General features: G+C 38.8%; 3 protein-coding genes across 4 annotated transcripts; 2 read left to right on the forward strand and 1 right to left on the reverse strand.

The window, feature by feature from the left end:
• Positions 1–25,832: 25,832 nt before the first annotated feature.
• On the reverse strand, positions 25,833–36,227 carry LOC104908399 (methionine--tRNA ligase, cytoplasmic). 2 transcript variants are annotated; one of them, XM_010697519.4, is made up of 14 exons: positions 35,779–36,227; positions 34,931–35,381; positions 32,781–32,927; positions 32,456–32,686; positions 32,237–32,380; positions 32,022–32,112; positions 31,801–31,907; positions 31,579–31,693; positions 30,192–30,310; positions 29,450–29,515; positions 29,170–29,298; positions 28,949–29,083; positions 28,754–28,864; positions 25,833–26,233 (listed from the first exon to the last, which is right to left on the reverse strand). In XM_010697519.4, exons 2-14 carry the CDS (start codon positions 35,336–35,338, stop codon positions 26,204–26,206), a joined length of 1,833 nt encoding a protein of 610 aa, XP_010695821.2. In that variant the 5' UTR covers positions 35,339–35,381; positions 35,779–36,227; the 3' UTR covers positions 25,833–26,203. The 2 variants fall into 2 exon arrangements, with proteins under 2 accessions (XP_010695821.2, XP_010695820.2); XM_010697518.4 differs by having other exon boundaries at positions 25,833–27,042.
• A 17,455-nt stretch (positions 36,228–53,682) lies between these two features.
• On the forward strand, positions 53,683–55,047 carry LOC104908412 (uncharacterized). Its single transcript, XM_048647055.1, has 4 exons — positions 53,683–53,784; positions 53,902–54,028; positions 54,206–54,432; positions 54,475–55,047. Exons 1-4 carry the CDS (start codon positions 53,683–53,685, stop codon positions 55,045–55,047), a joined length of 1,029 nt encoding a protein of 342 aa, XP_048503012.1.
• Positions 55,048–60,262: 5,215 nt separating this feature from the next.
• On the forward strand, positions 60,263–64,993 carry LOC104908413 (uncharacterized). Its single transcript, XM_010697530.2, has 5 exons — positions 60,263–60,352; positions 62,355–62,408; positions 62,665–62,967; positions 63,085–63,899; positions 64,822–64,993. The coding sequence occupies exons 1-5, from the start codon at positions 60,263–60,265 to the stop codon at positions 64,991–64,993; spliced, it is 1,434 nt and encodes a 477-aa protein (XP_010695832.2).
• The last annotated feature ends 7,096 nt before the right edge of the window (positions 64,994–72,089 follow it).

The raw sequence follows: 72,089 nt of genomic DNA on the forward strand, positions 1-72,089 counted from the left end.
AAAATCGGACTTCAACGAATTCAGCTTCTGACCTCACGAACCCCTTAGAAATGGTAAAAAAAACTGTCAGGCTTTGGAATTGCTCAATTCTGATGTTCGAGCTAGAAGTTAGGCCCCAATTACGATTTTGGCCAAGATGAGCATGAAACAAACACGGAAAATCGGACTTCAACGAATTCAGCTTCTGACCTCACGAACCCCTTAGAAATGGTAAAAAAAACATGTCAGGCTTTGGAATTGCTCAATTCTGATGTCCGAGCTAGAAGTTAGGCCCAATTGACGATTTTGGCCAAGATGAGCATGAAACAGACACGGAAAATCGGACTTCAACGAATTCAGCTTCTGACCTCACGAACCCCTTAGAAAGGTAAAAAAACATGTCAGGCTTTGGAATTGCTCAATTCTGATGTCCGAGCTAGAAGTTAGGCCCAATTGACGATTTTGGGCCAAGATGAGCATGAAACAGAACCGGATAATCGGACTTTAACGAATTTAGCTTCTGACCTCACGAACCCTTAGAAATGAAAAAAAAACAGTAGGTTTGGAATTGCTCAATTCTGATGTCCGAGCTAGAAGTTAGGCCCCAGTTACGATTTTAGGCCAAGATGAGCATGAAACAGACACGGAAAATCGGACTTCAAGAAATTCAGCTTCTGACCTCACGAACCCCTTAGAAATGGTAAAAAAACAGTCAGGCTTTGGAATTGCTCAATTCTGATGTCCGAGCTAGAAGTTAGGCCCAATTGACGATTTTGGCCAAGATGAGCATGAAACAGACACGGAAAATCGGACTTCAACGAATTCAGCTTCTGACCTCACGAACCCCTTAAAATGGTAAAAAACATGTCAGGCTTTGGAATTGCTCAATTCTGATGTCCGAGCTAGAAGTTAGGCCCAATTACGATTTTAGGCCAAGATGAGCATGAAACAGACACGGAAAATCGGACTTCAACGAATTCAGCTTCTGACCACTACGAACCCCTTAGAAATGGTAAAAAAAAATGTCAGGCTTTGGAATTGCTCAATTCTGATGTCCGAGCTAGAAGTTAGGCCCCCATTACGATTTTAGGCCAAGATGAGCATGAAACAGACACGGAAAATCGGACTTAAACGAATTCAGCTTCTGACCTCACGAACCCCTTAGAAATGGTAAAAAAACATGTCAGGCTTTGAATTGCTCAATTCGATGTCGAGCTAGAAGTTAGGCCCAATTACGATTTTGGCCAAGATGAGCATGAAACAGACACGGAAAATCGACTTCAACGAATTCAGCTTCTGACCTCACGAACCCCTTAGAAATGGTAAAAAAACATGTCAGGCTTTGGAATTGCTCAATTCTGATGTTCGAGCTAGAAGTTAGGCCCAAATTACGATTTTGGGCCAAGATGAGCATGAAACAGACACGGAAAATCGGACTTCAACGAATTCAGCTTCTGACCTCACGAACCCCTTAGAAATGGTAAAAAAACATGTCAGCTTTGGAATTGCTCAATTCGATGTTGAGCTAGAAGTTAGGCCCAATTACGATTTTGGCCAAGATGAGCATGAAACAGACACGGAAAATCGGACTTCAACGAATTCAGCTTCTGACCTCACGAACCCCTTAAAATGGTAAAAAAAACATGTCAGGCTTTGGAATTGCTCAATTCTGATGTCCAAGCTAGAAGTTAGGCCCAATTACGATTTTAGGCCAAGATGAGCATGAAACAGACACGGAAAATCGGACTTCAACGAATTCAGCTTCTGACCTCACGAACCCCTTAAAAATGGTAAAAAAAACATGTCAGGCTTTGGAATTGCTCAATTTGATGTCCGAGCTAGAAGTTAGGCCCAAATTACGATTTTGGGCCAAGATGAGCATGAAACAGACACGGAAAATCGGACTTCAACGAATTCAGCTTCTGACCTCACGAACCCCTTAAAATGGTAAAAAAACATGTCAGGCTTTGGAATTGCTCAATTCTGATGTCCGAGCTAGAAGTTAGGCCCAATTACGATTTTAGGCCAAGATGAGCATGAAACAGACACGGAAAATCGGACTTCAACGAATTCAGCTTCTGACCTCACGAACCCCTTAAAATGGTAAATAAAACATGTCAGGCTTTGGAATTGCTCAATTCTGATGTCGAGCTAGAAGTTAGGCCCAAATTACGATTTTGGCCAAGATGAGCATGAAACAGACACGGAAAATCGGACTTCAACGAATTCAGCTTCTGACCTCACGAACCCCTTAGAAATGGTAAAAAAACATGTCAGGCTTTGGAATTGCTCAATCTGATGTCGAGCTAGAAGTTAGGCCCCAATTACGATTTTAGGCCAAGATGAGCATGAAACAGACACGGAAAATCGGACTTCAACGAATTCAGCTTCTGACCTCACGAACCCCTTAGAAATGGTAAAAAAACATGTCAGGCTTTGGAATTGCTCAATTCTGATGTTCGAGCTAGAAGTTAGGCCCAATTACGATTTTAGGCCAAGATGAGCATGAAACAGACACGGAAAATCGGACTTCAACGAATTCAGCTTCTGACCTCACGAACCCCTTACATATGGTAAATTAAACATGTCAGGCTTTGGAATTGCTCAATTCTGATGTCCGAGCTAGAAGTTAGGCCCAATTACGATTTTAGGCCAAGATGAGCATGAAACAGACACGGAAAACGGACTTCAACGAATTCAGCTTCTGACCTCACGAACCCCTTAGAAATGGTAAAAAAACATGTCAGGCTTTGGAATTGCTCAATTCTGATGTTCGAGCTAGAAGTTAGGCCCAAATTACGATTTTGGCCAAGATGAGCATGAAACAGACACGGAAAATCGGACTTCAACGAATTCAGCTTCTGACCTCACGAACCCCTTAGAAATGGTAAAAAAACATGTCAGGCTTTGGAATTGCTCAATTCTGATGTCGAGCTAGAAGTTAGGCCCAATTGACGATTTTGGCCAAGATGAGCATGAAACAGACACGGAAAATCGGACTTCAACGAATTCAGCTTCTGACCTCACGAACCCCTTAGAAATGGTAAAAAAAACATGTCAGGCTTTGGAATTGCTCATTCTGATATTCGAGCTAGAAGTTAGGCCCAAATTACGATTTTGGCCAAGATGAGCATGAAACAGACACGGAAAATCGGACTTCAACGAATTCAGCTTCTGACCTCACGAACCCCTTAAAATGGTAAAAAAACATGTCAGGCTTTGGAATTGCTCAATTCTGATGTCCGAGCTAGAAGTTAGGCCCAATTACGATTTTAGGCCAAGATGAGCATGAAACAGACACGGAAAATCGGACTTCAACGAATTCAGCTTCTGACCTCACGAACCCCTTAGAAATGGTAAAAAAACATGTCAGGCTTTGGAATTGCTCAATTCTGATGTCCGAGCTAGAAGTTAGGCCCAATTACGATTTTAGGCCAAGATGAGCATGAAACAAACACGGAAAATCGGACTTCAACGAATTCAGCTTCTGACCTCACGAACCCCTTAGAAATGGTAAAAAAAACTGTCAGGCTTTGGAATTGCTCAATTCTGATGTCCAGCTAGAAGTTAGGCCCAATTACGATTTTGGCCAAGTGAGCATGAAACAGACGCGGAAAATCGGACTTCAACGAATTCAGCTTCTGACTCACGAACCCCTTATAAATGGTGAAAAAAGCATGTCAGGCTTTGGAATTGCTAAATTCTGATGATCGAGCTAGAAGTTAGGCCCAATTACGATTTTGGGCCAAGATGAGCATGAAACAGACACGGAAAATCGGACTTCAACGAATTCAGCTTCTGACCTCACGAACCCCTTAGAAATGGTAAAAAAAAAGTCAGGCTTTGGAATTGCTCAATTCTGATGTCCGAGCTAGAAGTTAGGCCCAAATTACGATTTTGGGCCAAGATGAGCATGAAACAGACACGGAAAATCGGACTTCAACGAATTCAGCTTCTGACCTCACGAACCCCTTAGAAATGGTAAAAAAAACATCAGGTTTGGAATTGCTCAATTCTGATGTCGAGCTAGAAGTTAGGCCCAAATTACGATTTTGGCCAAGATGAGCATGAAACAGACACGGAAAATCGGACTTCAACAAATTCAGCTTCTGACCTCCCGAACCCCTTAGAAATGGTAAAAAAAACATGTCAGGCTTTGGAATTGCTCAATAATTATGTCCGAGCTAGAAGTTAGGCCCAATTGACGATTTTGGCCAAGATGAGCATGAAACAGACACGGAAAATCGGACTTCAACGAATTCAGCTTCTGACCTCACGAACCCCTTAGAAATGGTAAAAAAAACATGTCAGGCTTTGGAATTGCTCAATTCTGATGTCCGAGCTAGAAGTTAGGCCCAATTGACGATTTTGGCCAAGATGAGCATGAAACAGACACGGAAAATCGGACTTCAACGAATTCAGCTTCTGACCTCACGAACCCCTTAGAAATGGTAAAAAAACATGTCAGGCTTTGGAATTGCTCAATTCTGATGTCTGAGCTAGAAGTTAGGCCCAATTACGATTTTGGGCCAAGATGAGCATGAAACAGACACGGAAAATCGGACTTCAACAAATTCAGCTTCTGACCTCACGAACCCCTTAGAAATGGTAAAAAAAACATGTCAGGCTTTGGAATTGCTCAATTCTGATGTCCGAGCTAGAAGTTAGGCCCCAATTACGATTTTAGGCCAAGATGAGCATGAAACAGACACGGAAAATCGGACTTCAACGAATTCAGCTTCTGACCTCACGAACCCCTTAGAAATGGTAAAAAAACATGTCAGGCTTTGGAATTGCTCAATTCTGATGTCGAGCTAGAAGTTAGGCCCAAATTACGATTTGGCCAAGATGAGCATGAAACAGACACGGAAAATCGGACTTCAACGAATTCAGCTTCTGACCTCACGAACCCCTTAGAAATGGTAAAAAAAACATGTCAGGCTTTGGAATTGCTCAATTCTGATGTTCGAGCTAGAAGTTAGGCCCAAATGATTTTGGGCCAAGATGAGCATGAAACAGACACGGAAAATCGGACTTCAACGAATTCAGCTTCTAACCTCACGAACCCCTTAGAAATGGTAAAAAAAAACATGTCAGGCTTTGGAATTGCTCAATTCGATGTCCGAGCTAGAAGTTAGGCCCAAATTACGATTTTGGCCAAGATGAGCATGAAACAGACACGGAAAATCGGACTTCAACGAATTCAGCTTCTGACCTCACGAACCCCTTAGAAATGGTAAAAAAAACATGTCAGGCTTTGGAATTGCTCAATTCTGATGTCCGAGCTAGAAGTTAGGCCCAATTGACGATTTTGGCCAAGATGAGCATGAAACAAACACGGAAAATCGGACTTCAACGAATTCAGCTTCTGACCTCACGAACCCCTTAGAAATGGTAAAAAAAACATGTCAGGCTTTGGAATTGCTCAATTCTGATGTCGAGCTAGAAGTTAGGCCCAAATTACGATTTTGGCCAAGATGAGCATGAAACAGACACGGAAAATCGGACTTCAACGAATTCAGCTTCTGACCTCACGAACCCCTTAGAAATGGTAAAAAAAAATGTCAGGCTTTGGAATTGCTCAATTCTGATGTCGAGCTAGAAGTTAGGCCCAATTACGATTTTAGGCCAAGATGAGCATGAAACAGACACGGAAAATCGGACTTCAACGAATTCAGCTTCTGACCTCACGAACCCCTTAGAAATGGTAAAAAAAACATGTCAGGCTTTGGAATTGCTCAATTCTGATGTCTGAGCTAGAAGTTAGGCCCAAATTACGATTTCGGGCCAAGATGAGCATGAAACAGACACGGAAAATCGGACTTCAACGAATTCAGCTTCTGACCTCACGAACCCCTAAGAAATGGTAAAAAAAACATGTCAGGCTTTGGAATTGCTCAATTCTGATGTCCGAGCTAGAAGTTAGGCCCAATTACGATTTTAGGCCAAGATGAGCATGAAACAGACACGGAAAATCGGACTTCAACGAATTCAGCTTCTGACCTCACGAACCCCTTAAAAATGGTAAAAAAAACATGTCAGGCTTTGGAATTGCTCAATTCTGATGTCCGAGCTAGAAGTTAGGCCCAAATAACGATTTTGGGCCAAGATGAGCATGAAACAGACACGGAAAATCGGACTTCAACGAATTCAGCTTCTGACCTCACGAACCCCTTAGAAATGGTAAAAAAAACATGTCAGGCTTTGGAATTGCTCAATTCTGATAACGAGCTAGAAGTTAGGCCCCAATTACGATTTTAGGCCAAGATGAGCATGAAACAGACACGGAAAATCGGACTTCAACGAATTCAGCTTCTGACCTCACGAACCCCTTAAAATGGTAAAAAAAATGTCAGGCTTTGGAATTGCTCAATTCTGATGTCGAGCTAGAAGTTAGGCCCAAATTACGATTTTGGCCAAGATGAGCATGAAACAGACACGGAAAATCGGACTTCAACGAATTCAGCTTCTGACCTCACGAACCCCTTAGAAATGGTAAAAAAAACATGTCAGGCTTTGGAATTGCTCAATTCTGATGTCGAGCTAGAAGTTAGGCCCAATTACGATTTTGGCCAAGATGAGCATGAAACAGACACGGAAAATCGGACTTCAACGAATTCAGCTTCTGACCTCACGAACCCCTTAGAAATGGTAAAAAAAATGTCAGGCTTTGGAATTGCTCAATAATGATGTCCGAGCTAGAAGTTAGGCCCAATTGACGATTTTGGGCCAAGATGAGCATGAAACAGACACGGAAAATCGGACTTCAACGAATTCAGCTTCTGACCTCACGAACCCCTTAAAATGGTAAAAAAAACATGTCAGGCTTTGGAATTGCTCAATTCTGATGTCCGAGCTAGAAGTTAGGCCCAAATTACGATTTTGGCCAAGATGAGCATGAAACAGACACGGAAAATCGGACTTCAACGAATTCAGCTTCTGACCTCACGAACCCCTTAAAATGGTAAAAAAAACATGTCAGGCTTTGGAATTGCTCAATTCTGATGTCCGAGCTAGAAGTTAGGCCCAATTGACGATTTTGGCCAAGATGAGCATGAAACAGACACGGAAAATCGGACTTCAACGAATTCAGCTTCTGACCTCACGAACCCCTTAAAATGGTAAAAAAAACATGTCAGGCTTTGGAATTGCTCAATTCTGATGTCCGAGCTAGAAGTTAGGCCCAATTGACGATTTTGGCCAAGATGAGCATGAAACAGACACGGATAATCGGACTTCAACGAATTCAGCTTCTGATCTCACGAACCCCTTAAAATGGTAAAAAAACATGTCAGGCTTTGGAATTGCTCAATTCTGATGTCCGAGCTAGAAGTTAGGCCCAATTACGATTTTAGGCCAAGATGAGCATGAAACAGACACGGAAAATCGGACTTCAACGAATTCAGCTTCTGACCTCACGAACCCTTAGAAATGGTAAAAAAACATGTCAGGCTTTGGAATTGCTCAATTCTGATGTCCGAGCTAGAAGTTAGGCCCAAACGATTTTGGCCAAGATGAGCATGAAACAGACACGGAAAATCGGACTTCAACGAATTCAGCTTCTGACCTCACGAACCCCTTAGAAATGGTAAAAAAAACATGTCAGGCTTTGGAATTGCTCAATTCAGATGTCCGAGCTAGAAGTTAGGCCCAATTGACGATTTTGGCCAAGATGAGCATGAAACAGACACGGAAAATCGGACTTCAACGAATTCAGCTTCTGACCTCACGAACCCCTTAGAAATGGTAAAAAAAACATGTCAGGCTTTGGAATTGCTCAATTCTGATGTCCGAGCTAGAAGTTAGGCCCAATTGACGATTTTGGCCAAGATGAGCATGAAACAGACACGGAAAATCGGACTTCAACGAATTCAGCTTCTGACCTCACGAACCCCTTAGAAATGGTAAAAAAAAATGTCAGGCTTTGGAATTGCTCAATTCTGATGTCGAGCTAGAAGTTAGGCCCAATTACGATTTTGGCCAAGATGAGCATGAAACAGACACGGAAAATCGGACTTCAAAGAATTCAGCTTCTGACCTCACGAACCCCTTAGAAATGGTAAAAAAAACATGTCAGGCTTTGGAATTGCTCAATTCTGATGTCCGAGCTAGAAGTTAGGCCCAATTACGATTTTAGGCCAAGATGAGCATGAAACAGACACGGAAAATCGGACTTCAACGAATTCAGCTTCTGACCTCACGAACCCCTTAGAAATGGTAAAAAAAACATGTCAGGCTTTGGAATTGCTCAATTCTGATGTCCGAGCTAGAAGTTAGGCCCAAATTACGATTTTGGGCCAAGATGAGCATGAAAAAGACACGGAAAATCGGACTTCAACGAATTCAGCTTCTGACCTCACGAACCCCTTAGAAATGGTAAAAAAACATGTCAGGCTTTGGAATTGCTCAATTCTGATGTCCGAGCTAGAAGTTAGGCCCAATTGACGATTTTGGCCAAGATGAGCATGAAACAGACACGGATAATCGGACTTCAACGAATTCAGCTTCTGATCTCACGAACCCCTTAGAGATGGTATAAAAAACATGTCAGGCTTTGGAATTGCTCAATAATTATGTCCGAGCTAGAAGTTAGGCCCAATTGACGATTTTGGCCAAGATGAGCATGAAACAGACACGGAAAATCGGACTTCAACGAATTCAGCTTCTGACCTCACGAACCCCTTAGAAATGGTAAAAAAAACATGTCAGGCTTTGGAATTGCTCAATTCTGATGTCGAGCTAGAAGTTAGGCCCCAATTACGATTTTAGGCCAAGATGAGCATGAAACAGACACGGAAAATCGGACTTCAACGAATTCAGCTTCTGACCTCACGAACCCCTTAGAAATGGTAAAAAAACATGTCAGGCTTTGGAATTGCTCAATTCTGATGTCCGAGCTAGAAGTTAGGCCCAAACGATTTTGGCCAAGATGAGCATGAAACAGACACGGAAAATCGGACTTCAACGAATTCAGCTTCTGACCTCACGAACCCCTTAGAAATGGTAAAAAAAACATGTCAGGCTTTGGAATTGCTCAATTCTGATGTCGAGCTAGAAGTTAGGCCCAATTACGATTTTAGGCCAAGATGAGCATGAAACAGACACGGAAAATCGGACTTCAACGAATTCAGCTTCTGACCTCACGAACCCCTTAGAAATGGTAAAAAAAACATGTCAGGCTTTGGAATTGCTCAATTCTGATGTCCGAGCTAGAAGTTAGGCCCAATTGACGATTTTGGCCAAGATGAGCATGAAACAGACACGGAAAATCGGACTTCAACGAATTCAGCTTCTGACCTCACGAACCCCTTAGAAATGGTAAAAAAAACATGTCAGGCTTTGGAATTGCTCAATTCTGATGTCCGAGCTAGAAGTTAGGCCCAATTGACGATTTTGGCCAAGATGAGCATGAAACAGACACGGAAAATCGGACTTCAACGAATTCAGCTTCTGACCTCACGAACCCCTTAGAAATGGTAAAAAAACATGTCAGGCTTTGGAATTGCTCAATTCTGATGTCCGAGCTAGAAGTTAGGCCCAATTGACGATTTTGGCCAAGATGAGCATGAAACAGACACGGAAAATCGGACTTCAACGAATTCAGCTTCTGACCTCACGAACCCCTTAGAAATGGTAAAAAAAACATGTCAGGCTTTGGAATTGCTCAATTCTGATGTCGAGCTAGAAGTTAGGCCCAATTACGATTCTTGGCCAAGATGAGCATGAAACAGACACGGAAAATCGGACTTCAACGAATTCAGCTTCTGACCTCACGAACCCCTTAAAATGGTAAAAAAAACATGTCAGGCTTTGGAATTGCTCAATTCTGATGTCCGAGCTAGAAGTTAGGCCCAAATTACGATTTTGGCCAAGATGAGCATGAAAACAGACACGGAAAACGGACTTCAACGAATTCAGCTTCTGACCTCACGAACCCCTTAGAAATGGTAAAAAAAACTGTCAGGCTTTGGAATTGCTCAATTCTGATGTCGAGCTAGAAGTTAGGCCCAATTACGATTTTGGCCAAGATGAGCATGAAACAGACACGGAAAATCGGACTTCAACGAATTCAGCTTCTGACCTCACGAACCCCTTAAAATGGTAAAAAAACATGTCAGGCTTTGGAATTGCTCAATAATTATGTCCGAGCTAGAAGTTAGGCCCAATTACGATTTTGGCCAAGATGAGCATGAAACAGACACGGAAAATCGGACTTCAACGAATTCAGCTTCTGACCTCACGAACCCCTTAGAAATGGTAAAAAAAAAATGTCAGGCTTTGGAATTGCTCAATTCTGATGTCCGAGCTAGAAGTTAGGCCCAATTGACGATTTTGGCCAAGATGAGCATGAAACAGACACGGAAAATCGGACTTCAACGAATTCAGCTTCTGACCTCACGAACCCCTTACATATGGTAAAAAAACATGTCAGGCTTTGAATTGCTCAATTCTGATGTCCGAGCTAGAAGTTAGGCCCAATTGACGATTTTGGCCAAGATGAGCATGAAACAGACACGGAAAATCGGACTTCAACGAATTCAGCTTCTGACCTCACGAACCCCTTAGAAATGGTAAAAAAAACATGTCAGGCTTTGGAATTGCTCAATTCTGATGTCCGAGCTAGAAGTTAGGCCCAATTGACGATTTTGGCCAAGATGAGCATGAAACAGACACGGAAAATCGGACTTCAACGAATTCAGCTTCTGACCTCACGAACCCCTTAGAAATGGTAAAAATTGGAATTGCTCAATTCTGATGTCCGAGCTAGAAGTTAGGCCCCAATTTGACGATTTTGGGCCAAGATGAGCATGAAAACAGACACGAAAATCGGACTTCAACGAATTCAGCTTCTGACCTCACAAACCCCTTACTAATGGTAAAAAAAACATGTCAGGCTTTGGAATTGCTCAATTCTGATGCTCGAGCTAGAAGTTAGGCCCAAATTACGATTTTGGCCAAGATGAGCATGAAACAGACACGGAAAATCGGACTTCAACGAATTCAGCTTCTGACCTCACGAACCCCTTAGAAATGGTAAAAAAAACATGTCAGGCTTTGGAATTCTCAATTCTGATGTCGAGCTAGAAGTTAGGCCAAATTACGATTTTGGGCCAAGATGAGCATGAAACAGACACGGAAAATCGGACTTCAACGAATTCAGCTTCTGACCTCACGAACCCCTTAAAAATGGTAAAAAAAACATGTCAGGCTTTGGAATTGCTCAATTCTGATGTCCGAGCTAGAAGTTAGGCCCAAATTACGATTTTGGGCCAAGATGAGCATGAAACAGACACGGAAAATCGGACTTCAACGAATTCAGCTTCTGACCTCACGAACCCCTTAGAAATGGTAAAAAAACATGTCTAGCTTTTGAATTGCTCAATTCTGATGTCCGAGCCTAGAAGTTAGGCCCAAATTACGATTTTGGGCCAAGATGAGCATGAAACAGACACGGAAAATCGGACTTCAACGAATTCAGCTTCTGACCTCACGAACCCCTTAGAAATGGTAAAAAAACATGTCAGGCTTTGGAATTGCTCAATTCTGATGTCCGAGCTAGAAGTTAGGCCCAAATTACGATTTTGGAGCCAAGATGAGCATGAAACAGACACGGAAAATCGGACTTCAACGAATTCAGCTTCTGACCTCACGAACCCTTGAAATGGTAAAAAAAACATGTCAGGCTTTGGAATTGCTCAATTCTGATGTCCGAGCTAGAAGTTAGGCCCAAATTACGATTTTGGCCAAGATGAGCATGAAACAGACACGGAAAATCGGACTTCAACGAATTCAGCTTCTGACCTCACAACCCCTTAGAAATGGTAAAAAAAACATGTCAGGCTTTGGAATTGCTCAATTCTGATGTCGAGCTAGAAGTTAGGCCCAAATTACGATTTTGGGCCAAGATGAGCATGAAACAGACACGGAAAATCGGACTTCAACGAATTCAGCTTCTGACCTCACGAACCCCTTAGAAATTATAAAAAAACATGTCAGGCTTTGGAATTGCTCAATTCTGATGTCCGAGCTAGAAGTTAGGCCCAAATTACGATTTTGGCCAAGATGAGCATGAAACAGACACGGAAAATCGGACTTCAACGAATTCAGCTTCTGACCTCACGAACCCCTTAGAAATGGTAAAAAAAACATGTCAGGCTTTGGAATTGCTCAATTCTGATGTCCGAGCTAGAAGTTAGGCCCAAATTACGATTTTGGGCCAAGATGAGCATGAAACAGACACGGAAAATCGGACTTCAACGAATTCAGCTTCTGACCTCACGAACCCCTTAGAAATGGTAAAAAAAACATGTCAGGCTTTGGAATTGCTCAATTCTGATGTCCGAGCTAGAAGTTAGGCCCAAATTACGATTTTGGCCAAGATGAGCATGAAACAGACACGGAAAATCGGACTTCAACGAATTCAGCTTCTGACCTCACGAACCCCTTAGAAATGGTAAAAAAAACATGTCAGGCTTTGGAATTGCTCAATTCTGATGTCCGAGCTAGAAGTTAGGCCCAAATTACGATTTTGGGCCAAGATGAGCATGAAACAGACAAAAATCGGACTTCAACGAATTCAGCTTCTGACCTCACGAACCCCTTAGAAATGTAAAAAAAACATGTCAGGCTTTGGAATTGCTCAATTCTGATGTCCGAGCTAGAAGTTAGGCCCAAATTACGATTTTGGGCCAAGATGAGCATGAAACAGACACGGAAAATCGGACTTCAACGAATTCAGCTTCTGACCTCAAAACCCCTTAGAAATGGTAAAAAAAACATGTCAGGCTTTGGAATTGCTCAATTCTGATGTCCGAGCTAGAAGTTAGGCCCAAATTACGATTTTGGCCAAGATGAGCATGAAACAGACACGGAAAATCGGACTTCAACGAATTCAGCTTCTGACCTCACGAACCCCTTAGAAATGGTAAAAAAACATGTCAGGCTTTGGAATTGCTCAATTCTGATGCCGAGCTAGAAGTTAGGCCCAAATTACGATTTTGGGCCAAGATGAGCATGAAACAGACACGGAAAAATGGACTTCAACGAATTCAGCTTCTGACCTCACGAACCCCTTAGAAATGGAAAAAAAACATGTCAGGCTTTGGAATTGCTCAATTCTGATGTCCGAGCTAGAAGTTAGGCCCAAATTACGATTTTGGCCAAGATGAGCATGAAACAGACACGGAAAATCGGACTTCAACGAATTCAGCTTCTGACCTCACGAACCCCTTAAAATGGTAAAAAAAACATGTCAGGCTTTGGAATTGCTCAATTCTGATGTCCGAGCTAGAAGTTAGGCCCAAATTACGATTTTGGCCAAGATGAGCATGAAACAGACACGGAAAATCGGACTTCAACGAATTCAGCTTCTGACCTCACGAACCCCTTAGAAATGGTAAAAAAAACATGTCAGGCTTTGGAATTGCTCAATTCTGATGTTCGAGCTAGAAGTTAGGCCCAAATTACGATTTTGGGCCAAGATGAGCATGAAACAGACACGGAAAATCGGACTTCAACGAATTCAGCTTCTGACCTCACGAACCCCTTAAAATGGTAAAAAAAACATGTCAGGCTTTGGAATTGCTCAATTTTGATGTCCGAGCTAGAAGTTAGGCCCAAATTACGATTCTTGGCCAAGATGAGCATGAAACAGACACGGAAAATCGGACTTCAACGAATTCAGCTTCTGACCTCACGAACCCCTTAAAATTGTAAAAAAAACATGTCAGGCTTTGGAATTGCTCAATTCTGATGTCCGAGCTAGAAGTTAGGCCCAAATTACGATTTTGGGCCAAGATGAGCATGAAACAGACACGGAAAATCGGACTTCAACGAATTCAGCTTCTGACCTCACGAACCCCTTAAAATGGTAAAAAAAACATGTCAGGCTTTGGAATTGCTCAATTCTGATGTCCGAGCTAGAAGTTAGGCCCAAATTACGATTTTGGCCAAGATGAGCATGAAACAGACACGGAAAATCGGACTTCAACGAATTCAGCTTCTGACCTCACGAACCCCTTAAAATGGTAAAAAAAACATGTCAGGCTTTGGAATTGCTCAATTCTGATGTCCGAGCTAGAAGTTAGGCCCAAATTACGATTTTTGGCCAAGATGAGCATGAAACAGACACGGAAAATCGGACTTCAACGAATTCAGCTTCTGACCTCACGAACCCCTTAAAAATGGTAAAAAAACATGTCAGGCTTTGGAATTGCTCAATTCTGATGTCCGAGCTAGAAGTTAGGCCCAAATTACGATTTTGGGCCAAGATGAGCATGAAACAGACACGGAAAATCGGACTTCAACGAATTCAGCTTCTGACCTCACGAACCCCTTAGAAATGGTAAAAAAAACATGTCAGGCTTTGGAATTGCTCAATTCTGATGTCCGAGCTAGAAGTTAGGCCCAAATTACGATTTTGGCCAAGATGAGCATGAAACAGACACGGAAAATCGGACTTCAACGAATTCAGCTTCTGACCTCACGAACCCCTTAGAATGGTAAAAAAAACATGTCAGGCTTTGGAATTGCTCAATTCTGATGTCCGAGCTAGAAGTTAGGCCCAAATTACGATTTTGGGCCAAGATGAGCATGAAACAGACACGGAAAATCGGACTTCAACGAATTCAGCTTCTGACCTCACGAACCCCTTAGAAATGGTAAAAAAACATGTCAGGCTTTGGAATTGCTCAATTCTGATGTCCGAGCTAGAGGTTAGCGGCCAAGATGAGCATGAAACAGACACGGAAAATCGGACTTCAACGAATTCAGCTTCTGACCTCACGAACCCCTTAAAAATGGTAAAAAAAACATGTCAGGCTTTGGAATTGCTCAATTCTGATGTCCGAGCTAGAAGTTAGGCCCAAATTACGATTTTGGGCCAAGATGAGCATGAAACAGACACGGAAAATGGGACTTCAACGAATTCAGCTTCTGATCTCACGAACCCCTTACAAATGGTAAAATAAACATGTCAGGCTTTGGAATTGGTCAATTCTGATTCCGAGCTAGAAGTTAGGCCCAAATTACGATTTTGGCCAAGATGAGCATGAAACAGACACGGAAAATCGGACTTCAACGAATTCAGCTTCTGACCTCACGAACCCCTTAAAATGGTAAAAAAACATGTCAGGCTTTGGAATTGCTCAATTCTGATGTCCGAGCTAGAAGTTAGGCCCAAATTACGATTTTGGGCCAAGATGAGCATGAAACAGACACGGAAAATCGGACTTAAACGAATTCAGCTTCTGACCTCACGAACCCCTTAGAAATGGTAAAAAAAACATGTCAGGCTTTGGAATTGCTCAATTCTGATGTCCGAGCTAGAAGTTAGGCCCAAATTACGATTTTGGCCAAGATGAGCATGAAACAGACACGGAAAATCGGACTTCAACGAATTCAGCTTCTGACCTCACGAACCCCTTAAAAATGGTAAAAAAACATGTCAGGCTTTGGAATTGCTCAATTCTGATGTCCGAGCTAGAAGTTAGGCCCAAATTACGATTTTGGGCCAAGATGAGCATGAAACAGACACGGAAAATCGGACTTCAACGAATTCAGCTTCTGACCTCACGAACCCCTTAAAATGGTAAAAAAACATGTCAGGCTTTGGAATTGCTCAATTCTGATGTCCGAGCTAGAAGTTAGGCCCAAATTACGATTTTGGGCCAAGATGAGCATGAAACAGACCGGAAAATCGGACTTCAATGAATTCAGCTTCTGACCTAACGAACCCCTTAGAAATGGTAAAAAAACATGTCAGGCTTTTGAATTGCTCAATTCTAATGTCCGAGCTAGAAGTTAGGCCCAAATTACGATTTTGGCCAAGATGAGCATGAAACAGACACGGAAAATCGGACTTCAACGAATTCAGCTTCTGACCTCACGAACCCCTTAGAAATGGTAAAAAAAACATGTCAGGCTTTGGAATTGCTCAATTCTGATGTCCGAGCTAGAAGTTAGGCCCAAATTACGATTTTGGGCCAAGATGAGCATGAAACAGACACGGAAAATCGGACTTCAACGAATTCAACTTCTGACCTCACGAACCCCTTAGAAATGGTAAAAAAAACATGTCAGGCTTTGGAATTGCTCAATTCTGATGTCCGAGCTAGAAGTTAGGCGGCCAAGATGAGCATGAAACAGACACGGAAAATCGGACTTCAACGAATTCAGCTTCTGACCTCACGAACCCCTTAAAAATGGTAAAAAAAAATGTCAGGCTTTGGAATTGCTCAATTCTGATGTCCGAGCTAGAAGTTAGGCCCAAATTACGATTTTGGGCCAAGATGAGCATGAAACAGACACGGAAAATCGGACTTCAACGAATTCAGCTTCTGACCTCACGAACCCCTTAGAAATGGTAAAAAAAACATGTCAGGCTTTGGAATTGCTCAATTCTGATGTCCGAGCTAGAAGTTAGGCCCAAATTACGATTTTGGCCAAGATGAGCATGAAACAGACACGGAAAATCGGACTTCAACGAATTCAGCTTCTGACCTCACGAACCCCTTAAAATTGTAAAAAAAACATGTCAGGCTTTGGAATTGCTCAATTCTGATGTCCGAGCTAGAAGTTAGGCCCAAATTACGATTTTGGGCCAAGATGAGCATGAAACAGACACGGAAAATCGGACTTCAACGAATTCAGCTTCTGACCTCACGAACCCCTTAGAAATGGTAAAAAAAACATGTCAGGCTTTGGAATTGCTCAATTTGATGTCCGAGCTAGAAGTTAGGCCCAAATTACGATTTTAGGCCAAGATGAGCATGAAACAGACACGGAAAATCGGACTTCAACGAATTCAGCTTCTGACCTCACGAACCCCTTAGAAATGGTAAAAAAACATGTCAGGCTTTGGAATTGCTCAATTCTGATGTCCGAGCTAGAAGTTAGGCCCAAATTACGATTTTGGCCAAGATGAGCATGAAACAGACACGGAAAATCGGACTTCAACGAATTCAGCTTCTGACCTCACGAACCCCTTAGAAATGGTAAAAAAACATGTCAGGCTTTGGAATTGCTCAATTCTGATGTCCGAGCTAGAAGTTAGGCCCAAATTACGATTTTGGGCCAAGATGAGCATGAAACAGACACGGAAAATCGGACTTCAACGAATTCAGCTTCTGACCTAACGAACCCCTTAGAAATGGTAAAAAAACATGTCAGGCTTTTGAATTGCTCAATTCTGATGTCCGAGCTAGAAGTTAGGCCCAAATTACGATTTTGGCCAAGATGAGCATGAAACAGACACGGAAAATCGGACTTCAACGAATTCAGCTTCTGACCTCACGAACCCCTTAGAAATGGTAAAAAAAACATGTCAGGCTTTGGAATTGCTCAATTCTGATGTCCGAGCTAGAAGTTAGGCCCAAATTACGATTTTGGGCCAAGATGAGCATGAAACAGACACGGAAAATCGGACTTCAACGAATTCAGCTTCTGACCTCACGAACCCCTTAGAAATGGTAAAAAAAACATGTCAGGCTTTGGAATTGCTCAATTCTGATGTCCGAGCTAGAGTTAGCGGCCAAGATGAGCATGAAACAGACACGGAAAATCGGACTTCAACGAATTCAGCTTCTGACCTCACGAACCCCTTAGAAATGGTAAAAAAAATATTCAGGCTTTGGAATTGCTCAATTCTGATGTCCGAGCTAGAAGTTAGGCCCAAATTACGATTTTGGGCCAAGATGAGCATGAAACAGACACGGAAAATCGGACTTCAACGAATTCAGCTTCTGACCTCACGAACCCCTTAGAAATGGTAAAAAAAACATGTCAGGCTGTATTGCTCAATTCTGATGTCCGAGCTAGAAGTTAGGCCCAAATTACGATTTTGGGCCAAGATGAGCATGAAACAGACACGGAAAATCGGACTTCAACGAATTCAGCTTCTGACCTCACGAACCCCTTAGAAATGGTAAAAAAAAATGTCAGGCTTTGGAATTGCTCAATTCTGATGTCCGAGCTAGAAGTTAGGCCCAAATTACGATTTTGGGCCAAGATGAGCATGAAACAGACACGGAAAATCAGACTTCAACAAATTCAGCTACTGACCTCACTAACCCCTTACAAATGGTAAAAAAAATATGTCAAGCTTTGGAATTGTTCGATTCTGATGTCCGAGCTAGAAGTTAGGCCTAAATTACGATTTTAGGCCAAAATGAGCATGAAACATACACGGAAAATCGGACTTCAACAAATTCAGCTTCTGACTCACAACCCTGAAATGGTAAAAAAACAATTTCAGGCTTTGGAATTGCTCATTCTGATGTCCGAGCTGAAGTTAGGCCCAAATTACGATTTTGGCCAAGATGAGCATGAAACAGACACGGAAAATGGACTTCAACGAATTCAGCTTCTAACCTCACGAACCCCTTAGAAATGGTAAAAAAAAAAACATGTCAGGCTTTGGAATTGCTCAATTTGATATCCGAGCTAGAAGTTAGGCCCAAATTACGATTTTGGACCAAGATGAGCATGAAACAGACACGGAAAATCGGACTTCAACGAATTCATCTTCTGACCTCACGAACCCCTTACAAATGGTAAAATAAATATGTCAGGCTTTTGAATTGCTCAATTATGATGTCCGAGCTAGAAGTTAGGCCAAAATTACAATTTTGGGCCAAGGTGAGCATGAAACAGACACGGAAAATCGGACTTCAACGAATTCAGCTTCTGACCTCACGAACCCTTAGAAATGGTAAAAAAAACATGTCATGGTTTGGAATTGCTCAATTTTGATGTCCAAGCTAGAAGTTAGGCCCAAATTACGATTTTGGACCAGATGAGCATGAAACAGACACGGAAAATCGGACTTCAACGAATTCAGCTTCTGACCTCACGAACCCCTTAGAAATGGTAAAAAAAACATGTCAGGCTTTGGAATTGCTCAATTCTGATGTCCGAGCTAGAAGTTAGGCCAAATTACGATTTTGGCCAAGATGAGCATGAAACAGACACGGAAAATCGGACTTCAACGAATTCAGCTTTACTCACTACCCCCTTAGAAATGGTAAAAAAAATGTCAGGCTTTGGAATTGCTCAATTCTGATGTCCGAGCTAGAAGTTAGGCCCAAATTACGATTTTGGGCCAAGATGAGCATGAAACAGACACGGAAAATCGGACTTCAACAATTCGCTTCTGACCTCACGAACCCCTTAAAATGGTAAAAAAAACATGTCAGGCTTTGGAATTGCTCAATAATTATGTCCGAGCTAGAAGTTAGGCCCAATTGACGATTTTGGCCAAGATGAGCATGAAACAGACACGGAAAATCGGACTTCAACGAATTCAGCTTCTGACCTCACGAACCCCTTAGAAATGGTAAAAAAAACATGTCAGGCTTTGGAATTGCTCAATTCTGATGTCCGAGCTAGAAGTTAGGCCCAAATTACGATTTTGGGCCAAGATGAGCATGAAACAGACACGGAAAATCGGACTTCAACGAATTCAGCTTCTGACCTCACGAACCCTTAGAAATGGTAAAAAAACATGTCAGGCTTTGGAATTGCTCAATTCTGATGTTCGAGCTAGAAGTTAGGCCCAAATTACGATTTTGGGCCAAGATGAGCATGAAACAGACACGGAAAATCGGACTTCAACGAATTGCGCTTCTGACCTCACGAACCCCTTAGAAATGGTAAAAAAAACATGTCAGGCTTTGGAATTGCTCAATTCTGATGTCGAGCTAGAAGTTAGGCCCAATTGACGATTTTGGCCAAGATGAGCATGAAACAGACACGGAAAATCGGACTTCAACGAATTCAGCTTCTGACCTCACGAACCCCTTAGAAATGGTAAAAAAAACATGTCAGGCTTTGGAATTGCTCAATTCTGATGTCCGAGCTAGAAGTTAGGCCCAAATTACGATTTTGGCCAAGATGAGCATGAAACAGACACGGAAAATCGGACTTCAACGAATTCAGCTTCTGACCTCACGAACCCCTTAGAAATGGTAAAAAAACATGTCAGGCTTTGGAATTGCTCAATTCTGATGTCCGAGCTAGAAGTTAGGCCCAAATTACGATTTTGGGCCAAGATGAGCATGAAACAGACACGGAAAATCGGACTTCAACGAATTCAGCTTCTGACCTAACGAACCCCTTAGAAATGGTAAAAAAACATGTCAGGCTTTGGAATTGCTCAATTCTGATGTCCGAGCTAGAAGTTAGGCCCAAATTACGATTTTGGGCCAAGATGAGCATGAAACAGACACGGAAAATCGGACTTCAACGAATTCAGCTTCTGACCTCACAACCCCTTAGAAATGGTAAAAAAACATGTCAGGCTTTGGAATTGCTCAATTCTGATGTCCGAGCTAGAAGTTAGGCCCAAATTACGATTTTGGGCCAAGATGAGCATGAAACAGACACGGAAATCGGACTTCAACGAATTCAGCTTCTGACCTCACGAACCCCTTAGAAGTGTTAGCGAGATCTTTTAAAGATACGGGAGTGTTGATCGTCCCGCTGATGTGAAGTTAGCGCTTTTCTGCTCTCACACTTGGATGCACATTGTTCACTAATTAATAAGAGTGGTACCAGGCTCACTCCTTATAACATTATTGAGTTGGATGACCTTGATTCGATACATAGCTATTCATGGGGATCAGCAACTTTGGCTTTTCTATATCGTCAGCTAGGGGTGGCGACTAGGCAGTCGGCTAAACAGATTCACTAGTAGAATAATTGCTTATTGTTGCAGTGGTATTGCTGCGGTTTTACCCATACGCAGCAATATATCACGTAAAAAAAAGGTAAAACATAAATTAAGATATTGCTGCGGTTTCGGCCTGAAACCGCAACAATATGGAATCAATAGGAAAATTTTTGAAAAAAATTGACTATTTGACCAGACATATTGCCGCGATTTTTGAAAAAAACGCAGCAATATATTAAAATAATATTAAAAAATAATATTTTAATATATTGCTGCGGTTTTTGTCAAAAACTGCAGCAATATCATTAAAAAATATTAATAAAACATGCGTGTATACTTAGGGTTTTATTTTTGCCTCTCAAACCCTCAGTCATTTCTCTCAACCTCTCCTCTCTCCCCTTAGCCGTTTCTCTCAGCGTCAACCTCTCTCCTCTCAAACCCTCAGCGTCAACCTCTCTTCTCTCCTCTCAAACCCTCAGCCATTTTTCTCAATCTCTCCTCTTAAACCCTCACTCTGCTCTCATCCCTCACACTGCTCTCATCCCTCACTCTGCTCTCCCGCTCTATCTCTCCAGATCTATTCGTCGCCACCCTCGCGCGACGCAATATATCCACCGGCTTTGCTTCCTCCCTCGGTCGTCGCCACCCTCTCATCATCAACGTCGGCCATCAACACTCGTTCGCTCTTCGTTGCCATCAACAACGTTCGTTCACTCTTCTCGTCGTTCGTCGCCATCAGTGAGAGATGGAGTTTCACTCAATCATCATTCGTCGAAATCTGGTGGTTGAGTTTTCGAAAAATTCCCCCGACAAATCAAAAAATTCACAATATACCCTCAATGTTTCAACAATTCACCGTATATGGTGCACAAAAATGAAAAGTAAGGGGTATATGGTGAATTGTTGAAACATTGAGGGTATATTGTGAATTTTTTGATTTGTCGGGGGTATTTGGTGAAAAAACCGTAAATTAAATATATTGCTGCGGTTTTACCCAGAAACCGCAGCAATATATTAATTACCTATTGCTGCCCCTTAATTGCTACACGGCAAAAACCACCGCAATAGGCCACTAAATGACCGTAGCAATAAGCATTTATTCTACTAGTTATTGTTGGTTGTCTCACGCTTTTACAGGCTTGGATATACGAGTACTTCTCATGTTTTCAGCAGCGAAGAGATAGTTTAGTGGTGTCAGATCACGCACCACGGTCTAGGAAGTGGGATTATCACATCATCAGCAAGGATCCAATTCGACTCTAGTCGTGACGTAGACGATTGGACACCCTTCAAAGGTACGCAATTAATGTAGTCGAATATTAGTAGTACATTAAACTAATCAAATTAATTCATGTTTTCTATTTTCAGGTCATTTGGATGTCATACGGCGATCATCGAGCTAGGACGGTGCCGAGGACGTTGTATGTCTGTTGCATATGCTACCGAGATATTTTGAGCTGTACAATCCAGATCATGTACTACGACAGTTGCGTTATGTCCAAGATATTCCTTCTCCGATTCCTGAACCCAACTTTGCATACAGACCAACAAACACGAAGAGGTATGAGGTTGAGTTCAACGTAGCAGCAGCTGAGTCATCATGGCAATGTTTCAGTCGATCTTTAAACATTCTCAATGTTTCGGGTTTGAGACGTGCTGGTCGTCCAGGAGACTGTTCATCGGACTACATGGACTGGTATGCTACCTAGTCTCATTTGATCCTTCTCGCTAAGGACATTATGGATCCGGCCCAACCTAACACTACAAACACACATTATGTATGCATTTCGATTCTATGTTAAGGATTTTGTCGTTAATTATTATTATTGTTACCTAACATAACTAAATAATTAAGTCATATTTTGCAGTGGATGGCCCGACATTTTGACTGTACGAGAGATTTGTTGGAGGATTGACACAACGACCAACGACCCAACACTTCGATCAGCTATGAGATGATGGACGAGATGGATCAAGATTGAGATCTGGCATTGCAGTTAGACCATTATTGGGACGCTCTTGATGATGATGGTGGTCCCATTCAGTAGTCTTTGATGAGTTGTTTCAGTGATGTATCTTTGATGGTGTGATTTGATGTACTACTTTAGATAAGTTTGTTTGATTGATGTAGTATTTATGATAACATTGTTTTGTTACGAATCTCTATTCTCTTAGTAAATCTTAATCCCTCATTTGGTGGGATAACTCCCACTAATAATTATTGATATTCAAATACTTCTTATTTCAAACTCAAAATTAATCTTATTCATAATGCTTCTGAGTTCAAGTAAACACTTCTCAATTTGCAATAACAAATACATATATAGGTGTCTATATATTATAGAGATGTTTTTTCTAACAAAAAAAATTATAGAGATGTTTTTTCTGAGTTCGACTTAAAAATATGAATATCATTATAATAATCATTACAATAAATAAGTCACAAAGTTACACACTATAATATACGACAAAAATAAAATATACTAGGTAGTGAGTAAATGGTCCCACAAAGTGCGTCCCACATCATACAACTTATCCCATCCATCAACATTATCATCATGCGTGTTATGCCATAAGTTATGAATTAGTGGTATTGGTGGTCCGGGTGCCAACTCTAATATGATATAATGCTGATAACTCCAAGATGTGCAATTACTAGTTCCGCTGATCGTTACAAAAATATAGTGACGGCGCGGATAAAGGCTCCCCTGCCCCCAGTCCAACCAAGATGACTACGACATTGAAGATCTGAGCAATAGGAAACAAGTCTTGCGCACATACCATCCAATGCGCGTCAGTACACGCTCCTCCTCTCCAGGTAATGCGCTTTATTGCTGCATCAATCTGATCATAGTATATATCTTTGTAAACTTTCCGATGAGCAGCAATCTTATTTGCCATGCTAGTGCGGACAAAACCTCAATGGTTTTCACCACTTAAAAAAGCATCTGCAACATATCGAAATCCGCAGTTACCATCTGCCTTGACATTCGTCCATCTAACGATGTACTGACTAATAATCCCTGGAACAGACTTGTGAAATGGAAATCCACTAGACTTGTCATCATTATCCACGCTTTGCTGACCTACAACAATCAAATTATATTGTTAATATTATAATTACATAAAGATCAACATTATAATAATAAATACATATAATTAACAAACATATTACCTGTAGAAGTTGACATGCTCATAACTCAACCTACATACCTCCTACCTCTCTCCTTGACGACCCATGAGATGTGTACTCAAAACCACTCTTGTTGCGGTTTGTACTTCGATGTGTAGTCAAATTATTACGTAATTTATAGATTACTCAATACTTTAGGATTGTTTAACAAGAATAATACAAACTTTTAGCTGTTCTCTCGCAATAATACAAATTTTTGATTATTTTTAAATAATACAAACTTTACATCAAAATTCATTCAGTAGGACAATATCGGTTGTTAACTTTTTGTAGGAGGTAAACAAGCTGACGTGACACTCTCTTGGATACATGTCTTTATTTGATTGGCTGATTTTTTTTATTTTATTTAAATTTCGGAAAAAAAAAATACAATTTTTTTTCTTTCTTCTCCTGCTCCCCCCTCAATTCTCTTTCTCACTCCTCCACCGCACCCCCACCCCTGCCAGCCTGCATAACCACTTCAGCCCAAAACCACATCGCATACCTCCTTCGACCAACCCCCACATTTTACCCCTCCCCCACCCCGAAACCACACAACACCCCTCCGACGACCACCCTCACCCCTGGCCACACTCTGAAACCATTCCGCACCCTTCCCTAAACCATTTCTCTCTCTTCCTCCTCCCCCACTCCGAAACCACTTCGGCCCCTCCGACGACCATCCCCACCCCTAGCCCCTCCTCATCCCCTCTCCCACCCCGAAACCACTCCACACCCCCACAGCAAAATGTCAGAACCAGCGCGCGAGCAGAAGAGAGGACATCGGAGTAGCGAACGACGACGGGTTGAGGGTGAGAGAGGATCTATTCGTGCGTGAATGGTGGTTGTTTTCAGGTGAAGGAGTAGGGTTTTGTGTGGTTTCGGGTAGGGGTGGGGTTGTTATGGTTGGTACTTTCGGGCGAGGTGAGGGAAATTTGAGGTGATGGTAGGATTGTTTCGGTTGTTGGTTTTGGTGGGCTTGCTTTTGATGTTGGTGAGATTTTTAGATGGTGGTGGTTTTAGGTCCTGGAGTTACTTTCGATGGTGTTAGCCTGGTGGGGTGGTAGTTTAGGGTCAGTATAGGTAGTTTAGGTGGTGGCAGGAGTGGTGGTTTAAGCTGGAGGGGGTGGCAGCTCCAGTGGCAAAGTGGTGGTGGTGGTTGGGGTAAGGGGTGGTGGTTTCAGGTTGGGGAAGGGGAGTAGAGAGAAATTTTTTTGGATTTTTTAAAAAGAATTTACCCGTATTACAGGTTACAAGTCAACTTGTCCTACTTGAGGAATTTTGATATAAAGTTTGTATTATTAAAAAATAATCAAAAGTTTATATTATTACGAGAGAACGACCAAAAATTTGTATTATTCTTGTTAAAAAATCCAATACTTTATAGATTAATTGATACTTTATAGATTACTTAATCTAGAGTTACCATAGGATCAGAAAAGGGAAGTGGGGAAATCAAAGTAAACTAGATACTCCGAACCCATTTTCCATTATTTTGAAATGCCGACTTGTTGTACCCAAAAAAATCAACACATTAATGTCCAACTACATATCTAGAAAGGAAAAATAAAATAAAAAGCAATAATAAATATAAAAAGAGTCGGGGACAAGAGTCACTATCATTTCTAAACAATAACAAAACATACTTCATACTCTTCCCTAAAAAAAAAAAAACCATACTTCATACTCCCTCTGTTTCAAAATATAAGGTATTCACGTTTTACAAAAATTTACTTTGATCACAAATCTCTCTCAAATACGATAAATAAAAATTATAAAAATTATACCTTTGTATTCGTCTTGAAAAACACAATAATTTCAAAATTTTCTATCAACATAAATTGAGAATAATTAACGGTCAAAATTCGACTTCGAACATCGTGCGTGACTTACATTTTGAAACGGAAGGAGGATAATTTAAGCCTAATTTTCCGGTTCCTAACATATCAATAAAAAATGGCTGTTAGGCTTGCATGTAACACTTGTTATCCGTTCAAGGTCAGATCCCACAAGTAACGAGAAAGTCATATATTGAGCAGCTATTTACAAATAGCTGCACTTAGACATTATACATAAGTATGACATTAAAAAGGTAGAAGCAAATTGACCCCGCATATAAAGTCAAAGTTATCACCCCTCATGATCCTTCTACCTACATATGTACTACATCATGAACTTTCAACCTATCTTTTTTTCCGGTGAAAATAGTGCCGTTCATTACGAATTAAACATAAAGAGTTGATTACAATCTTCCTTATAGAAGTCCAAACAATAAATAAGGGGATGGGAATAGATTCTAGTTACATTCAGAGACTTCCTCCTTCCTACTCCTTTTGGCCATGCCATCTGCAATTTTGTTGGAGTTTCTGCCACAGTGCACAATCTCAAGGTTCTCCAGCTTCTCTGCCGCTTCCCTGCAAGTGTTGACAATGAGTCTGTATTTGTTAGCTAAGCAATCTTTTTGGTGTAACATGTCCACTGCTAATTTGCAATCAGTAACAAGTTTCACTTGACACAATCCATGGTTGCCTGCAACTTGCAGGGCCCTTAGAATATCCTTCAATTCTGCCTCCAAACGTCACTAGCATAACAAAAATCACTGAAACCTATAACCCACCTTCCCCGATTGTCTCTTACTACTCCCCCTAGGCCCATTGGAATACTTGGATTTGCAAAGGAAGCATCCACATGCACGAGGACATAACACTGGTCGGAAAAGTCTCAGGGTTGGTTGTGGTTCGAAGAACTACTAGGACAGTTGCTACTGGGCTGCGCAAGGTTAAACTCTCTATAACAGTCCCTAGCTCTATTGATAATGAGATCCGGAGGGGCTATCTTGAAATTTCTAAGGGGGTGTTTGGTTGGGGTATTTTTAATGGAATGGAATGACATCCATTTCATTGTTTGGTTGGGCATATTTAGGGTAGAGGTTCATACCCAAGGGTATCTATCTCCACCCCATCCCCCTAGAATCCCAATCTCCCATCCTCTCCTAAGTTTCTAACTCCATTCCCCTCAAGTTTCAAACCCAAAGTTGTGTGGAAGAGAGAGAGGGGTTAAAACCTAGACAAGAGAAGTCAGTCGTTGCCGACCAACCTCGCTTGTCGTACTCCTCCCTGCGCCAGCGCCGGCAGTGGAAGTCCTCTTTCCGACATTTTTCCTTTGCTTTTTTTTCATTTATTTTTTTTCAATTTCCGTCATCTTTTCCGACCTTCGATACACCCTGCAATTCATTGGAAGAAATGGTGAGTGATGTAGTGTGATTTTTTTTTTTTTTGTGGGGAATGTAGTGTAATGTTGACATGAAGTATGTCTGTTTCTTCATTTTGTTAAAGATAAAATAATGTGTATCACCATAAATACATTCTCTAAATTACTTTTTTTTTTCTTCCCATCTTATGAGATTTTACATTTGTCCAAAAAACAAATTTTGGCCATTACTATTGCGAATAAGGTATTAGCAAAATTTCTGGCATCTTTCCGGCGGTGAATCATTTATTTTTTTTCAATTTCTGTCTTCTTGCTCTCAATCTCTGTCTTTTTTTAAAAAAAAAAAATTCTATAAAATTATGTCTTTTTTTTATACATATAGCTGGTACAATTATATTAAAATAAATATTGGATGCAGAATCCATTACAAAAGTGAACCAAACACCAGAAATGGACATTGAATCTATTACAGGATGAACCAAACAGTTTGAAACTGGTATGGGGTTCTGGATCCATACCACCCTGGTATGGACATCCATACCATTCCATTCCAGTTCAGTGAACCAAACAGGCCCTAAAGATGACCTAATTCTGGTCCTTCCAGATTTCATGGCAGATGTAAGGGAAGAGGCATTTCCAATCCATCCCTTGATCAAGGTTTTGGCTGCAAAGGTTTTCTTTCATCCAGGATGCCAAGTCTAAAAAAGGTTCGAGTGCGGGGGACAAGGAATTCCAAACATCTCTAGAGTGAGGGCAATGAAAAAGGATATGGCCCGAGTCCATTTGGCCCCTGGGGCATAGTGGATCATTTGCCATTTTCCTCCGTGAAAAGGAGGGTCTTATGGGCCACTCTATCTTTCCAAAGAAGTCAGAGAAAGAACTTGATCTTAGGTTCGCACTTGCTCATCCAGTCAAGTTTAGAAGGGAGGGGAGGGGCCTGAAGTTGGGCTTCATAGGCCATGGTCAGGGAGAAACCCTTATGGTTAACAAAGGAAGGTTCTAAAAGGTCTTGGAGAGATGGGAAGCTGGGGGTGGGTTTGCTAAAGATCCTATCCACCACCATATCCTTGCTGTGTTTGCTAAAGATCCTATCCACCACCACATCATCACAGTAAGTTTAGTACATCAACACAGCAAGCTAAGGTGTGAGGGTATGAGGCGTTCCCATAGCCGATGCCCATTAAAAAGCCATGATTTGCAAGGCCACACGCCCTCTCTATGACATACTCCATTCTATATTAATCTCATAATTATTTACTGCTATTGTGGCATAAAAATCAGGGAGAAAAAATCCCCATATCAAAGTAAAATGTAATACCCCATTTTTATTGAGAGGTACTAACAAAAGCTACCTCTATTTCCACATATATATACCCATTCAAACATTAAAAGAAAAAATAAATGTACTACAGTAATTCTTATTTGGCCCAATAAATAAAGTTGCAACATGTAGCCTTTTTATTTTATTTCCTTGTAGTAGAATTGCTGCTTGTAGCTTAATTATACTTCATACAAAAAACCAAAGGTGTCCCAAGTTTTTTTGCGAATTCATTTAGTCATCGTCATCAATAAGAAAGTCATTAAAATTACATAACCAAATAAATTAACAATAAATGCTAGACATATACCTTCCAAATTGTTTAGCACGCATTGCATTATACATATATGGATGCTACACAGCTAAGTTTAACCAATGCTGAAATTACAGCAATGATCATACTTACCTCGAACTTGCTTTTGTTTAGTAGCTTCACATTCTCAAACCTGTCATTTTGGATTCCACCGTTCTGGATTCCACTAAACTCTCTCTCCAGTTTGTTGACATCGTTCTGACTCTGGACAAAAAAGATGTGATAAAGTTAAACGCAGGCTCTAAGACTTACACAGCTTAGGAGTGACAAAAATGGAACCTATCATACCAACTTCCTGAACAAAGGACGTGGCTTTCCTATCTTATGACCGGCAGGGACAAGTTCCCAAGGCCTTTGAACCCTCTCAATATCATCATCGTGAAGCGTAAGTTCATGAGCTTCAAGGCGAAGCTGCTTCAACACCTAAATTTGTCATCCAAAAGTTCAGACTACTGTAGAAAATCAAGCAGAACGAGACTAGAAACAATGATGTTCGAAACCAAAGTCACCTCTGTGCTAAATGATGGCATAAATGGTTGAAGCAGGCATGCAAGAATGCAAACAACTCCGACTAAAGTTTTGACAATAAATGAACACCTTGATCTATCTTCAACATAAAGCTTCCAAACTTCAGTTCTCTATAAGTAGTCAAGAAAACAATGACAACAGCAACAAAAAAACATAAGTCAGTGCATAATGATTTACCTCAAGAAAGGAATAGCAACAAAAAAATTAAAAACAAATAAAATATAAAAAGTAGTGTGACATTATGCAAAAACTCGCCATTACCTGAAACAGTCTATTTCCCTCATTAGCAATAGCCATTGCAGCCTTTAGACCATCCTTTAACTTACCCTGCAATTAAAAAGAAATAACCAAAAGAGCAGAACTGTAATGAACCAGCTTTTTTGGAGAATGGTAGTTTAGGCATTGTAGTAGTAGTTTGTCAAGGCTAGCTGGTCAAGGAAAGAAGGGGTATATTTTATACATAAAAAAGCACTTTGAAACAACATCATAACTATTATGAAGGTTTCTTTAGTTAACTTCTGAAGTGTAAAAGCTTATTGTTATCTTTAATATATGCAATATGAATTTGTTAGTCTTAATATCACCATCTTTAGTGTTTATCTTCCCATTAAAGCTGTCCAAGTATTTCGGTTCATTATCAAAACATTAGGTTACAAGCTAGTACATGAAGTTACAGCCTGATCGAGACCGAGGGCTCGGGGAAATGGCGGGTCGGGCCAGGCCCGAGCCCAAGCCGTGAGTGCCGGGTTGCGCTGGCCCGTGTTTTATGTTTTTTTTTGGATTTTTGACAATTTTATGCTAAAAAACAAAAGAAAGGAGCGTTCGGCCCATGGGCCATCTAGGCGAGCTCGTGCCGGTGCGTGCCTAAAATAATTTTTTTTGTGTGACAGGCCCGCGGCCCACGTAGCGGACAACGGGCCGGGCCGCGTGCTGGCCCGGCCCGCGCCCACCTCTATTAGAAATTATGCACAGACTACTTCAGGAAAATAAGGAATAGAGATACCTTCTCCAAAGCCTTGACATATTCCTGCACGTAGCGTAAAAGGTACTCAATGAACTCAGCATCCATCTCACTCGGCACAACATCAGATACATCAGGAATAACAGAGTTATATCCTTTGCCTGTATAGATTAATAAAAATAAGAATATTTGAAAAGAAAAAGAAGCAAAGAGGTTCACAAACAAATACAATCTCTAACAAGCAGAATCACTTACACAACATGCTCAGACATCTCTAACATGAACTAAGCAAGCTGATAGAAACATCTTGATTCCTATCAGACATTTCTGTTACACTATCAGGGGATGTTTGGTTAAAAGGTTTCAGGAAATGGAAAGGGAAACAACAATCCTCATTCCCTTAAAGAAATTCAATTGGTACTTTTCTGAATTCCCTTTGCTCATTTTTCCTTTTAGGATTACCCGGAACCTTTCTATTTGATTCCCTACTAACCCTTAAGAATTGGATTCCCTCATTTCCCTCAATAGTCAATACTATCATCTCACTTCTATCCACCTTTGACTAACCTTTGACCCAACTGTCACCACTGTCATTACCGCCCATTATGATCCACCATCACTAACGCCACCAACCTTCTACCTGACACCACCAACATTACTTGCCTTCTAATTGCCACTTCTACCCACATTATATTGTTATACTGATGCAATATTCAAAAGCCTAAGCACTATTGATCTATTTAATGTTTGGCTATGGTTGATTTTGCAAATTAAATTAAAGAAGACGTAGATCTCGGTGCTTTCAATGCAAGAAGTTCAATGTTGCTAAACATCGCAAGATGAGTACTTAACATCACATTTGAAGTCTTAATGGTGGAATTCATCCTCAATCCAAAAGACCACCACCATTACCATACCATAACGACTTACAAAGAAACAATGCTTAACCATTTTGACCACTCATTATAGAAAAGTACAAGTTGCTGCTAGTATTTTATGGTAAAAGATGATGGTGTAGAAGATCAATTAAAAGAAAATGGTGGTTCAATGAAAAAGGTGAATAAGGTTCAAGATAATTGTTTGTGACTTTCGTGAAGGAAAGAGAGAGAATGTTCCTTTTTATTTGTTAATAATTAACCCAAACATGTTTATAAAATTTTCTTTCTTAATACCTTTCACCTTTATTCCCTTTCATAATTCCTTTCTTTGCCTCTGAAACAAACTGCCCCTCATACTCTATAGATAATATACCTTCAATCGTTGTAACACCTCAGATTTTTTACACAGCCTACTTCACACTACAATTTGTACCAATTTAAATGTTCCACCATACTTATAGTAGGAACTTGACAAGTGGACAGTGTTCGGTAACCTTAAAAACAGTCAAAAAACAAAATGAAGCAAAAAGGATTTAAATAGAGATATTTACCAGAGGGCTTAGCAACAAAGGTCAGCACACGATTCATGAAATTACCCAAATTATCAGCAAGCTCACTGTTCAGTTTAGCTTGCAAGTCCTCCCAAGAAAATCTTGAATCAGACGTCTGACAATGAAATTCATCATCAATGCAACAAGCAAATGATCTAAAGGTACAATTTGTATTAACTCGGCAACTAAAACAGAATTTCAGGAATGAAACAAAAGGCTTACTTCAGGTCTAACACTTGTCAAATAGTATCTCCATACTTCTACAGGTATATTTGTTTTTTTCGCATCATCACCAAAAACACCAATACCATTGCTCTTAGAGAATTTTCCTGCCGTAGCAAATGTGAACAACAAGCATGAAAAGTCGGAAGAAGGAAAAAAGGTTCATGCTTGATGTAGCCAGCAAAGGCTTTAATAAAAAATCACAAGATTCAAGAACGAACCTGCACCATATAACAGAAAATGAGTAGCATGTATCGAATGAGGAAGGGTCCATTTTTCCCCTGTTCCAATCAGATATGAAGGAAAATAGACCTGCAGCAAGGTCAACGGTCAGGCAATTAACACTGCAAGAGATGTACTCCCTCCGTTTCATTTTAATCTACACCCTTGGATGTGTGATTACCGAATGAAACAATTATAAGAATAGAATGATTACCGAGTGAAAAGGGACATTGTCTTTCCCCATGAAACAGTGAAGCTCGACATTCTGGGGATTCTTCCACCACAGCTCCCACTTGGATGTGTGACACTTCGTAATAGAGATATAACCAAGGGGGGCATCAAACCAAACATACATCACCTGGTACATAACAAGTAACAGGGAACAGTCAGAAACCACACCTAACTTTTCAATGAATTGATTCATATTTGTCACCTTTTTTCTGAATTTTTCAGCAGGAAACGGAACAGGAACTCCCCATTCAAGGTCACGAGTGATGCACTTAGGCTGGAGTTCTTTATGGAGAAGCTTCTGTGTATCGGTAACTGCTTGTTGATTTGAAAAGGTGACCCTATCAGACAGGGCATGCAAGTCCTGCTTCAGAGAAGCCAGCTGCAGAAACAGATGCTCTGAGGTGCGAAGAGACAGGCTCGAACTCCGACAGATCTGCCATATAATAGGTAATCATATTAATAAAAAAAAGGAAAAAAAATGAAAAAAGAAAAATGATACATTATAGGGGAGAAGACAAAGATTATACCTTGCAAACAGGGTTAAGTAACTCTCGAGCATTCACAAACGCCCCACAGCTCTCGCATTGATCACCTTTACAAGACTTAAGGCAGCGAGGGCACTGACCTTCAACAAGACTGTCTGCTAAGAACTTGGAGCATTGTTCACAATACAACTGGCAATAATAAGAATCACCACCAAAGAATTAATTGATCTTCTTCAGAGTGAAAATCCTAATGTAATATTTACAATTGAAGGCAATAGCACTCTAGGAAATATAGGTAAGCCAATATTTGTGATAGAAATTGAAAAATATCATCAAACTGAATATAAACGCGAATAAAGTAAATTAGACCTTTTAAGTGTAATCAATTGCGAAATCCAACCCCATAACTTTTTAGTTTTTAGCATATTAATTTGGCCCAACAAATCTTTGACAAAGTAAATATTATTTCCAGCGAAATAACCACCAAAAATTGCCAACAAAATAACTTTCGTATGATATATTTGCTTTTACGGGATGCATCCTATATGATAGTCATACAGTACATACTATAATTACCATACAGTTTCCTTTTCATTTTTCTACTCAAATTCCCAGACTCTCTCTATCCCTTGTCCTCGCTTCTATAGTTGTACTGTCTTAATCCTAAAAGCATTAGCATGTAGCTGCACGTTTATCTTGAAATTGTCCCACCTACAAAGTAAAAAATTAGAGCTACCATTTCTTTTAAGATTTTCTCAACCATCATGACAAAATGCAAATGCTTAGGAGGCGAAAAGTGTTGGTTGTTTCTTCATATCTCAAACTTCAGAGCATATTAGTATCCAAGAGTCTAATTAACTACGCAAATAATTAAGTTAATTTCAGCAAAATCGACTAATCAACTTATCAAGAGGCATAATCTATTCGACAAGAAGCATAATTGATTCGTAAAAGAGCATAATTAACTCGTGAAGGAGAATAACAACACACTAATGAAGAAGCATAATCAACTAAGGTTCTTCTTTTGGACTGAATAAGTCTGAACTGATGAAATGAATAAGTCTGAACTGAACTAAATTTGTCTAAACTGAACTAAAATGAACTGAATTGAGTATTATTAATAATTACAAGTAGAGTAATATTTTTATTATTATTGATAATGATAATATTTAATGATATTAATGATAATGATAATAATAAAATATTAATACTAATACTAATAATATGCATAATAATAAAAATCTTATGAATTGAGTGATATTAGAATACTCCTTTTGTTTCTTTTAATTGCTACATTTTCCTGAAATGTTTTTTCAAATTGCTAAATTATTTAAACTTAATTATTTGGAGTTCTTCACCCACCAAAAACTAATATTCCCTCCGTTTCCAAAAATTCTTCCTAATTTAACCAATTTTCTCTCATAAAACTACTCAAAATAGGAACAACAAAATAAATCGGAGGAAGTATTACTTTTCTATCTTCGCTTCTTTCACCAAAAATTATTCTTTTTATCACTTCCCCTCTTATTTTATATTCAATGGGCCAAAAAGTACCCTCCAAAAAGCTTATGGGGGACATTGTCAAAAAAACTTAAAATATTAATAATAATAATAATAAATAATAATAATAAAGATAATAATAATAATAATAATAATAATAATAATAATAATAATAATAATAATAAATAAATAAATAAATAGATAAGTTGTAATCTGAACTAAACTGAATCGAAATGAATAAGTTTGAATTCAATTGAAATGAATTTGCATGAAGTGAACTGAAATTAAATTTCATTTATTCAGTCCAAAAGAACAACAAAGCCTAACTAATATATGACCATTTAGGGTCAGTGCATCAGTGTGCAATTCATCAATTAAATAAAAAAAAGCTTTAACCAATTACCAATGATGTAAAAGCTTTTTAAAAAAAACTATAATTAAGTACGAAGCACAATACAAACAAAAACTATCCTAATCAAAAAAAAATATACAAACAAAAACTAACCAGAGTATAAATTAAATTTCTTTTTAGGGAGATATAACAACCACTGTACAATACTCCCATACACCCAAAAAATTGACAAAAACAAAGGTAAATAATAAAATTAGAGCCAAAAACTGAGCAAGAAAAAATAGATCATAAATATTATACAGAATAGCAAAAGAACCCTAGGAAAGAAAAAAGAGGGTACCTGTTCGAGAATGTTTTCTTGCAAGCAATTGTTGGTGTTGAGAGAATTGAGCACTTGGTGACAAACCACGGTATGTTCAGGGGTGGAAGTTCGGCCAAATTGATCAAATTGGATGTCAAACCAGTCATATATGTCCTTGTGCAAAGGATGATACTTGTCACATATCTCTCGGGGAGTGAGATTGTCCATAGCAGCACGGACCTCCGTTGTGGTACCATACTCGTCAGTGCCGCAAACAAACAGGACATTATATCCTCGAAGACGGCAAAACCGAGCAAATATATCGGCACTCAGAACCGATCCTACGATGTTGCCCAGATGTGGAACATTATTCACGTATGGAAGTGCACTCGTCACTATCATGTTCCGCTTTCCTGAGATCGGAACCTTCTCATCCAACTGCGACATGATTTTTTTATCAACAGGCGCTCGGGCAGGAGGGGCCACCAACCTGGGCCCACGAACAACATATCATTTTCAATTCAGATTTCCAGTCGAAAATAAAAACAAACTTACTTCAAATATTATATTGATTTAATGAAACAAGCAACAATAGACATGCAAATTAATTAATTAATTAATTGAGACCTACTGTATAAAATTAGAGTCTTAGATTTCATGAAACAAACATAACTACATACATACATGAATTAGCAAGGTAGGCCAACCTAACCAAAGAATAAAAAATTCGACCTAATCATCAAAATCCAAAACAAAACAGAACATGAATCAACTAACTAACATGAATGAAGAGAGAAACGAAAGAAAGAATTGAAAAAAATGAACGATAATAGCCTCAATAATTTAGGTAAAACATAAACCCTTCTCAAACAATGAATATACTGAACCTGTGATTCAAACTTCAGGCGGCAGCGGCAGTCAGACGGATATGACTATACGAGTGAGTGGAGTTTTTCGAGGAGAGACAAACGATTGAACCGTAAACCTAAACGAGGGGATTTACCAGGGAATATGAAAATTTCCTTCTTTACTTTTATTTTATTTTATTTCGATGCTAATGAGTAATGAGGCGGAGCCAAAGTACAAGAAAATAAAGCAACGAAAAATAAAGGACAAGTAAACAAAACTACAAAGGAATCATGCGTGAAGTTGCTACCCCCATAGCATCCTCGACCAAAATACGATGAAGGTCTAAAGGGGGTTCTTTCAGCACACTAAGACTATAATTGGCCGTAAGGTATGAAAGGAACCTACAAGCTAAGAGTGCAGCAAGGCATTAGAGCTTCTTTGCTCAAAATGAACAACCGTTCCACTTTGAAACAACACTAGAGGTTGATGTGGCTGAAATTGTTCAAGGAGTACCTTATAAGTGTTCTCCCCTAGAGTAAAGAGAATTCTCAGCGCCAAAAGACTTAAAGTCTGGACATAAGAGAACATACACGTTTGATGCTGGAAAATCCAACACCGTCTTTGACCGGTTATTATCTAATAAGAAAATAAAGTTGGTATGGAGGCATAAATTGAAAACTGCAGTTGAAGTAAAAGGGAAAAAAATACTGTAAATGGCATGATGCAGTTACCCACGATACTTTCGAGTGTATTTTGTTTAGAAATAAAATCCAGGATGAGATTGATAAGAAAAATATCATGTTCCCTGATAATGAAAATGAAGGATTTATGTCCTCGACTTAAATGCAATTACTAACATATAATGGATCGTATTATGGAGATTATAAATTCATTATATTAGGTCGTTTATACATCTTGCTAGAGAAAGCTATAGAACTTCGGATTAGTAAATAATAAACTCGAACTCCGATGTAACGGATCCTACAAGGTCACACATTAAACTTGGATCAACGAAATAAGCCTAGAGCCCAAGAGAGGGCCCTAGGGTGGCCGACCAAGAGTAAGGAAAGGGAGAGAATTCTGACCTAAAATATTTATATATTGGGTTAGGCAGAAAAGAAAATACATCAGATATCTCTTATTATTTTCTCTCTCCTATTTCTCTCTCTAAAAGTCACGTATAACTCCTCAAACAGAAAGAAGTTTTCTTCCTTTCCAACTAGCATTGGTGGAGTGTTGATCCGGGTTGGTGGACCTAGTAGAGGAATCACATCTGAGGTTCTTTATCAGGATTACTCAAGCTTTGTGGAATTCACGCTACAAAGGTTATTTCTAAACTTATATGTGATCCTTAATTGTATATGCATGTGATCCTGATTTAAGTGCTTATGAATTAGATTCATGAAATTCCGCTTTATAGTACTTATAGATTCATACAGTGGTATCAGTTTTAGCCTCTTGCATATAGAATTTTGGTCATAAAGTTTAGTTTATGTATGATTAATTTTAATTTGATTAAGGGGAGGAATTAAATTATGGATTGAATAATTAATTGAAATTGATTAAAAAGAGTTTTAATAACTTGCTTTCTCAATCTATATTAGCCGAATTTTTCCAACCTATAAACCCTAATTTCGAAATTTATAAATTCTGTTTTTAGATCTCTAAATTTCAAAAATAAATTCATGTTATTAATCTAATTTTCATGTTTAAAATCGTTTATATACGAAAATAAATTCATGTAAAAGATGTTTTATATGAATTAGTGATTAATTATATGAATAATCTGAAAATTAATTAAAATAGAGATTTTAAAATTTAATTTTCTGTATTAAGCATAAAGAGTTATGTTTAGTTTAATCAAGATCATTGAATTAAATTTACAATAGAATGTAATTTAATTTCCTTCAAATACAAGAAAAGAAAAGAAAACAGAAAAATTGAAGGAGGAAAGAAAAGGAGCAGTGGTTGCTCCGGAGTCTGGTGGTCTGCCGGAGTCCCGTGGGTCCTTGGCTGGCGTTGGTGGTCTATCTGCCGGCGTCGGCTCACCGGTAAAACGACCAGCGTAGGGTCGCGAATCAAAAGGTCGGCGAGGTGGCCTGCCAAGGTCGTCTGGTTTTGGTTAGCTCCGGTCGCGTGAAATGCAACCTTGTTGCAGTTTCACACGTTGGTTTTTCGAATTTTTAAAATAAAATAAAAAAAAAACATTTTTTTTAAAAAAGAAACGTGTTAAAAACTGGTCAGCAAGTTTTTTTTTTATTTTGTTTTGGAAATTTTAATTTTGAAAATAGAATTTTGAGAAAGATAAGTAAATTTCAATTATGCTGACTTGGTCATAGATTTCAATCCATAATCTGATTTTTTAATCTAATTAAAGTTAATTAGGCTAGTTTTAAGGGATAGAATCTTTAGGTGTTAGTTTTACTTAAAATTTTATCCTCTTGCTTTAATTAAGAATATTTGATATTTTAATTGATTGGCAAGTATAATATGTGATATTATTATGTGGCTTTATATATGATATATTTGCTATGTATGACTAGTATGGCCCAAATAAAATAGAAAATACGATCTGCATATCGTGATGTATTCTTGTAATTTGAATACGATCTGCGTATCGTTAAATATTTTTGCAATTTATTTAATTTAGTTATTATTTAAATTAATTTTGATACTTATGTAATCCAAAGAAGAGCCATTAAGAGAAGGCCCATGGAAAAGGTGGATGGAGATCCATGAAGAGTCCAAGAAGGAGCCATTGATGCTTAGTTCTTAGGATTATGGGATACTAGATCATTTTATTTTCGCATTTTATTATTTTTAAAATGCTTATAAGTTTATTGTATGTTGTTTATTGATGCGCTAGAGTTCACTAATTCATAACAACATAATAAACTTAGGCCCCGTAAATATTAAGGTTTGTCTTTTCCAAACATAAAGTACTTATAAAACCCTTAATTAATAGTAATAGGTCATGCCTCCGCAGGGTGTTATCATTAATTTTGGGATATAAGGTAAAATTGCGAATTTTACAACTTAGTTTGGTTGTCCTTAACAAAATTATCAAAAGCGTTTTGAATTTTGAAGCAAGAGATAGTTAAGCATGCGATGTTTATCCATCTAAACAAGAGTTATAAAGTGTTATAATTAGTAAAAGAGTTTACTTACCTTGATAATGTAACGTTAAGATAAGGCCTCCGTCTGCTTAGTGTTGCATGTTGATAGGATCTTGTAAATCACTTATTCATAGGGGACTTTAATTTTGAATAGGTGGTCAACCTAGAAACCTTTTACATGTTTTAGGTTGCTTTATAAACATAAATTTTAACTTTGCTTTATTTTCTGTCTGTAGATATCATGTCTAGTAAATAACAACAACAACAACCCCGGTTTCAACATTCGCCCTTTTTTGGAAAAGGACAGACTGAATGGTGAAAATTTCCTTAATTGGGAAAGGACCTTAAGACTCGTTCTGAGGTTTGAGGGTCGAGAGGACGTCTTAGATACCCCGCTTCCTGTAATAACTGATGAATCAACTGACGCTGAAAAACGTCGTGCAAAACAGGCTAGTGATAAGTCTATACCAATCACTTGTTTGATGGTAGCAGCCATGGAGCCGAACCTCCAAAAGAGGTTCGAAACCAAGGATGCCTACACGATCATGCAAGAGCTGCGGGCCATGTTTAAAACTCAGGCCCTAGTTGAGCGGTATGAGACTAATAGGGAGATACTTGAATGTCACTTGAAGCCGGGTCAAGCTGTTGGGCCCCATGTATTCGAAATGATGGGTCTTTTCGAAAACATGGAAAGACTTGGGTTCCCTTATAGACTCGAGTTGGCTACTGACATTATTCTCCACTCACTGCCTGATAGTTTCAATCGGTTCAGAATGACCTACAATATGAATGAGTCTGAAAAGACTTTGCAAGAGCTGCATGGATTGTTGGTCAATGCTGAAAGGGACATCCCTAAGGTTGAACCAAAGAAAGAGGTTATGTTGGTTCAAAAGGGAAAGGGTTTCAAAAAGAAATGGGCAGGAAAGAAGGACAAAAGGCAAGCAAGTTGCCACTTTTGCTGAAAAACCTAAGCCAATCGCCAAGCCAAAGGTCTCTGCGGAAAGCAATTGCTTCCACTGTCACAAGATTGGACACTGGAAGAGGAACTGCCCGATATACTTGGAGGAAATAAAGAAGTCTGGGGCTTCCACTTCAGGTATATATGTTATAGAAATCAATTTGAATTCTACTTCTTTATGGGTATTTGATACCGGTTGTGGTTCTCAAAGTTAAAGAGTATGTTCGCTACTTGATTCGACTTGATTAGGATGAGCGACATTATACCTTCTCAAACACATGAGAGTGTGAGTGGGAAGGGATATTTATGACTCAGGTCGGTGAGTGTTCAGGCACATTCTTTGCCTACCACAAGATTGAGAAGAGTAATACCTATGCGAGCACCCTTTCAGGATGTGCATGACATGTAATTCAGTTGAGTTTGACAATTTACTTGAGTGATTGGTATTTAGATTAATCTGAACAACTGGACTCCTGCTTGAACGGTTCCTAGTCATGAAAATATTTCGAACTGTGATTTTCTTATATAAGGGGTGAGGCAATTATTTCCATGTTCATGTCTTGTTTGCTTGATGACAAGCAAAGGTTTAACTTGGGGAGTTTGATATGTCACATTTATATATAGTTTTTAGATGCATTTTGATTGCATTTAGAACTCCTTTTAGAGCATTTAGATGCATAATGGCATGAATTACATAAGTTGTGCTCTACTACTCCCCGTTTGCGTGTTTCGATGATTTTCAGGTTATTTTGATGCAAATTGATTATGATCTAAGATCAAGCCTATTAATCATTGAAGATGAAGATAGGTTGCATAAGGATCACAATACATCTGTTTGGGACAATTTCGAGTTAGAATGAAGCAAAGAGTTAGTGAAAGAAGTGCCAAAACTGACAGCTGTTCACTATTTTGATCACAACTTTTTATATAAAATTTATAATCAAAACATTTCAGTTGGGTTAGAAACTAAACTTCAAGGGCTTTCCAATTATAGGTCACACGCCCCAATCCGACTTCTGGTTTGGGAGATACAACCTTCCCAATTTGACATAAAATCGCAGTTTTCCATTTGGATTCAAGGCATGTTAGCTCGGTCGACCGAACGAGCAAAAGGCCAAAAGTTAGAGGTGATCATGGGCCGGGTTCGGGCCGGCAGGGGCCAAAAAATTTTTGCCCATTGGTGGGGCATGGGCTGGGCCGGGCCTAAATTCGGGCCGAATTTGTGTGTCCAAAGCCCGCTATTTCGGGCCTAAATTAGCGGGCTTTTGCAGGACAAAACGGGTCGGGCCAAAAAATAGACTAAAAATTCGTTTTTGGCTTGCCCAAAGCCAAAAAAATACGGGTGGTCCGGGCCGGGCCCGGCCTGCGGACCGAAAAATTCTACCCAAAACCCGGCCTAAAAGCGGGCCAGGCCGGGCCAAAATGATCACCTCTAGCCAAAAGTGCTTACACGCCCGACCGGGCGGATTTTCCTTCTTGTCGTAGAAGTTGAATCTCCGTCACCCGACCGAGCGGTTTCTAGGGACTGGTTATTTTTGCCTTTTTTTAGCCAATTTTGTAAAAAGTATAAATAGGTTTTTAGTATTTTCGATTAGACCATCCCAATTTCTACTTTTTTAGGTTTAAACACTTAGTTTCTCTCTCTCTAGCTTTGTATGAACTCTTGCCTTTGAAGATTATAGAGATTGTTGATTCCATTTTCATTGTTCTTCAATCATTCGGTATTCCTCTTTACTTTGTTTAATTTAATGAATTCTACTACTTGCATTATTTTTATTGAGTTTATTATTATCATGAGTGAGTAGTCCTTTTCTAGGGCTTAAGAGGGAAGCCATGTTTATACCTTTTTTTATTGTGGTTTGAAGTTCTTCGATAGTTGGATTGAATTAGAATAATTCCTCTTGATTTGTTATGATTATTTAATTCATGTAATTGCGCAATATCATGAGTTATGTTTAGCTAATAGGAATTAGAATCGAAAGATCGTATTCATTAGAGGCTTGTTACAACAGGTAGGTCTGATTATGTTGAGCGATCCTACTGGTATACGTTAATCTAAGAGTTGTTAATGCCCGACCATAGATTTAACGAAAGTCCTTTACAAACAACCATTGTTTGCTTATTAAGTAGAGAGATATTTAATGGAAGGTGCATCACCAACAACCTACAAAATTATAGCAGCTTACCATTTCATAATCTCATAATCTAATTGAGCCTAATCTAAGCAAGCTACTAGAGTACCTTGTTTCATAGTTAGCACAACAAAAGAAAGTTTCATACCTTGAGAAGCAACTCGATTTTGCGGGGTGTGGTGGGATTGAAGCGGCTCCATCTAGGACAGGTGTAGCCAACTCTAGTTGTCGATGAACATCAGAGTGTTCATTGACAACCGGAGTTGTAGCTATATTTGTCGATGGCATCGTCTCATATGAAACACCCTGAACAATCAATGTAACCGATGAATCGCCTTGATTCCTACACATTGATGCCATATTTGTCACCGTCGGTAAAGTCTTTTGAATGATTTGTGGCAGAGGCTGCTTCCTTGGACGCCCTCGCTGAGGAAGGAAATCCTTGAAAGAGAAGCTCTGCACTTAGAGAGAGAAGCCCTTTTACCATCCATAAGATTTTTTTAGATAAATATTTTTTCATCCCACTAGGTTATTCTGGACAAGCTTTTTAATGAGACAGTTTATTATAGAATATAAAGAGTCTAGTTGAATTTTTTTTCTTTGTTCAAGCTTTTATCTCATAGCCTGATAACCTTTTAACGAGGCAACAATCACTCTTTTTTATTAATATTATGAGCGTTCAAAGGGATGTGTTAAAAGTCAAAATGTGAATGCCATAAATGTGAAATGTGAATGTATGAGTAGTAAATGATAGTAGAAATTTTCCACCTCTATTCTAGGTACCTAGGTTGAATATTTTGAACTTTTAATTTGTATCATACTTTCTCCATTATTTTAATTATTACTTTTCACTTTGGGGGGAGAAACAAGAAAATTGTTGACATAAGAGGATGTAAGAACATAATGGGCCATATTCAATAACTTACAACATATTTATTGTTTCGCAGTATAGTTGTGGTATTTGATAATATAATTTATGTTTTCTTATAACTCAAAAAAATAATTAGATGTTGATGTAAGAGAAAGTAATTGTACAATGTGTATAAAAATTTGACAATTCATTACACTTTATTTTTCCCAAAATAAATGGGGTTGTTGCCATTTAGGATTTGGTAGAAGAGTTATTGTTGATGTCAGAGGAATTTATTGTTCATGTAAGAATATAACCGGTAAAAATAAGGAATAAATATTAAAAACATTTGACTCAATGATTTATTTAGAAGAAAATTCGACAAAACATAGTAGTTCTTACAGCATATGGTCCCATAAATGTAAATTAAAAGATAAGAACATAAGAAAATCGAAACCTATTCATCTCTTACTAGATAACAAAGCAAAATAATGCTTTTAAATTGAAGAACATCCCCATCGTTCAAATCAATATCTTCAAAATAATCATCGCACACTTTATAAGCCCTTGGAGGTTTACGTTGGAGGTCGTATAAAAAACATATTTCAAAAATCAAAGTATGGTCGAAAACCATCAATTGTGGTATCTTTGACATGAGCCCATACATCGTTGCTTCTATTAATTTGATATGGGAACATAGTAGATACATCATGGGAGAAAGGATTATCTTCACGAAAAAGGGTTAAAATTATAACCTCAACATCAAGAAAATTTGAATTGTCCACCTAAGAAGGCCATGCTTTTTTGATCTTAGGTGTAAGAGTAATTAATCTCTTACGAGGGATATAACTTATCTTTTGAGGAAGATGGTGTTGACATGCCAAAAAAGACAATGTGCTAAGATTTAGCAATAGGCTACATTTTGGAGTAGTGTTGAAGTAACATGGTCTATATTTATACTTGCAACATTGTACATAGCATGGACACTAAATCCTTAAATTCGAATCGAAATATGCATGATTGATTTAAAGCTCGGATTCCCTACCATTATTTACAATTTATTTGTCAATCAAATTAATTTTAAAAAACAACGATTTAAGTGTGATTTATGTAGTAATAATGCTCTCCCTAGCCTAGGTGACCTCTCCGAAAACGATGGCCATGGCAAGTACATCGAAAGCTCAAGGAAGCAAACGATGATGTCGCCTGAAAAATTGAAAGGCCCAACCTTTGATTCTTAGGCCAAAGCATTGAAATCGATGGACGGAATATTAGGTGTGTCTGCGTTGGATGTTGATGCCATTGCTATCCAAGAGGAGATATTATCGCCTCGAACGTCGTTAGCGGCGCTACAGTAGCAATATGAAGTTCGTACTAATTTTTCTGAATGGTGATGTCGCCTGAAAAATTGAAAGGCCCAACCTTTGATTCTCAGGCCAAAGCATTGAAATAGATGGACGTAATATTAGGTGTGTCTGCGTTGGATGTTAATGCCATTGCTAATTAAGATGAGATATTATCGCCTCGAACGTCATTAGCGGCGCTACAGTAGCAATATGAAGTTCGTACTAATTTTTCTGAATGGTTGGACATGATGCAACGGTCGGAAGGAAGGAGACAATTGGAGCAATCTGTGAGAAATGTAATTCTTGATCCAGTTCCAATCATTTTTAATCCTAATACTGATGTGAATGAAAATAGTGATTCTATTTCCCCTGTTAAAATTGATATGTGTGAGATTCAACTATTGGGCTTCATCAATATATTATTATGTAATTGGGAGTAATCCCACCCCGGTTCTATGGAAGGTTTTATTAGGAGGGTGTGGAGAAATCAGGGGGTTGACAAAGTGGTTATGGTGAAAAAAGGGGTGTTTATGGTTAGGCTTAGGTCTATGGAGAAGAGGGATCATTATCAGAATGGTAATCACATTTTCTTTGATAATAAACCAGTAATAGTTAAGCCATGGAAGCCTAGTATTGATATGGTCAAAGAGGATGTTAGAACCCTTCCTACCGGGGTTCATCTGCACCTAGATTTCAATATTAGGGAGAAGGATGTCTTAATAAAATTGCTAGCCAGCTTGGGAAAGTGGTGAAGTATGATCAAGCTACACTAAAAAAAGGGAAAAATTGCAATATGTGCGGGTGTTGTTAGAGGTTCAAATGAACCAAACTTTACCTGATGATATATTTTTCATTAATGAGAGAGACCAACTCACTAAGTTGAAGGTAGAAATATGAATAGAAACCAATCATATGTAAGTCTTGTAATGGCATGGGGCACAATACAAATGAGTGTAGGAGGACTGTGATAAGGCATGAATGGAGGCAGAAAGAAAACATTGCTGCTGTAGAACAACAAAATTATGGTTCTGAGAAGGAAATAGAATAGGAATTTCAAAAGGTGAGGAATCCTGCTAGAAGATTGATTACTTCTCTTGCACCAGTTGGTACTCAGAATGACTTTGATCCATTGAATGCTCCTGTGAATAAAGTGGTAGTTGGACAAATTCAGTGCACAAATGTGAATGGTGCTGAATCAGGAGGGGGTCATCCTCCTGACATTGATGAATAGATTAATTTGTTGGAATGTTAAGGGGAATAATAGCCACCAAAAACAGTTAGATGTTAAGAAGTTCCTTAATATGAAAGTTGTGGGGGTGGTTAGTCTCCTAGAGACAAAGGTAAAGGCTCCTAATCTAGGAGACCTTTACCAAAGGTTGTTTGCAGGGTAGTGTTTCACTTCTAACTTGATGACTCATAAAGGTGGGAGGTAACTACTTGCGTGGAATCCAAAAAGTTTTCATGTAAATATTAAAGAGTATTAGTCAGGTAATTCATTGTGCTATTGCTGATAAGAATTGAGGTAATCCTCCTTTTTGGTGTTCCTTTACATATGCTTTTAATACTGCTGCTGGAAGGTTTTATGGGAGGATTTGGTGCAATTTCATGAGTCTATTGCTGGTCCTTGGATAATGCTTGGTGATTTTAATTGTGTTATTGAAGAGAGAATTGGTGTTTCTGTGAGGCCTCATGAGACTACTAATATTCTAAATTGCATGATGAAGTGTGGGATGTCTGACTTGACTAGTACTAGATGTATGTTAACTTGGAATAACAAGCAACAGAATGAGCGAGAATAGAGTGTTTAGCAAGTTAAACAGAGTGATGGTAAATGATGCTTGGTGTGAAGTATTTGCTAGTGCAGCTATGCATTTTATGCCAGATGGTAGCTTTGATCATTTTCCAATTATTGTGAATGTTTACCCTTAAATACAAACTGGGAGGCAAGCTTTTAAGTACTTCACCATGTGGAGCTCAGCTGGGAATTTCCAGGAGAGATTGTTAGATCATGTTGGGACACCATAGTTGTGAGTTCTCCTATGTTCAAAGTTGTTAGTAACTGAAGATTGTGAAAAAAGCTTTTAAGAAGTTAAATGTTGAAGGCTTTAATGATATGCATGCTACTGAGATTTTGGCTATGCATAACCTATCCAGATGCCAAGAAGAACTCCAGAATGATGTTACGAATTCAGATAAACAAAAAGCATAACACAATGCAGATATAGAGTATAGAAGGTTTCATAAGCTCTACCTGTCTTTTTTAAGTCAAAAGGCAAAATTAATTGGTGTAAGGAAGGTGATGAAAATTCCCACCTGTTTCATCAATCCATCAAAGCCAGGAGGACCAAAAACACTGTGTATGCTATCAATGACAGTGCTGGTAGGTGGCAGGATGATCCCAAGAAGGTTACATATGCTTTTTTGATGTATTATGATGAGTTGCTTGGTAATGCTATGACACATAGAGTGACTGTTAAAAGGTGATGATTGAGAGAGGGCTTATTCTCACATAAGAACAGATTCAGATGCTAAGTAGACCTTTTGATGCTCAGGAAGTGAAGAGGGCAGTTTGGTCTATTCCTGGGGAGAAAGCTCCTGGTCTAGATGGATTTGCAGGCTATTTCTATAAGGATGCATTGGCTCTAGTAGGCCAGGAGACCACTAATGTTGTGTTTGATTTCCTTCACTCAGGTAACTTGTCAAAGGAGGTCAATACTACTATATTGGACATGGTTCCTAAAGTAGCATGTCCTAGTAGCGTTATGGAATTTCGACCTATTGCATGTTGTAATGTACTTTATAAGTTTAGTACAAAGGTGTTATGTAATAGGTTGAAATTGGTGCTGCCTAGTTTGATTGCTGAAAACCAAGGGGCCTTTTTCCATGGGAGGTTCATTGTACATAACATAATGGTGTGTCAAGACCTTGTGAAACATTATGGTAGGCAGGGCTCTAGACCTAGCGTCCTAATGAAGCTTGACATGAAAAAGGCGTATGATACTATAGACTGGGATTTTCTATAGGAAATGGAGGAGTATTTGAAATTTCCTAGCCACATCCCACTACTACAAAAAGGACAAAGATAACTGTTAAATAAGACTTTACATAACAGTTTTGAGGTGTTATCCAAGTCAATGTAATGTAAAGTAAACATAACACCTGACGAAAGTGTTATGTTTGGCAGAGAAAACATAACAATCATTTATAATATATGTTATACGGCTAGATAACACATTTTGTAAATAAGTGTTATCTATATGACAAATTGAAAGAAGGAAAATTTAACACTTATCTTGAATAACTGTTATGTTTTCCTATAACATATATAACATATATTACCTATAACTGTTATCTATGATATTTTTTTAAAATAATCAAATCATCATTTCACACATATATTGGCATTAGGCGTTGCAGCACGCAGGACAACAATGTCGTACAATACAATTCCTTTTTTTTACAGGACAGTACAATACATGTATCTATTGTATAATTAATACTCAACCTATAAGATCTTACAGCCAATAAATTGAATATGATATTCCAAACTTTTAAAATTCTTTATATCACAAAATAATTCAACTAATATTCATAATTCTAAACTTCTAAAAAAAACTACTATATATACATATCAATATCAATCTAAATCATAAACAAGATCAAATATAGTCTATAGCCACATCGACATGATATCAATATCCAGATCCAAAAATATAATGTATGTACAAAAGCGGATTAAGGTAAAAAAAAAATAGGCGGAAAGTTAGAACTCATTCATCATTTGTGCTTCGTGTTGATATCCGACATATGCAATCCACAACTTCCTAAGCTCATCAATTTTCTCCTGAGAATAGGTTGGACCAGCACCTTGATAGTACTACAATAAAGGTAATTACAAAATAAATATTCATATATAAAAACTTGAAAAGTATATAAACTTTATAATTAATCATGAACAAATTAAAAGGAAACAAATAAGAAGATAAATGTTTAGTTTTTCCCAAAGTTTGAAAGGTCAAGTATGATACTACATTGTTCATTGATAACTTGTTGGCTCAAAAGGGAATTATGTATATTTAGCTATCAATGTGAGGACCACATGAGTTTATGTTATGGTTTCTCATTAAGAGTAATGATTTTCTTTTGTATGTGCTATACAAAACCTAGTCATATGATTCTTAGGTAATAAAGTTATATACAGTAAGTGGTTAGAAATTGATCAAAGTAAAACATTTACTTACTGTTATCAACTCGTAAAGTGAATTCTTTAGCTCTTTAGGAACATCACCCCACCGTAGGTAGTTGATGCCTACATGCTCACGAACAAGTACACCAAGATAAGTGCAGAATGCCATTCAATGATCCCCACATGGAACCTTTCTTCTATTCCATTCAGGTGGATTTTTTCTACCCTCCTGAATCGCCTTCCCTACTGTTGCACATACTGTGCGACCTCTAGACGGTGAACCTTTCTTCTATTCCATTTATAAAGTGATATCACATAATTGATAAGTATACAATAATTATTATTCACTCTCTTTTGGGCACTAGCTTGCATATGACCAGTCACCAATTAGTTATTATCTTGAAGTTCATATCGAAGAGAGTAAAAAAAATAGCTTAAGCCAAGTTCTTCTAATTAAATATAGTTTTTGTGTACGCCAATACTCGTGCACTCAATATCAATGGCCAGCAACTTGAAGCTTACTATATTTGAAAACAACCAACAAAAAGCCAAGTAAATGGCACACAGACCAAACTATAATAGGAGTGGCCATAGCATATATGCAAACAAGAAATTAGAAGCTTTGAGTGAAAAAGGCGAGAAAACTAAGGTGAATTGAATATTTCATGACCCTTGAACTGAAATCATGACCCCATTGATGTGCAATGTGCTTCATCAACCGTAAAAAGACAGATTTCAACCTTGAGCAGTTTTAACCAAAAGCTGCAAAGATGAGACAATAACATAGATTTAGATTCAGACAGGCACCATTTATTCAGTTTTCACAAGCAGGAAGATAAATGGATTGGTCAAATATTTGAGCTTGTTCATGTAAGTCTTAATAAACAACAAGTAGAAGTCTCCCTTTCTCTATTAATTATACACCTTGAATAGAATTCAAAGATAGTAGCTTATGTCCAGAATGAATATGAGATAGGGGAAGAAAGAAAGACAGAGAACAGAAAAAAAAAAAAATACAAAACACATGATAGAAAGGGGCAATCACCGATGCAACATCAAATTCAGTAGCTACAATATTTGAGACTCTCATTGCACAGTCAACCTCTAATGGTTGTCTTATGAGTTGCATTGATGGTGATATCATCACTGCTTTTCCATAAGCTATCTAATTATAATGGCTACAAAAGGAAACAAAAGCAATTTGAACTAACACCAATACTTGAATTCAGTATCAGATTGATTATGATTACAAAAATAGCTAATTGTAACATGAAATCCACAAGCAGAAGACATTGCAAATTTCGATCTATATTCAACTACATTAGTAAACTACTCACAACTAGCACCACTATAACACACTATTACAGTCGCAATCACAAAGTGTTCAGAAATAACTAATTTGTAACATGAAATTCATAAGCAGACGACATTTTATATACAGATTTGACAATTTCAAGAAAATCAAATAATAATTAAATAATTTCCTCGGATAATTTCCTCAGATAATTTTGTATTAAAAAAATTTATATGAAAATTTAAGGCAAATAACCTTGCAAAACAGATTCAAATTGTTCGATTAACTTGAAAATAATTAGCTGGAATGTATCTTCTTGGAGATATAGTCGAATCACCAAATTGTGCGATGAACTGGAATTGAAGAGTAAAATTACAATATTGCCTTTGTGTTGAGTACTCCATGAATTCATTAGAAAGTTACCACACATTTCACTCTTCCTCTTTTAAAAGGCTAAATGCTCAACTTTACTTTTTATAATAAACACTTCGTTAGTAAACTCAACACAACAACCACAAAAAATCTCATAATCTCATTTATACTAACTATAAACTTAAAACATGAACACAACATATCAAACACATTGAAATTATAGATCAAAAATTAAAACTTCAAACAAATTGAAAAATCCAAAAGCAATCACTAGACAGAGAACAAATAAACATGAAGAACATAAAACTTACAATACGGATCAAGAAATTGAAATTTCGGAGACCATAACATCAGACATTGTGCAAAATAAACCTGATTACAAAAAAACACAAATAAAATAAAGAAAATTGACAAAATTACATCGAAACTCAAAACTATGCTTGTACTCATCAAGTCATGTCATTAATCGAAAACAAAGAAAACAAAGGAAAGCAATAAAACCTGGTTTTTTGGATTTGGTGAGTGAAGAAAGAGAAAAGTAAGGAGGAGTGCCAACAGTTATTAAGGAGAGAGTAAGAGTAAGGAAAGAGAAACATGGGGTTTGTACTCATCAGATCATGCGTCTAGTACTATGGTTTTTTGGGCTTAACCCAGTTAAAGAATTTTTAAAATTTTTTTGGGGCCCTTCTAAAGGTGAGGCGGGCCCTGTTCTGAGTCCCACTTTGGACTTACCCAGGGCCGGGCCCGGTTTAGAGCAAAAATTCAAGGATACGCAGTAAGTGATCCTAATTTCTAGCCATGACAGTTTTTTTTTCAATTTAATTATTATGAAAGATTTATTATTATTAATAATAAGCAAATATAACAGTTTTTATTATTTTCATAAAAAAATTAAAGCATCACATACTAATTTCATAGCAAAGATAACACACATTAACATAAGTATTAAGTGATATATTATCAATACAACCTAACATAACAGTTCTACGGTTAAAACGTTAAATTTAAAATTTACATAACGGTTGGTTAAATAAGAGTTAATTTAGGGGGTCATGTTTGCCCTTTTTTTTGTAGTAGTGTCATTAAGCTAATCATGGTATGTGTGAGAACTCCAAAATTCTCTATCATGTTCAATGAATCTCTTCATGGTTTCTTTGAGGCTAAGAAGGGCATAGGATAGGGGGATCCCATATCCCCCCTACTCTTTGTGGTATGCATGGAATATATGTCTAGGTTAATGAGAATGCTTCAAGAATTTCCTATGTTCTCTTTCCATCTTAAATGTAAAACTATCAAGCTTCACCACCCGGTTTTTGCTGATGATGTGATACTTTGTTGCAAAGGTGATTTTCCCTCAACCTATTTGATGCTACAAGCTTTCCATTTATTCTCTAAGTCCTCTGGCTCAAAGATAAATGAAGCGAAATCTTAGTTTATTCAGTGGGTATGGAACAGTATGATATTCAGAGGTTAAGAGATGTGTCTGAGTTCAGGCATAGCAGGCTACCTTTCAAATATCTAGGGGTGCCCATATCTGCAAAAAGAGTTTATGTTCTTGAGTGCCATGTTGTGGTGGATAAAATGTGTAATGAGATAAAAGTTTGGCAATTAAGGAATCTATCATACAGTGGTAGACTTCATCTTGTCAACTATATACTATTAAGTATACACATTTATTAGGCTCAAATATATGTTCTTCGTAGGACTGAAATTGCGCAAATTAGTAGAGCATATCTATGACATGGTTCTTGTTTCAGTATGAAAGCTGAAATGTGGCTTGGGAGAGAGTTTGTTCTAAGAAAAAGGTTGGTGGTCTGGGGTTTTGAAACATTCAGATTTGGGACAAGGCTGCCATGATGAAATATGTATGGGCTATTACAGCTAAACAAGATTATGTGTGGATTAAATAGGTGACTGGGGTCTATGTCAAAGAAGCCAACTGGTGGAATTATGTTCCACAATCAGGTTGCAATTGGTATTGGAAACAGATCTGCAGATTAAAGGAGGAGGCCAAGCTCATCTATAGTGAAGCTGATCTGAAAAATTTACCTCCATTCTCTTTCGAGAAATGTTATCACCTATTGATAGGTGAAGTTGACAAAATTCACTGGAATAAATATGTATGGAATAGGCTTTATGTTCCCAAACATAGACTTATTTCATGGCTTATAATGTTACAAAGGTTTAGAACAGCTGATAATTTATTGTGCGTTGGATTACGTAGTGATGATGATTGTGTTTTATACTCAGGGAAAGAATCACATAAACACCTATATTTTGAATATGATTACTCCCAACAATGCTTGAGAATGTTCTAGAATTGGATGGGGATTTGTCAGTCTCATAAGTGGTTTAACATAATATTGAATTTCTTGTCAAAAAGCAAAAGATCTCAGTTTCAGAGAAAAGTGATAGCTGCTGCATGTTGCGCCATGACATATTTTATTTGGTGGGCAAGGAATGAAGTGATCTGGAACATGACATTATGGAGGCCTGAATCTATAATTAAGAAATTGCGAAGCACAATTTTGTTAAAAACTAGTCTGGTATTACCTCAAAGTGTCTGTATGTAAATGATAAAAACTAGTTTAAGAAGTTAAAGTGTGATTCTGTATAGATTTGTTGTTATTGCTTGCCTTGTGTGGGAGGAGTCCAACCTAGTTGGTTTGCTCCCCCTTGGTTGAGCGTTTAGGTTGTATTGTTGTTTGGTAATATATATATATATATATATATATATATATATATATATATATATATATATATATATATATATATATATATATATATATATATATATATATATATGTGTGTGTTATATATATATATATATATATATATACACACACACATATATATATATATATATATATATATATATATATATATATATATATGTGTGTGTGTATATATATATATTATGTATGTATATATATATATATATGTGATATATATATATATACACACACACATATATATATATATATATATATATATATATATATATATATATATATATATACACACATATATATATATATATATACACATATATATATATATATATATATATACATATATATATATATATATATATACATATATATATATATATACATATATATATATATATATTCTCACTTACATAGCAAAAAAAAAAGTGTGATTTATGTACATAAAGAATTGAAGAAAAAAATCACCTAATTAGGGTCATCAATTACCTAAAATCACGCCAATTAACTCTAATCTTGGACGATCTTGTGTGATTCTCTCCCATTTCGAATTTCATTGTGCCAATTGTCCATTACTTAGGCTTTGTACACTTGGCAAAAAAAAATCATGATTTATTGATACATAGGATTTCATGGCCTTGCCCCACATGACAGCTAAGCAAATTTAATTAGCTTTATATATAATAGAACTAACTAGTTTTGGACCATGCAAAAATGCACGGGAAGAGATTCGCTCAATAAGTATATTGCTGCAAAGAAACAAAAAAGAAGTAAATAAATTGTCCATTTACGTTCACATGGTATTAAAAAAAAGAAATCATGAGCAGGAAACATACACGAATTTTTTTTTGAAAAGATGAGAGTCTAGAGAGAGAGTCGTGCTTCTCTCTAGTTTTTTTGCGATATTGTGAAATTGTTCTTCGTTGTTCTAAATTTGAACCTCGGCGTTTGCTAGAGCTATGGCAAAGGGTTCAAAAAAAGGTAATGGAGGACAGAAGTCTAAGCAACCTGTGAAAGTAGTGAAGAAATCTCAATCAGGGGATGTAAAGAAGAAGGTGAATGTAAATGATAATTATGATATACAGGACAATGCTTCATTGAGTTGGACGTCGTAAGACGAGAATGATAATGATTCAGTGGCATCTGCGAATTTGAATGCGTCGATGATGGATAGTTAGAATGCTGAGGCTGTAAGACAACAGATGGATAAGTGGATTGAATCAATACATACTCCATTGAGGCCAACGCCTGGGAATGTGGTGAATCCTTCCCCCCATCCAATGCAACAGTTAGTGAGCAATACAGGTAATCCTCAATCATGACGTACTAGTTTATTTGAGACGATTAGAGAGGAAGGACTTAATCTGGAGATTCCGGTGAGTAATAATCCTAGTCTAGCTGTTAATGAGGTGATCATAACTGAGGATGATGTGAAGGATGAGATAGTTTTCTAGGAATCAGCTGTTGTTTGCTATGTTCTAGGTATCAAACCTCCATTTAGAATTATAAATGGATTCATTAGACGAGTGTGGGGAAAATTTGGTATTGATCGGATTGCAATGGGGAGTAATGGAGTTTTTGTAGTGAGATTCAGGTCCATGGAAGGGAAACAAAAAGCTGTAGATGATGGACCTATCTTATATGATAGGAAGCCAGTAATTGTGAAGAACTGGTCACCTAAGTTGGATCTTATGGCTGAGGAAGTGAAGGTAGTTCCCACCTGGGTGAGATTGCCTGGATTACCTTTGTAGTATTGGGGTCCTTCTGCTTTGAATAAGATTACTAGCCTTATTGGGAAGCCAATAAGAACTGACCGAGCTATAGCCCAGAAAGACATATTGGAATTTGCACGAATCTTAGTTGAAGTTCATCTGGACTGTTGTTTTCCTGAAGAGAGAAGGTTTATGAATGAGAAGGGGGTGAGTGTCACCCAGAAGGTTGTGTATGAGTGTAGACCAACATTTTGTGGTGATTGTGGGAGCATTGGACACACTGTGGAGGAATGTAGGAAAAAGAAGTATGAACTTGCGTTGAAGAAAGTGAAGCCTAGGCAAGTATGGGTGGAGAAGAACAAGATTGTAGGTGCAAGTAAACCTGCTAAGACTGAAGCTGGGGCACAACCTACTATTAAGCAGAAAGAAAATATTGAGCAGGCTATGATGGCTGGTAATCAGGGTGACAAGCAAGTGGATGTTCAAACTAGAGTTGATATCCAGGGCCAGGTGAGTACAGAAGCTGGCACTTCAGGCCATGAGGCTGGTGCTAGAGGTACTGATGTAAACTTGATGCAGGGTGAGGAGCTGCTGGTTCCTCCAAATGGATAAAATTGGAGTGTGGAATGTCAGGGGCCTTAACAGTCCAGCAAAGCATAATGATTTTAAATGGTTTTTGTCTCATCATCAAGTGGGATTGTTTGGTCTCTTGGAATCTAGGGTGAAAGCTAGGATTTTCCTAAGGTTTACCCTAAGGTTTGTAGTGGCTGGTCTATTGTTACTAACTATCAGTATCATAGTGGAGGTAGAATCTGTTTGATTTGGCCGCCTCACATATTTGTGGTGAATGTGTGTGGATTTGTGTAACATCCCGAATATTCCCGACCAACTTACAGAGGATTAAGCACAGCGAAAGAGACTCTAGTCGAGATAACCCGGACTATTACCATCACACTCACCGAACTACATCGAAGAGCGTGGAACTCAATTCCTAACTCTATTCAAACTAATTAACTATTACAACAATGCCCTGATTCTCAAACTCTATTCTCATAAATTTCTACAGAAAATCCGGCAAAATTTCCTTTGAAAATAAGACAACGCTAAAGCAAGAAATAATTTAAACCTGTTTGAAATTTCAATAAATAAAATACTCCAAGTTCAACAACCTCAACGCTTTCGCGGAGCAACAACCAATCAGAGAATCAGGAACACTAGCTAACGATTCTTAGATGGAGAAATAAAATATAGAAAATAAACGATTAACTATTACAAAGTCAAGCGTCCTCACTTCGATAGCAACTATAATAATACACCATCTCGTATCAGCTTCAACTTGCAGAAGATTAACCCACGGCTTCATCCTGAAACATTTAAGATACTGCCACCCACCAAGTGACATGCCACAGAAATGACAAAACAACATACACATCAACAAAGCTGAGTACTAACCCGTAAATAAGCTTAACAAATGCTTTGGTGACTTTTACTTGAAAACGACTCTCACACAATTAACACAAGTTCAACAATCATACCAATCATAGCATGCTTAGCAGCAACATTCTTGTTGAACATACATATTACATTTCCAATTCCACATTTCATAATACATCATCAATCACATGGTAACAAACATAATAAGGTGACTCCCAACAATAACATGTTTCATATATTTTCATTTAATCAACCTTTAAACTTTCCATGATTCCATATTAGGAATTTGAGGTCACCAACTTTGATATAAATAATATCTCCATTTCCTTTAGTCGACTTCTTAATGGAAATTCACACTTATGCTTTCATACTCTATCAATCATTCCTTTATACTGTCTTACACAAACCCTTATCAGGCAATAAATGACATAACAACTTCCATCATAATAATTCCTTATAGGGAATCCAATAACGAGATACAATTCCTTATCGGGAATCCACATAACAAGATACGATTCCTTATCGGGAATCTAACATTAGTGTCACTTACCATGATATTTCTCCTTATCAGGAAACCAATATCAATATTCATATTCATCTACTGAATAAACATTTATTACTTACCTGATATGATTCCTTATATGGAATCCGATATCGAAACAACTTACCACGATACGATTTCTTATCGGGCATCCATTATCGATATAACTTTCATACTTTGAAATAACATTCCTTTTAACCAGGGGAAAGAGAACGCGGTGGAGGAGACAAAGCTTACACTCCGACAGTGGGGGTCGTCACCCAACCATTCACTTTACTTTTGGCCAATAACCGCGACTAGTCCAGAGTACATTTTTCCGCTGATTTCATCATCCATCCACAGGTTTCACATTACCTGATATTTTGCCCGATTATCGCCCCACAGATCAATGGGTAGGTTTCCCTGTGGGGCCCCCAAGGTTCACTGTCCATGGGGCACTGTTCATGTCACCTCATCCGTCGACTCAGACGAGGCTACTTTCCCCTTTTTGATTCCTTTCGATTATCGTTCTTAACTCAATCAGATCATTCATATAACTCATCCAATAATATTAGTAATTCTTATCATCTTTTGAACAGCCAACCACACGAACCGACTTTACTTTAGAGAACTATACTCATTTACCATAGTACCTTCATACATATTTCGAGTTTACTACATTTACGCATTTACATTCAACTCAATTTCCAATTATAAAACTCATAACCACAATCATATTCAGCAGCATATTCATCACAATGACAAAAGTCTCTCAGTTAGGATTAACTAACGAGAGTTACTAAGCCAACTCCAATTGTTACATGCTTTTGCATATGGATAGTTCATACTAATTTTCCTTTCCATAAACATCAATCTATACTCATCTCGTCAATAACATTAGTTATCAAGTCCCAACAACACTCACAATATATAGGTCTCTCTCATAGAATTAACTAAGGAGAGTTAACATAAATTTCACTCAAGATTCATGAAACAATGGTTGATTAAATTAATCATTTAAGGGAAATATTATCTCGTATGTCCACTTCCAATTATCCTTATAGATGATAACCATTAATCAATTGTATTCTTAACTAATAGGTACTCCAATTACAAATCATTAATCATGGTAAAACACCACATTAATAATCATATAAAACGAATATATCTTATTCCAATTAGATTATGCAACCATATAACCGAGGCTACATTGATGTAATTCATAAACTTATACTTGAGTAATCTCAAGTATTGACTTGGCTCTATGAGAACCAATTAAACAATACAACTTTACCATATTATTCCATCTATATTCATTAAACTAAAATCATTTATTGAACACATCCTCAGGAATCGTCTAATCCATAACAAGGTAAACTAACTCCAGTAATCTTCTAATAAACAATAGTAATTGGTTACATTTCTTCGACTTCTTGTGATATTACTAACTAAATTGATGCACTTAAACACTATAGTGACACTATTCCCCCATATAGGTTCATATGAAGTCTCTAGTCATATTATCTACCCCTCTTCGAAACTAATTACTCATGAATGCACATTAATAATATAGACTTTCATCTGATTACTCGCCTTCTTAGAGTCATAATTGACAAGAAAATCATTTTGGTTAAAATTAAAACATTAACATTATATTACCAAGTTTAAGACATTCACGATTAACAATTCATAGTTCTTTTTCCTACTTATTACTAAATATTTTATCCTCTAAAACTCATAAACCACCATTACATAAGATAATACTATAATTTAGTTTATGAACCAATTGCTAATTAACACATAATGAGTACTCTTTTAGAAAATTAATAATATAATAAAATAAAATTCCGAGATAAAAGTATATAAATTATAGAATCATGACCCTACAACTGATGTTAGACCCAACAATATTATTTGAACAATGAAAACACAGAACAAACCACCACAACCAAGAAGAGCATTTACAACCGAGGTGTAGAACAACAACAACTAACAAAAACAACCATCAGCAACATCGAACAGCAACAACCAACAGCAACAATAACAATACAACACAGCAACAATAACACAACAACAACACCACTGGCAATCTACCACAATAACAACATATCAACAATACCCTTGGGTTTTTAATTTAGATAAACAACATTAGTTCAACATAACTATTCGCATAATCAACATAGTAAGGAAATTATAAACTTCAATTAGAACAAACCCATTTAAAAGAGAGGTAAAAAGAAGTTAGTACCTCTGCTCTTGTGAGCAGCGAAGAACAGAGGGCAGAGGGGAGAGAGAAATCAGCAACAACGCAACAAAAACGAACAAGGGCAACACCACCGCCCACGAACCACAGCAGCGCGACAAGATTCCAGCGACTGTTTATCGAGCAACAACTCACAGCAACAACAGTAGCAAAGACGAAGAGAACAGAGGAGAGAGAGAGAGATGCGAAGGAATTAGAGCATCAGCACCGTGTTTGGGGGGGAACAACAGCATAGTAAAGCTCCGGCGAGCTTGGGGAACACCGGCGAAGCAACGACAGAGGAGAGATAGGCACGATTGGGAGTTGGGGTTTCACGGGGAGGATGAGGGAGAAAATGGGTTTGGGGTTTGTTTGGGTTGTGAGTGAATAGAAGATTCGAGAGAGAAAAAGAAGTAATTGGGGTGGGTTTTGGGTCTTATCTCCCAAACCGACAAAGGGAGCTAAATGAAACGAAAATCGACCCAACTTAATAAAACGCAACAATTCAGTTTCATATTTTGAATAAATGCTACTTAAATAAATTTTATATGATTGAAAACCAAAATATCAATTAAATAACAAAAATGATAACTTTTCAAAATCAAATATATAAATATATTACAAACGCGACAAATGAAAATCATATTCCAACGCAAATAAAATAAGAAATACGACACACAATTAACTTAATAAATATAATTAATATTTAATTAAACGCACTTAAAATAGGCTATTACAATCTGGCTCCCAGTTTATTCACTGTGAGGTTGTTCGCAAGGCTACTGGGAAACAATTTGAGGTGAGTATAGTTTATGGTTTGAATGATACAAGTGGTAGAGAGAATCTCTGGGATGCTTTATGTCAGATTAGCTACTCAATTAGAGGTGCTGGGGTGGTTCTAGGTGACTTTAACAATGTGCTTAACATGGGAGAGAGATTAGGGTCTACCATTACCCTAGAATAGATTGCAAGTTTTAGGCAGTGTGTCAGAGATTGTAAGTTATCTGATCATGTATCTAGTGGCCCATTCTTTACCTGGTCGAATAAGGAGGAGGAAGAGAGTCGTGTGTTTTCTAAGATTGATAGAGTTCTTTGTAATGACATGTGGAGTGATGTTTTTAAGGAGGCTGTTGCTGTGTATTTTTCCTGAAAACATATCTGATCACTGCCCTTGTATTGTTCACATTGAAGCTGCTGTGAGGGGTAGAGCCAAGTCCTTTAAATTTTATAACATGTGGGGTAAGGCTGAGGAGTTTATGAACATTGTGCAAACTTCTTGGCAATGCTCTATGACTGGTGTGGCCATGTATAGAGTAGTGTGTAAACTGAAGGCATTAAAAGGACCTCTCAGAACATTACACAAGAAAAGGTTTGCTAATATAGAGACTGATGTCATGTTTGCTCTGAATAAGCTTACTGGCATTCAGGAAGCTATCTATGCTAAGCCCCATAATGTTGTCCTTCATCAACAGGAGGAGAGAGCAAGGAAGGAATATGAGGAGATCAATTTTGCAAGAATGAGTTTGCTCAAATAGAAAATTAAGCATGAATGGATTAAGGGAGGAGATGATAACTCTGCATATTTTCGAAGGAAGCAGACTCAAGTATTGAGGATAAAAGATAGTGATGGGATGTGGAGAGAAGGTCCCAAGGAGATTGAGGAGGCTTTTCTCAAGTACTATGAAGGGCTGTTGGGGACTGAAAGTGACGCTGAAGCTTATGTGCGTAACACAATAATTGCATAGGGAACTGTGGTGTCTGAAGCTCAGCAAGTTGCATGTAATAGCCCTGTTTTTAAGCGCGTTTATTAAATATTAATTATATTTATTAAGTTAATTACGTTTCGGAAATTTCTTATTTTATTTGAGTTGCGAAGTATGAATTTTATTTGTCGTGTTTGTAATATATTTACTCAAGTTTATAAAATTATTATTATTAAAATTATTTTGAGTCTTATGTGCGACTAAGTTGAGTGGTATTTGGCCCAAATAGAAAACCGAAGTCGGGTTCCCATCCTTTAATGTTGTCGGTTTGTTTTGGAGGATAAACTCCAAATTTCCTCCTTATATCGGTCCACTAAGCAATAAAACCAAAGGAAAATCCAAAACCCAAACCCATCTCATTTCCTTTCTCTCTCTCCCGTGTCCTCTGTTCTCACTGGAAAACCTCAAACCCCAATTGAAAAAAACCCCAAAACCCCGTGAAACCCCGGCAAACCCGCGCCGTCGTTGGCCGTTTTCAGCTCGCCGGAGATTCGCTGTTGTTTGTCGCAGCCCTGTTTCTCTCTCTTCTCGTTATTTCTTTTCGTGCGTCGGTACCGGTGGTTTTACGCCGGCGGTGTTGTCGCCTGAACCTAGCTTTTGTTGCAGTTGTTCTCCTCTTCTCGCCGGTGCTCAGTCGGCTTCGAATACTCAAAACCCCCCTCTCTGTTCGTCGATATTTGTGGGTCTGCTTCTGTTCGTCAGTGGACGACGGTCGTCGGGCTGCTGTTCATCGTGGTCGGTGATCTCCGCCGCTACCGGAGGAAAGTTCCTCCCTTTGTCGTGGTCTCCCCTGCTTCAAGAGCAGAGGTATAATATACCTTTTTCCTTTTTGTTTCCTGATTTTCTATTTGTAAATTAATTCCAAGCTGTTGTCGTTGATGTGCTGTTGTTAAGGTTGTTGTATTGAATTATAGGAGTAGTCATGTTGGTTATTGTTTTGTTGTTGTTGGTGGTATGCGTTGTTGTGGTCGTGGCAGTGTGTTGTTGTTGTTGGTATTGTTCTGTTGTTGTTAGGATTATTGTAGTGGTGGTGTTGAGTTGAAGTTGTTGTTTATTGTTGTTGTTATTGGTTGTTGTTGGTGGTGGAGTTGTTGTAGTTGTGGAGTCGTTGTGGTGGCTGTTTTTGTTGTCGTTGTGCTATTGTTGGTGTTGTAGTTGTGTTGGTTTATAAAAGAAGAGATGCTGTTGAATTAGTTTGGCAAGAGTTAAGTTTAGTTAGTTCAAATCTATAATTTAGAATTATGATTTGAGGATTATGGAATGAGGATGCTGAAGGTTAATAATTTCTTGATTAGAATTGGTTATGGTTTTAGTTGGTAGTTGAGATTAGTTTGAGAATAGTTACTAATTATTGTTATTGTTATGAGGTAAATTGTTGGAGAATGATTATGGAATTGAATCATTTGGAGATGAAGATTATTGAAGGTGTTGTTGGATTTGGATTGCGATTCAGGTAACTTTTATGTTCAGTAAAATCTTTTACTCATGTCCTTGTGTGTGTGTGTGTGTGAATATTTGTGTTCTGTTTTCGATAAATAAGTTCGTATTATGGCCATAGTTATGAATGTCATGTTGTGAGTTGATTCTCGAAATGTTATTCGATGAATATGAATATGCAAATGTTTTGCTGGCTTAGTTTATGAACTGAAAATAGTAAGTGTGCAAGGTATGAGTGGAGGATGGTTACTCTTTTGACCTGGTACAGGTCGGCTACGCTCCATTGCGAACTTTGGGGGTAGTGTTGTTGGACTCCATAGCGCAGCTTGGAGGCAGTATTTGTCCTTTTGTCCAAAGCTTGTACTTGCCACTGATTTGTTTAAGAGAGTGAGCTATGCCAGCGTCATTACGAAATGAAAATGATTTGAGACATAAAATGTTTATAACGGGCTGAAGTAAAGGTTACGAGTTTTCCACTCATTTTGGAATTTTGTTTGTTTTATATTTCTCCCTGAATTTGCAGGTTTGGTGTCAAGAGCTCGGGAATGGAAGTGGAGCAAGAATAGGATTACGTTTTGTAAAGGATTGAGTTTGTATCTAGATAGTGTATTTGAGATTAGATATTTATATTTCGTTGTATACAATATTTGGGAATACTAGTCGAGATATTGGTGTACTCGAAGTCTTATATAAAGGATTTTGTTTTGTGGGCCAATGCCCCACAGGTCCAAGATCGTTTTCTAGGTTATGTTTCCGCTGCGAGTAAATGTTTATTTCGAGGCTTATTAAGCATTGATTGTGATTAGTGGATCTTAAGTGTATTTACCTAGCAGCTCGGGAAAACGGGCTGTTCCATTGCACTATGTGCTCCTTTCACTGCAGCTGATGTGAAGGCTGCTCTTTTTGACATTGACCATAACAAATCAGCTGGGCCAGATGGATATTCTAGTGGTTTCTTTAAGGAAGCCTGGGGAGTTGTGGGGAATGATATTATAGATGCAGTTCTGGACTTCTTTGGAACTGGAAAACTTCTCAAGCAGATTAATGCTACAAATTTGTGTCTGATCCCAAAGGTGGAGCAACCTGAGGATGTCACTCAATTCAGACCTATAGCCTGCTGCAATGTCCTGTACAAGGTAATTTCTAAGTTACTGTGTACTAGTCTGAAAGTAGTGTTGCCTAGGCTCATTAATACAACTCAAAGTGCGTTTGTAGAGAAGAGGTGTATAATGCATAATATATTGATTTGTCAGGATATATTGAATCAATATAAAAGGAAGAGTCAACCTGCTAGGTGTACCTTAAAAGTAGATCTAAGGAAAGCATATGACTCAGTAAGTTGGAAGTTTTTAAAATCCCTACTCAAGAAGCTTAAATTTCCAATTCAGTTATGTGAGTGGATTATGACTTGTGTGTCTTCTCCTTCATTCTCTATTAGCCTGAATGGTGGGATGTTTGGTTTCTTTAAAGGAAACAAAGGGTTAAGACAAGGTGATCATGTCTCTCTTTTGTTATTTGTATTGGTGATGGAGTATTTTACAAGGATCCTGATAAAAATGAGTAGAAGGGAGGACATTGGATTTCATTATAGATGTTCTGGCCTTAAGATCACTCATCTTGTATTTGCTGATGATCTCATGATGTTTTGCAAGGGTGAAGTCAGATCTCTGATGTTGTTAATTAGAGTTGTGAAAACATTCTACAAAGCTTCAGGGTTACAGGCAAATAAGGATAAAAGTGCAATTTATTTTGGGAATGTGACTGAGGAGATTCAGCAAAGGATAATTAAGGTCTCTGGGTTTACAAAAGGTCAGTTTCCTTTTAGATATTTAGGGGTGCCTATTACCTCAAAGAGACTCACAATAGCAGATTGTGATTTTCTAGTTGATAGAATTATGAGAAGAATTTTGTGTTGGGCTGCTCAAAATCTTTCTTATGCTGCCAGAAATGTTCTTATCAACTCTTTATTGTTGAGTATTCATACATATTGGTCACAGATCTTTATGTTGCCTAAAGGTGTGCTGTTGAAGATTATACAAATTGCAAGAGCTTTTCTATGGGAGGTGTTGTAGCCTGAAAATCAAAGGCTACCAAGATGACACGTGGCTTAATCTTAGCTTTACATGTGGCGCATGTTTATGAAGGTAAAGTACATGGGTCAGAAAATTATGTGGGCTAAAATACACTTTTCTGAGGAAAAAGATGTACTAAAACCACTCTTATGGCCCAAATCTATACTTAGGCCCAGCTAAAGCAGCTTATATCCCTGCATAAAGGTGAGGTGTACTGACCAATCAGTACCTGCCACGTGTCACCATTTTATTGCTTAGCCAATAAGATGCTCCCAAATTAGGGTGACATCAAGGTACAACAGTCATTTCAAACAGTATAAATAGTCCTTGAAATCAGGGGAAAGGTACGTTTTTCAGAGCATAGTACTGTTATTCTGCCATAAATTCTCTCTCTCTCTCACTTTCTCTCTCAAAAGTTCCTTCATATCCCTGATATCTGACTTAAGCACCGGAGGGGGAAATACCACCCAAACCTCCAGGGTGGGTCCCTTTTTTTGCAGGTTGCTAGTCGGAGCTCAGTATCGGGATTCGAATCCAATCATTATTGCACGAGTCTCCATATTAAGAACCTGAAGTTGGGAGTTATTGTATTAAATTACTAGTTTCATACTACGTAACATTTGGTGCCGTCTGTGGGGAGACGCAACAATGACTGATTGTCACTCATCAAACATTGCTAGGAATAGAAGTTTTTGAATTCAAGTAGAGGATATAGTGGATGACGAGAGGCCACCCCGATGACGGGACATGCACCATGCTGCCGTTCATCTTGACGGAAGAAGTGGGACCCCTGTCATCCAGGAGAATCTTGATCGTCCAGTAACGGCTGGTCATCTGGAGACTGTCTTAAATGACTTCCAGACCAGGATGACCGCTGTTATGGAAGAGCAAATTAAGAACAACATGTTGTTCTTTCAGATGCCCAGGAGGAGAGGCTGTTGAGCCGCTCAAGGGAAAGTCTCAAAAAGGTCGTTCAGGAACCAGCCGGCCACCTCGGCCAGAGCTTTCCAGGCCACCTTCTAAGGGAAAGCAGCCAGCTGTTAGTGAGCCAAGGAGGAAGATGAACTGGAAGCTGGTAGTCCGTCCATGAGATAACATTCCTCCCACTGTCGCATGATGGAGACAGATGCTAGGGAGTATCTAGAGGCCAAGGGGGTTGCTGCGTTTCAGCGTTCAGCCTCAGGTTCTACTCCTTACATGAAGGACCCATCTTTGAGAGTTCCATCTAAGACAGTAGGAAGAAGTCATGGACCTTCGGCTATTCAGCCAAGGCAAGAAAAAACAGTGGTACAACCTATGGTGTACAGGCGTCAGGCCATCGCCAATACCTCTTCAAACCCAGTATTGAAGAAATATCGCCGGGAGCACATATCCCCTGAGGGACATGCGGGGGCACTCCAGATTGATTGGCCGACTCCCTTTTCGATCAGGATCATGGAGTCTCCTCCTTTCCCAAAGGTTAAGGTCCCGACGATCGACCCTTGTGATGGTACAACAGATCCAGACAATCATTTGTCAGCCTACAAACATCAGATGTACGTCCAGGGGTGATGACGCTACATGGTGTAAGAACTTTCCGGCCAGTTTGAAGGGAGTGGCGCAGAAGTGGTTCAACAATTTACCTCCTAACTCGGTGAATAATTTCACTGAGCTTATTATCTGGTTCACCAGCCATTTTGTGGCAAATCGTCAAGAACAGAAGACAAGTATGCATTTAGGAAAGGTAGTTCAAGGGCCTAAAGAAGCCTTAAGGAGTTATGTGAAGCGGTTCAATTTGGAAGCATTGCAGATCCAGGATCTGAATGCTGGAGTGGCGTTTGACGCCTTCATCCGAGGTCTAAGACCTGGCAGCTTTAAGTTTGATTTAGTGAAGAAGAAGATAACAACCTTAACAGAGGCTCTGAAGGAAGCCAAGCATTCATCCATGCCACGGAAGTTTGTGCAGAAGCCAAAGCAGCCGGAGGCGAAGAAAACTGAAGAGGCAATTCAGCCAAAAAAGAGTCTTCCCAAGAAAGCTGAAACTTGGGCGATGACTACAATGACCACCTCGTCCAAGAGGAGCAGGAGATCTGAGCCGGCAGCCTCAGTTGTACCCATAGAGTTCAACAAAGATCAGTATTCCATTCTCATGGAAATCAAAGATCAGCATGAATTGAAGGCGCCGACAGAGATGAAAACACCCTACAGAAATAGGGACAAAAGTAAGTACTGTCATTTCCACAAAGATTGTGGTCATGAGACGAATGAGTGCAAGCATCTCAAGAGAACGTTGGAGGATTTGGCCCGAAAGGGAAAAATGAACTCTTATCTACCCTCGTCAGGAAGGAAATTCCAGAAAAAAGATAATCGTCAGGAAGAAGGAAAGATGACAAAGTACTGATGAAGACGTGGTAATGTTAATTTCGGGGGGATTCGCAGCAAGAGGTCCTACAACTCGCGGCCATAAAAATTATCTGAGGGAACTCAGCCAGGTGATGCTCACCAATCAGGCTGAGGCTGATCCTTTCCCCAAGATAGTGGTCAATGAGCATGATCGAGGAAAAATAAGAACACCTCATGACGACCCGCTGGTGGTGGAGATGAAGATTGCTAATCTTAGGGTAAGACAGATCCTCATTGATATAGGAAGTTCTACCGACATCATCAATGCGGATTGTCTTTCAAGATTGAAGTTTGATGAAAATGATTTGGTTCCTGTTAATCATCCTATCATTGGTTTTGGTGGAGGGGTAATTCATCCTATGGGGACGGTTACCCTACCCGTCAGAGTTGGAGACAAAGAAGCTGCAAGAACACTCTTCGTGAAGTTCCTGGTAGTACGAGATCTGACAGCATACAATGTCATCCTCGGACGACCTACCTTAAATCATATCAAAGCTGTCACATCTGATGCTCATGAAATTTGAGTGTGATAGTGGGAAAATTGGGTCGTTGTATGGAGACCAGCAGGCGGCAAGAGAATGCTATCTTACTACTTTGAGACCATCATCATGGAAGGAGAGATCAGAGCGGCCAAAGGCCATGGAGGATGAGCCGGCTGAGAAACTGAAAGGCCATATAAGTGAGTTGAAGCATGAGGTAGAGAAGGCACAGGGAAAGCCCCTCCAAGAGGGCAAGCCGTCCATGCTCTTACCTAGCAAGAAAAGGAGATGCTTAGCTATCAAAAAAGAGAAGAATCCATCCGATGAAGTTATGGCTATCATGAGCTTGGGACTAGAGCGTCCAGAGCCAGTAGAGAGCCCAATGGAAATCTGTTTAAACCCAGAGCGTCCGGAGAGGACATTGAAGATTGGGTCTGTCCTAGTTCTAAACTAAGGACCTTGGTTGCGTTGCTGCGAGAGTTTGAAGATGTTTTTTGCTTATACCGTGGAAGAAATGCCAGGAATTGATCCCGAAGTGGCAGTACATAAGTTGAACATTGATCCGGGGCAGAAGCCAGTCCGGCAAAAGAAAAGGCATCTTGGGCCGGCAATTGATAAGGAGGTTCAGAAGCTGCTCCAATCCAAATTCATCCGCGAAACCTATTACCCGGATTGGGTGGCCAATGTAGTAATGGTTCCCAAGCCGAATGGTACTTGGAGGATGTGTGTTGATTACACAGATTTGAACAAGGCTTGTCCTAAGGACAGCTTCCCGCTGCCCAAGATTGATCGGCTGGTTGATCCACAGCAGGGCATGCACTGCTTAGTTTCATGGACGCCTACTCAGGCTTTCACCAAATTCCTATGTGGCCGATGATCAGGATAAAACCTCTTTCATTACTGAAAAAGGGCTATATGGCTGGCTTCGGATGCCCTTCGGCCTGAGGAATCGCCGGCCACATTTCAGAGGCTCATCAATACTGTCTTTCAGCCGCAGCTAGGGAAAAATATGGAGGCTTATATTGACGATATGATCGTCAAAAGCCGAGAGGAAAAGGATCACTTGGAAGATTTAAGAGAAACCTTCATCACCTTGAGAAAGTACAAGTTAAAGCTCAATCCGCATAAATGCGTATTCAGCGTAGTGGCCGGGAAGTTTCTATGGTTTTTGGTCGATCAACGAGGGATTGAGGCCAACCTTGACAAAATTCAAGCAATTCTGAATATGACCTCTCCGTCCAAGATCAAGAAGGTCCAGCGTTTGACCGGATGTCTGGCCGTGGACGGTTTTTATCAAAATCAGGCGACAAGTGTCATCACTTCTTTGCAACCATAAAAAAGAATGCAAAGTTTGAATGGACAGAGGAAGCTGAGAAAGCACTTCAGCAGGTTAAAGACCATTTTCGGCAATTACCTAGGCTAATCAGCCTAGCCGAAGGGGAATAGCTGTATGTTTACCTGGTCGTGTCTCCATTCACGGTAAGTGTTGTTCTCCTAGTTGAGAGAGATTCAGTATAAATACCCGTTTATTTTGTTAGCCATGTGCTAAAGGACGCAAAGGCAGGTATTCGTCAATAGAGAAGTTCGGCCTGACGTTGCTAATGGCCAGCCGAAAGTTGAGACCCTATTTCCTTGCTCACAATATTCTAATCTATACTAACCAGCCGTTAAGGCAAGTGTTGTATAAGATGGACGCATTCGGATGAATGTTGAAGTGGGCTGTAGAGCTCAATATGTTTGATCTGACATTCGAGCCTAGAAAAGCAATTAAGGGGCAAGCTTTGGCGGACTTTATTGTAGAGCTCACCCGGCCTACAGTAGAGAACGTCCAAGACCCAGCAGAAGGAAAGAGGCATTGGACCCTAATGGTGGACGGATCATCCACTGTTAATGGATGTGGAGCCGGGATCATCTTTCAGTCACCAGAAGGGGACAAGTTTGAGTATGCTATGAAGTTCCAATTCCAGGCTTTAAACAATGAAGCAGAGTATGAAGCTCTCTTAGCCAGCATCAGAATGTGCAAGGCGGCAGGAGCTCTGGAAATTGAAGGAAAAATTGATTCCCTGCAGCCAAGTGAATGGAGACTTTGAATGCAAGGAGGCGTCTATGAGTAAGTATATGAGCCTGATAAAAGAGGAGGTTAAGTCTTTAAAACGATTTGTCCTAGATCAAGTACCCAGGTCTGAAAATTATCAAGCTGATGCTCGCTCCAAACTAGCCAGTTGGCTGAGGGAGATGTCCTAGAACAGTGTTCTGGGAGGTCAAGGTGGCCAAGAGCATTAATGCCAAGGAAGTCCTGTTTCTTAGCCAAGAAGATAAATGGATGAGCCCCATTATTGAGTATAAGAAGACAAGCCTGCTACCCCTTGATCCTCTAGAAGCTAAGTATGTGAAGCGGGACAAGTGGTTCGAGTTATGGAATGAAACTTTGTACAAGAAATCCTTCAACCGCCTCTTCTCAAGTGCATCAGTAGGAAGGACTGGATTGACGTTTTGAAAGAATTGCATGAAGGAGCATGTGCTTCCCACATTGGGGGTAGGGTGTTAGGAGAAAAGGCTTTAAGGACTGTCTATTTTTGGCTGACCTTGAAGGAGGACGCCTTGCTTTACACGAAAAAATGTGATAGTTGTCAAAAGCATGGCAACATCTATCAGAAGCCGTCCAATTACTTAACTCTAATTCTTTTTCCTCTTCCCTTTGCTAAATGGGGAATGGACATTCTTGGTCCCTTCCCTATAGCGACCGGCCAGAAAAAGTTTATAATAGTAGCCGTTGACTACTTCACCAAATGGGTGGAGGCTGAAGCACTGAGAGGCATTACTACCAACGACGTCAAAGGGTTCATCTGCAAGAATCTCATCACAAGGTTTGGTATGCCCCAGTCCATTATCTTTGACAACGGACCGCAATTTGAAACACCCAAGCTTCGTCAATGGCTGACCGATCAAGGAATCAAGGCTCACTTTGCTGCAGTGGCTCATCCACAGGCTAATGGGCAGGTCGAAGCTTTTAATAAGATCTTGTCGGCCAGAATAAAAAAAAAGCTAGATAATGAAAGGGGATTATGGGTTGAGGAGTTGCAATTAGTTTTATGGTCAATAAGAACAACGGACAAGAACTCGACTGGAGAAACTTTATTCATGCTAGTATATGGCTCAGAGGCCGTTCTCCCCATTGAAGTTGAGGAGCTAACTCTGCGAGTCATGATGTACTCAGAAGATGCTAACTGGGCTGCTCTTCGGACAGCGTTGGACTTGGTTCCTGAAGTTAGGGGCAATGCGCTGCTGAGAATGCAACTCTACAAGTTAAGAATGGCTAGAGAGTTCAACAAAAGAGTGACTAGGCGGCCATTGAAAAAAGGAGACCTCGTCCTGAGAAAAATGGAAGCAGTAGGCCGAGCCAAGGAACTAGGCAAGCTCACTCCAAATTGGGAAGGCCCCTACAAAATCGTCGAAGAGGTTCAAAATGGTACCTTTCGTCTGGAAGGAATGGACGGTCGTTCTATTCCTAGGACGTGGAACTCTGATACTTCGAAAAAAAATACTTTGTTTAAGAAATCTGGAGAAAGTGTAATCTTTTCTTAATGTCTCACAATGAAAAAAAGTAGAAATGTATACATGTACCTTGGCTCTCCGTCAAGCGAAATTCATATAATACAGCTTTACTTCTCTCCTATGACTGTCTATCTGTTTGCTTTATTTGCTTTAGTTAAAAATGCATACCATCGTCCAAACTGACTAATAAAACAGAGCAGCAAGTAAAAACACCTTCTATTAGGAGATCGGCCAACATGTTATCATCCTTATAAGGATAAGTACATGAAATCGACCAGCAGTTTGTTTACTTAAAGAGTTAAACATCTCCTAAACAAGGTCGGCTGGAATTAGGACGCCTTAGTAAAGGTATCTTACTTTCCGTCCAAAAGCCATACTTAGAAATAACAACCTTAGTAAAGGAACAAGTTATTTCACAATTTAACGAAGATGGACGGGTTACAATAACCTTCATAAAACGTCTAAGTTATTAAGCAAATTATGGTTTTTCTCCTTCTTGAAACAAAGAAAGGTCACTAAGACCTCTTCGTCCAAGAAGGGGGGCATATAGAGACCTAATTTATTGCAAAATAACTTCGTCTTTGTTCAATGACGAATGATAGCCAAAATTCAGGCCGAACAAGTTATAACTTAACATTTTTTAAACTTATAAGTTTAAAACTTAGGCAACTGATAAACGTCTTGAAATATGTCTTGAAATATTTGGCCAATGAGAGCCTTTGGATCAGATTAAATGTGTTAGGACGAGTTGTTTTCGTACTTGGCATAAATGATTGATAAAAAACAAGGCGTCCATTGCATAAAAGTATGAAGCTTTGAAGATAAAAAAAAAAAAGACAACTTTTTCATAAATAATAAAAAGGATTACAAACTAGTCTAAAAAGTACAGAAAGAAATTTGAGGCAAAAAAGTACAAAAAACTATAAGTACAAGTGGCCTGCGGCCAAGATGGAGAATGGGAAAAGTTAAGCTTCTGGAGGAGTGTTGTTCTCTTCGTCCTGGGCCTCAACTTCTTCTTCCTCTTCATCTTCTGAAGACTCCTGGAAGACGGGGGCTTCCTCCCCTTTAATGTTAGCTTTGTGCAGGCTCTCTTGAAATTCTAGCCGGCGAACGTACCTAGGGATGTCGTCCTCTTCGGCCAGCATTTCAAAGGCCTGCACGGCCCAGGTTTTCGAAGTTTCATTCACTTCGTTCATAGCCTCCTTGGCCGCCTCCTCGGTAGCCGAAAGCTCCATCTTTAGCACATGGTTCTTCCCTCGGAGATAGCAGTTCTCTCTTCCGAGTTCCGCCGCGGCCAGCAAGGCTACATTCCTCTCATCCTGGAGAGCCTCCTTCTCGTCCAAGAGACTGGTCAGCCGGAGGAGATAATTTTTGATTTAGGACTCCATCTCAGCTGACCGCTTTTCCCAGGCCACCTTCGACTGCTGATGCAGTAGCTCCTACTCGGCCATGGAATACTTGGCATGGTTGGCAGCTTTGGTAACGTCAGTGACGAGTTTCTTGTTCTCTTTCCTCAGCTGCCTTGCCCAGCCTTCAGTAATAGAGGTGCAAGCAAAGAGCTGTCATAGGGAAGACGAAAAGTGTTAGGACGGTTGCAAAATTGAGAAAATATATCTAAGTATAGAATTCGAACGTCCAAGAAAAAGAAAAATTTACCTCTGCAGCCAGTTGAGACATGTAGCCAACATGTCCTGATGAGGATCCCCTCAAACCCTTGATGTAAGGTTCAGGGAAGCATTTGAAAAGCTCCTGCTTGAGCTTCTCACGGTC

Source organism: Beta vulgaris, chromosome 6 (assembly GCF_026745355.1).
Source record: "Beta vulgaris subsp. vulgaris cultivar EL10 chromosome 6, EL10.2, whole genome shotgun sequence".
Lineage (NCBI taxonomy): Eukaryota > Viridiplantae > Streptophyta > Magnoliopsida > Caryophyllales > Amaranthaceae > Beta > Beta vulgaris.

Bases quoted from the DNA above. Each gene is read 5' to 3' on its own strand.
- LOC104908399 (XM_010697518.4), bottom strand. From the start codon at position 35,338: ATGTCGCAGTTGGATGAGAAGGTTCCGATCTCAGGAAAGCGGAACATG. The intron at 30,311-31,578 runs GTAAATATCTCT...TAATCTATACAG, and splicing joins CTTTGTTGCTAAGCCCTCTG to GCAAAGGATATAACTCTGTT. The intron at 29,084-29,169 runs GTGACTTTGGTT...TGACAAATTTAG, and splicing joins TGCCATCATTTAGCACAGAG to GTGTTGAAGCAGCTTCGCCT.
- LOC104908412 (XM_048647055.1), top strand. From the start codon at position 53,683: ATGGCAAAGGGTTCAAAAAAAGGTAATGGAGGACAGAAGTCTAAGCAA. The intron at 53,785-53,901 runs GTAAATGATAAT...ATGGATAGTTAG, and splicing joins ATGTAAAGAAGAAGGTGAAT to AATGCTGAGGCTGTAAGACA. The intron at 54,029-54,205 runs GTAATCCTCAAT...GCTATGTTCTAG, and splicing joins ACAGTTAGTGAGCAATACAG to GTATCAAACCTCCATTTAGA.
- LOC104908413 (XM_010697530.2), top strand. From the start codon at position 60,263: ATGTGGAGAGAAGGTCCCAAGGAGATTGAGGAGGCTTTTCTCAAGTAC. The intron at 62,409-62,664 runs GTAAAGGATTGA...TTTACCTAGCAG, and splicing joins CAAGAATAGGATTACGTTTT to CTCGGGAAAACGGGCTGTTC. The intron at 63,900-64,821 runs GTAGCCTGAAAA...TTGTTCTTTCAG, and splicing joins GCTTTTCTATGGGAGGTGTT to ATGCCCAGGAGGAGAGGCTG.